The 68,095-nt window shown below is 35.8% G+C and overlaps 2 protein-coding genes across 4 annotated transcripts; one reads left to right on the plus strand and one right to left on the minus strand.

The window, feature by feature from the left end:
* Positions 1-36,459: 36,459 nt before the first annotated feature.
* On the minus strand, positions 36,460-39,576 carry LOC145161419 (Outer membrane OMP85 family protein). 2 transcript variants are annotated; one of them, XR_013738493.1, is made up of 5 exons: positions 38,974-39,575; positions 38,179-38,664; positions 37,552-38,070; positions 37,340-37,475; positions 36,460-36,636 (listed from the first exon to the last, which is right to left on the minus strand). XR_013738493.1 is itself a non-coding variant. In XM_079080925.1 (4 exons), exons 1-4 carry the CDS (start codon positions 39,427-39,429, stop codon positions 37,392-37,394), a joined length of 1,545 nt encoding a protein of 514 aa, XP_078937051.1. In that variant the 5' UTR covers positions 39,430-39,576; the 3' UTR covers positions 37,163-37,391. The 2 variants fall into 2 exon arrangements, 1 of the variants encoding a protein (XP_078937051.1); XM_079080925.1 differs by lacking the exon at positions 36,460-36,636 and having other exon boundaries at positions 37,163-37,475; positions 38,974-39,576.
* A 4,356-nt stretch (positions 39,577-43,932) lies between these two features.
* On the plus strand, positions 43,933-53,762 carry LOC145161420 (serine carboxypeptidase-like 17). Of its 2 annotated transcripts, XM_079080926.1 has the most exons (14): positions 43,935-44,905; positions 45,040-45,185; positions 45,683-45,759; positions 46,105-46,227; positions 48,611-48,713; positions 48,880-48,917; positions 49,026-49,127; positions 49,190-49,276; positions 49,612-49,770; positions 51,934-52,002; positions 52,076-52,224; positions 52,326-52,439; positions 53,294-53,348; positions 53,467-53,762. In XM_079080926.1, the coding sequence occupies exons 1-14, from the start codon at positions 44,727-44,729 to the stop codon at positions 53,548-53,550; spliced, it is 1,485 nt and encodes a 494-aa protein (XP_078937052.1). In that variant the 5' UTR covers positions 43,935-44,726; the 3' UTR covers positions 53,551-53,762. The 2 variants fall into 2 exon arrangements, with proteins under 2 accessions (XP_078937053.1, XP_078937052.1); XM_079080927.1 differs by lacking the exon at positions 46,105-46,227 and having other exon boundaries at positions 43,933-44,905.
* Positions 53,763-68,095: the final 14,333 nt, after the last annotated feature.

Genomic DNA, 68,095 nt, shown 5'->3' on the forward strand with positions numbered 1-68,095 from the left:
AATTGGACCGAAACTTGGAATCATGCAAGTTGTATAGTATGATGAATGAGAACTTTCAGCTTTCGAAAATTAAGACTAATTCCTTGTTCACATGTATATGTGAGTCAAGTAAATGACTAAAGGGATCGAGTACACATTCTTGTGCACTGGTCAAGTCCACAACAAAGATCGATAAGACTATTCGTCATGATTTACTAAAGTTTAGTAAATATGGTTATACTTACAGGCTTAAGTGTAATTCTGAAGCATTGGAAAAGTCTCGGTGTATGGCAGAACGAATGAGAAGAATCAAATTAGGCAGAAAGATAAAAGTTTCTCAAATCTGAAAAGATGCGAGAGTACTTTAGTATCATGTTTTGTGATCATCTTAATGATTTAAGAACCACATCACAATTGGTCTTCTAAGGACATCTTAGTGCATTCTTATGACTAAGAAGAGGAGTCATGAATTGTTGAAATGGTTAAATCAAGAAGATGAGTCATACTTCGTTTCAAAACAAGTCTTAGAGTCATACTCCAAGACTATAAGTTGAGTGACATATCTTAAAGAAAGGTTTATAACACTTGTCAAATGTAAGAGTAAAAGTGTCCTACTCTTGTACATTTGAAGTTGGTAAGTTGTGATGTTTTGGATTAAACAAAGACCAACTAAGGCCAATTGTGTGAAGTGTTTGTCTTGATAAAGAATCCGCACTATCTCTTGAATATTTGGCAAGATAGTCTTATATGTCAAGAGGACAGTGGGAGTCTTAAAGATCCTAAAAAGAATTTCAAGAACTAATCAAGAATAAAACCTGAGGTTCTTCACTAGCACACGACTTGAGGTTTATAACCTATCATGTTGACATATTCTGTGCCCATTCCAGTTAAAGTTGGCTTTGCATAGGAGTTCTGAAAGTTCTCAATTGGTTGCATAACAACTTGGAAGCAATGGCAGGCCCTGTACTGCCAGGTGGCAAGAAGTTAAGATTACATAAGTTCAGTCCATATGAGTTTGGATTTGTCATTATCCTTGTCTTGTGACTATGGTTTTGACGATTCACATGGATAAGAACACATACACCATAAAATCTAAGGGTCATAAGGTTTCTCTCCGATTCATGAAAATGATGGCGAGGAAACACTTCCACCAAGTAGATTTGAAGCAGATGGCAAAAGGTCTAAACAATTGAGACTATGATTACGACATCCCTTTTCATAGTTCTGAAATTGTTTAGACACACATGCATGCTATCTAAGGAAAGGTGTATGATTTTGATAAAGTTTTATCAAAGCATCTCGTATCAGACATCTGAACTTTGGTAAGAAAGTCAATAAAGTATTGATTTCTAGAAGTCCAGCTGATTTCTAAGTACATGTCAAAGCTGATGGGTTTTGAGCATTCTAACACTCCTATGGTGTACATGCAACCCTAGTAACCTTGGATCTATGTTTGACTAAGATACATGCAAATAACTATTTTTCCAAGGTTCTTATCCTAACTAGCATTGCATGGGGTACTTGAATCAAATAAAACTAGTAGAATTACTTACCTTGTAGTAGTAGTTGATTGCTTGGAGTTTGAGAGCCTAGCACCAATAATGTGGATGCCTAAATGGAAGTCACAAATCACCACAAACTTGGAAACTTGAGAGAATAGTCACAAACTTCTTGAAATCGGCCCTCTTAGTTTACACACATCAACTAGTGTTATTTCAAGAACCAAAGCCTCCTTTATATAGTGTGGTGGATTAGGGTTACATCCATGTAAACCCTAATACCCATGTCTTTTCCTTTCCATGAGATCCATGGGTTAAAGCTCCATGGAGTATCCATGGACTTTCCATGCAAGCCTAGCCCATTCCAAATAAGCATTACCCCACACTATATAAATACAAGAGCCCATATTTAATTAGTCATACTTTTGATCTCTAAATTAATTCTAAATTAATTATAGATCAACACTAATTAAATAATATGATTTTATATTAATATATTAGAACTTATAATATATTAATAAATCGTAACTTATACTATTCTCAAAAGATTATCCGTAAATTGTTCTGGTGAAGTGCAACCCAAATGGACCATGTCGGGTCGGGTCAAGTACATACCAAATATAGTTATGGACTTAGACACTATATCCAACAGTCTCCCACTTGGATAAGTCTAATAACTATAGTTGCAAGTATGACTTCAGGAACCGATTAGCAATCGTAGCTCTTTAAACTCTGTTGAACTATGAAGCGCCATTTTAGATAAGTGATCATATAATCCTCTGTTCTAGATATCAGCCGGACAAATACATGGAACATGGTCTTGCTTATTGTCCAGCATTTGTTTCCCGATTTTCGATTTGTTTGACATAGAACTTAACTGAACACATCAATTTAGTTCTGACCGGGCCCGATACTTAGGTCAAAACAAAATCATCGAGGGGCCCAGATATCGCTTCTAATCCTAGAAGGAACAGATAAACTTCGACTCATATGTTTGCTCTACTACTTGTTGAACTACACACAAAGGCACAGTTTATAACATCGAGTTACCAATGCGTTTTCGTGCAATCAATGCATAACCAACTCATAGGCAACAAATCATATCTCTAGGTTTGAAGACTTATATGATATTACCGTCTCACGATCACTCGAGATAAATTCCATGAAGTGATACAAGTGAGCGTGGGTTGAATCCAATACTCAGAACTTATGAGCACTCATGAGTGCTGTAGCCCCGCTTTGTCTAACATCTTAGACCTCTACAAGCCAACCCATGACAGTCTTGATTCATATCTACTTCCAACATATGACCGACTGTGGAGAGTTTGAATAATATGATATAAACCATAACATAATTATTCTGGAAGTCAAAACATGCAAAAAGAAATAATAGTAAACGATTGACAAGAGATAGCAACATTTTACTCATAAATAACAACTTTTATTTATCATCAAATGTCAATTACATTTTACAAATTTCAAGATTATCTAACTACTAAAACTAATATCATCCTTCAGCCCTATGCTCCGAGCATGCTGGAGATGCTTAGCCCGAGTCAGTCCCTTCGTGAGGGGATCTGCTGGGTTCTCATCCGATGATACCCTCTTTGCCACGAGGATTCCTTCTTCTATTCGATGTCTGATGAAGTGATATTTTCTGTCAATGTGTCTGGATCTCCCATGATCTCTTGGTTCCTTGGCTAAGGCAACCGCACTATTGCTGTCATAGAAAATCTCCATTGCCTCCTTTATAGCTGGTACAACTCCAAGGTCTCCGATGAAGTTCTTTAGCCATATAGCCTCCATTGCTGCCTCGCTTGCTGCTATATACTCTGATTCACAAGTGGAATCAGCCACTGTATCTTGCTTGGAACTTTTCCAAGTAATTGCCCCTCCGTTTAGAGTAAAGACCCAGCCCGACTGAGAGCGGAAATTATCCCTGTCAGTCTGAAAGCTAGCATCACTGTACCCTACAACTCTCAAGTCCTCACTGCCACCGAGGGTAAGGACCCAGTCCTTAGTCCTCCGTAGGTACTTGAGGATATTCTTTACCGCAGTCCAGTGTGCCTTGCCAGGGTTCCCCTGATACCTGCTAACCATGCTCAAAGCAAAGGCTACATCAGGTCGAGTACACGTCATAGCATACATGATCGATCCTACAGCTGAAGCATAAGGGTATTCAACTCATTTATGCTATCTCAGCCTCAGTACTAGGGCTTTGTGTCTTACTCAATCTGGCGTTACTCTGGATGGGTAACTCTCCTTTCTTGGAGTTATGCATGTTGAACCTTTTCAACACTTTGTCCACATAGGTGCTTTGACTAAGTCCAATTAGTCTTTTACTCCTGTTTCTCAAAATCCTTATCCCTAGGATATAGGCAGCTTCTCCAAGGTCCTTCATAGCGAAACACTTCCCAAGCCAGGACTTTACTTCCTGCAGGGTTGGGATGTCATTTCCTATGAGTAGTATGTCATCCATATACAGTACCAAAAAGCTGACTATACTCCCTCTAGCCTTGATATAGACACAAGATTCATCTTCACTCCTTGAAAAGCCAAATTCTTTGACTTTCTCATCAAAGCAAAGATTCCATCTGCGAGGTGCCTGTTTTAATCCATAAATGGATTTCTCGAGCTTACACACTCTACTGGGGTACTCTGTACTGGCAAAACCCTCTGGCTGAACCATGTAAACATCTTCAGCCAACTTTCCATTAAGGAAAGCGGTTTTGACATCTATTTGCCATATTTCATAATCATGAAATGCAGCAATGGCTAACAGAACCCTAATAGACTTAATCTTGGCCACTTGTGAAAAGGTCTCATCATAATCAACTCTCGGAGTTTGAGAATAACCCTTTGCAACCAGTCGTGCCTTATAAGTGTGTACATTACCATCCATGTCGGTCTTCTTCTTGAAGATCCATTTGCACCCAACTCTCTTACGATCAGGTACATTGTCAACCAAGTTCCAAACTTGATTGTCATACATGGAATGTATCTCGCTATCCATAGCCTCTTTCCATTTAGCAGCCTCAGGGCCTGCCATGGCTTCCGTGTAGCTGTTCGGCTCATCCAGATTTACCAGTGTGTTATCACTGATAAGTGTCTCACCTTCTGCAGTAATATGAAAACCATAATAATGCTCAAGTGCATTCCTAACTCTGGTGGAACGCCTCAGAGGTATAGATTCTTCAGTCGACTCAACAGGAGTTTCCTCCTCAGGTTGAGGGCTAGGGTTTGAGGTTCCTTCACCACTTGACTCTTGAATTTCCTCAAGGTCAATTTGCCTCCCACTGTCTCCTTGGCTCATGAATTCTCTCTCTCGAAAGAATCCTCTTCTTGCTACAAAGACCACATTATCACTGGGTCTGCAGAAGATGTAACCAAAGGATTTCTTGTTGGATATAGTGTCTAAGTCCATAACTTTATTTGGTATGTACTTGACCCGACCTGGCATGGTCCATTTGGGTTGCATGACATTGCAATACTTATAGACTAAATGAGAGAATAAGGCACTTATGATTATTAATATATTATAAGTTCTAATATATTAATAATAGTATTATTTAATTAGTATTGATCAAGTATTAATCTAGGATTAATTTGGTGATCAAAGTGAGACTAATTAAATATATAGGGTTGATTATGACAATCATCAATTCTTTTATGGTGGATTAATGATCCATGGTTTATGGGTTATGGATGTAACCAAATGGAGCTCCATAGGATAGTCCATGGGAGTTACAAATCCATGGGTCATGGGTAATCAAGAGTCATGACAATTAAGGGCATTCATGTGTAAACCCTAATTGTGACAACACTATAAAAGGAACCCTATGGCTAGCAAAAAGTGGACCTAGTGGACATAGTGTTACTAGAGAGGGCATAACCAATTTTGAGTGCTAGAAGTATTCTCTCAAGTTATTCCAAGTCTTGTGGTGTTGTGTGAAGCATTTGAGGCACAACATTTGGGGTGCTAGGCTCACAAAGTCTTGAAGGAATCCAAGCAACAACAAGGTATGTATTTCTACTAGTTTTATGTTTTATGTAATCCCCATGCCATGCTAGTTAGGAAATAACCTTGAAAAAGAAATTTGCATGTATATAGAGAAAACATAGATTCAAGGTTATTAGGGTTGCATGTACACTTAGGAAGTGTTAGAATGCTCAAAAACCCATCAGTGGTATCAGAGCCTAGGATTGTTTTCTGTATACTTGATGCAAAACTGCTTAAAAATCGAAAATTCTGCATTCTGACGACTGGACTCGCCGAGTCCATGGGGAGGACTCGCCGAGTCCATGAACAAATTCATTCTACTCGCCGAGTAGAATAGTGCACTCGGCGAGTAGGAGCGTGCTGGGCAGTTTTTTCGAGTTTTGTTGCTGGAAATGGATTAAGATCATTATCCCAATCTGTTTTGGACTTGTAAAATCTGTTTTTCAAAATGATAATGATTATGTTAACCCATTTTACATGACTTTTATCAATTTTCAAGTATTGTATATGTTTATATGATTTTCTTGAAATTGTTTGATATGAATATTTGTTCTTATGAGTTTTTTAGAAGATCATAGGAATTTTGTGTAACTTACATGCTTGTTTAATTCATGATCTTAATGCTAATGATGGTGTCCATAACTTGTCCTCAAGTTATGGATAACCAAAAGTCACTTCTTTTAATTATGATTAAAGAATTAAAGAGGTTTCATAAAATGAAGAGTCTTCATTTTATGAACCATTAAGACTCATAAGTTACAAATTGAAGAGACTTGGAATAGTTTCAATTCTTGCCCTCAAGTTTTGGAATTTGAAAAGCCTTACACTTTAATTCCAAATTGAACTCTTAGAATTTTTTAAAGGTAAAATTCAAGCTTTATGGACTTCATTAAATTAATTAAAGTGTTTAATTAAAAGAGTTAATAATCCCATAAAGACATGGTTTAAGTTTAATTAAATTAAGTATAGTTTAATTAATAGATTAAACCACCAAGTATTTTAAATGTTTAAAATACACCCTTATACTATTATTATAATTTTAATTATATAGATATGTATAAGAATATGTCATTCTTACCGTTAGTAGGCCTCATTCACGAAGCCGGTCTATAAGGGGGGTATAAGGTTGTTGCCTATAAAATGGTGACTTAATGGGTGTCCACTCTCACCCACCGCTTCCTTGATCGGTGGAGGGTCGTTAGCCGAACGGGTAGGATACGACTTTAAATACTCGTTAAAAGTATAATGAATTATAAAGTAACTATACATTATAAATTCCCAATCTTAATTACTTTAGGAAAATGTGAAATTGGTGCTAGCCCATAAAATTACACTTTGTACCTTACCAAGTCGTTAGTGGAGCGTGTGTGGTTAACCGGCACACTAACATGGACTAGTAAGAGTGGCAAAGGGTAACTTGACTTTATTATAGATCGGTGGAGCGTGTGTGGTTAACCGGCACATCGATTAGGTAATATTGTTGAGGGTACCATGTCAATTTGTATGGTTATTCACACCTTGTTTGTGATCCTCGGCATCCCAGTCACAAACTTGAGAGGGCACAATCGAGATTCAAACATGCCATTGAAAGTTCAATGTATCTCAAAAGATCTAGGAGTTTCAAATCCAATTAAAAACTTAATTATATTTCGTTTTATGGTGGAAATTGGTAAATCGTCATTTACCTACCTTCAACTACTTTATAATTTGGATTACGGCATCCCTCTTCCAGTTATAAATAGGTTGTTGGGTCCTAGCCTTAATATTTCATATTGGGTGTTATATTAAGGACTTTAAATCAACTAACTTGAATTTCTCCCATTATAGATGTCTAGTTTAGACAGCTATGGTCTTCCCAAATCTTTAGGAACAAGCTTCCTAATGAAGATGATATCCCAAATGGCAACCAAGGTGAAAGATCAATCCCTTTGTTGTGCATTAGTGGGACTGGAAATCATACTTCACTTCCTCCACCTCCTCCAATAAATCTCCTTATCCCACAAGTTTCAAGACATGATAAGTTCTAAGTCACTCAATCCCTATTGGCAAACAAAGTCTATATGTGCTTAGGTCTTGGAGATTAAGTCACATATTGACAAGTCGGGAGAGTAGGGTGTCGAAGTCTCAAGGTAGCTGGCTGTTAACTTGGTCACTCCCTGATAACAGATCACGACATGACCCTTAATGATCTTACCTATTTGCTTGATGATGCTGAATCAGCAATGATTTGGAGCATTGGTAAAGCAAAATTTGATTGGAAGATCAACTTCCCAAACTTCCATGGACATTGACAATGGTAACATTGGAAGTCCAGAAAAACTTTCTCTTCCCAATTGAAAGGGATTGGCCATAGTCAACTCGGTTGACCAAATGGTAAAGAGAAAGGCTAAGTCTGCGATAGTCCCGTGTACCGTTTCCAAAGAGTCCATATGTTTCTGTTGCCAAAGGAAGGGCATTGGTTGCGAAGCTGCCAAATTTACCTAAAAGTCCATAAGGATAGTAAAGTCAAATGTTTGACTCTACTTCAGGTAAAGTCCATTGTCTAACTCTATTAAGTTTCTATTATGAGATTCTTATTGCATGATGTGACTGGGTCACATGTTGATGTTTTAAGAATCAAAGAAAAGTGAAGAAACTTAAAGGAAGTATATGTAGATTCTGATCGCGAAGAGGGATTTTGATCGCATGGTTCGGTGATCAGAATTTTGAGCTATTACTTAAGAGTTGAGACATATTGCTTAGGAATAGATAACAACAAGGTTTTCATATGGGTTGTAAGGATAAGTTTTCCGCAAAGTTTTAAAATAAAGAAAAGTTTTAATTTTATTTATTTTAAGTATCCTTACAATGGCATTTGTGAAAAATTGTTGATTATATGTTTCCATGGATTTGATTCTTTCATTTGTGGTAGTATCATAATTTACCAAATAAGGAAAGATTCTCATCGCCCAAGTTTCAGTTAGATAGAAACTTGGAATCATGCAACTTGTATTGTATGATGAATGAGAAGTTTTCGTCTTTGGGAAATTAAGACTAATTATTTGTTCACATGTACATGTGAGTCAAGTGAAGGACTAAAAGATTGGGTACACTTGGTTGTGTGCTGGTCAGGTCCACCACAAAGATAGATAAGATTATTCGTTATGATTTACTAAAGTTTAGTAAATATGGTTATGCTTACGAGTTTAAGTGTAATTCTGAAACATTGGAAAAGTTTCAATGTGTGGCAGAATGAATAAGAAGAATCAAATAAGGCAGAAAGATAAAAGTTTCTCCAATCTGAAGAGATGGGAGAGTACTTGTGTATTTTATTTTATGATTATCTTAGTGATTATGGAACCATATCACAATTGATCCTCTAAGGACACCTTAGTGTGTTTGTTGCCTGAGGAGAGGAATCGTGAATTGTTGAAATGGTTAAATCAAAAGATAATTCATACTTCGTGCCAAAAACAAATCCTGGAGTTATACTCCAAGATTGTAACTTGAGTGACATAGTCTTTAGAAAGTTTATAACACTTGTCAAATGTAGAGTAAGATGTTTCCTATTCTTGTACATTTGAGATTGGTAAGTTGTGATGTTTTGGATAAAACAAAGACCAGCTAAGACCAATAGTGAGAAGTGTTTAACTTGATAAGAATACGCACTAGATCTTGAATATTTGTTTTGTCAAGGAATGGTTCTTGACAAAGAGAAGTCTTATATGTCAAGAGGATAGTGGGAGTCTAAATGATTCTGAAATAGTTTCAAGAACTAAATCAAGAGTTTTGTTAATCACTAGCCCACGACTTGAGGTTTGTAACCTATCGTGTTGACATATTCTTGTTTCTGTGTCTGTTCCAGTTGAAAGTTGATTATGCTTATGAGTTCTATGAGTTCTCAATTGTTTGCATAACAACCCGGAAGCAATGGTGGGCATTGTGCTACCAGGTGGCAAGAAATTAAGATTGCACAAGTTCAGTCCCTATGAATTTGGAAGTGTCACTAACCTAGTCTTGTGATTATGGTTATGACAACTTCACATGGATAGGAACACATACACCATAAAATCTAAGTGTCATAAGGTTTCTCTTCGATTCATGAAAATGATGGTGAGGAAACGCTTCCACTAAGAAGATTTTAAGTAGATAGCGGTTGTGATATTTGCATTCTCATATAGTTAGTGGAGCGTGTGTGGTTAACCGGCACACTAACTAATGAGAATTGCAAAAGGTCTAGACAAACATGTGAGCTATCTAAGGAAAGGTGTATGTTTTTGATAAAGTCTTATCAAAGCAATCTAGTATCAGAAATATGAACTTTGGTAAGAAAGTCAATAAAGTATTGATTTCTAGAAGTCCAGTAGATTTCTGAGTACATGTCAAAGCTAGTGGGAGCATAAAGTGTTATGTTGGTAATCATTATGCTAGTGGGAGCATGACGATTATGTTGAATATTGCAGGTTAGCAATGTTAATTATAGAAAACAAAAGTTTCAATTCGCCTTGAAAAAGTTGTTTTGCTATAATTAAGGGAGAGGATTTTATACTTCACTCCAATTCTACAAGCTTAGATTGAGAATTTAATCTACTTTAGTCAAGAATATATATGAATGTTATGTTGGAATGGTTTAACATAAGGAAATTCTATATATGTTGCGTTCTCAAAATTCGATTATGATTACGGCATCCCTCTTCATAGTTCGAATTATGAAAACATGGCAAATAAAAATTTTTATAGCATAAATCATGTCCCATATGCTTTGGGTATAGGTTTGATTACATGTGCTATAATATTCATCCATTCTAAATTTTCCAAATGCCTAGGGCATTAAGATGGAAAAAGGAATAGAACTGGAAATGACTAAAATGATTAAGCAAAGTTGTTGAGGACAATCTGAGGTTTACCAAAGATTGGTTGCTCATGGACAATTAGAAGTATAGAGTAAGGACCATATTGACATATTTTGAAAAGAGGCAACTCTTGTTCAGAAGTGATGGTCAAAATGGTAATATGGAATTGTCTCCATAGGTGGAAGTTATTCTTTGAATCTGTGTAAGATTAAAGAACTTAATGCTAAGAAGGATGTTCAAAGGAATGTACTTTGAATTTGAGACTTCATTTCCATGGAATTGTTTTCCATTGGAATACTTTGTAATTTCTGTTGCCAAGTCTTTGTGACTTGTGTGCATAGTCATTACAAGGGGATCATTGCATATAAGTTTAGAATCTAACAGATTACAGTAGATGGCAAGAGTTTGGTATTCTTTCATTTACAACGAGGATTGGAATTGTGAAATTAGCATCATTGGAATATTGTCAATTGATCTATTTCACAAAGAGAGGACCATATGTAAACATAGTATATATACTTGGAGTATGGCATAATTGTTGTTTGGAAAAACATAGTGTACATGCTTGGAGCATGGGAAAACTAATGTTTTAATTCAAGCATAAAGTTGATTAATCGAAACATAAATAATGAGTAATCAATATGGTGCTTAAATAAAAGGTGTTTTTATTTACACTCAAAGTGTTGGGGCCATATAAGATTAGTATTATTCTTATGTTTCACTTTGCATGTTTTGACTTCCAGAATAATTATGTTATGGTATATATCATATTATTCAAACCATCCACAATCAGTCATATGTTGGAAGTAAATATGAATCAAGAATGTCATGAATTTGGCTTGTATGATTTGTCTAAAGTGCTTTAGACAATGCAATGGTTGCTACAACATTCATGAGTACTCATAAGGGCTGAGTATTGGATTCAACCCACGCTCACTTGCATCACTTCATGGAATTTATCTCGAGTGATCGTGAGACGGTAATATCATATAAATCTTCAAACCTAGAGATATGAGTTGTTGACTATGAGTTGGTTATTCATTGATTGTACGAAAACGCATTGGTAACTCGATGTCATAAAACGTGCCTTTGTGAATAATTCAACAAGTAGTTAGTACAAGCATATTAGTCGAAGTTTATCTGTTCCTTCTAGAAATAGAAGCGATATCTGGGCCCCTCGATGATTTGGTTTTGACCTATGTACCGGGCCAGGTCAGAACCTAATTGATGTGTTCAATTTAGTTCTATGTCGAAACAAATCAGAGATCGAGAAACAAATGTTGGACAATAAGTAAGACCATGTTCCATGTGTTTGTCCGGCTGATATCATGAGAACAGAGGATTATATGATCACTTATCTTAAATGGCGTATCATCATCATCTCAGTTCCGAGAGACTTTGAAAGAGCTGCGATTGCTAGTCGGATTTTGAAGTCATATTTGCAAATATAGTTATTAGACTTATCCAAGTGGGAGACTGTTGGATATAGTGTCTAAGTCCATAACTTTATTTGGTATGTACTTGACCCGACCCGGCATGGTCCATTTGGGTTGCATGGCATTGCAATACTTATAGACTAAATGAGAGAATAAGGCACTTATGATTATTAATATATTATAAGTTCTAATATATTAATAATATTATTATTTAATTAGTATTGATCAAGTATTAATCTAGGATTAATTTGGTGATCAAAGTGAGACTAATTAAATATATAGGGTTGATTATGACAATCATCAATTCTTTTATGGTGGATTAATGATCCATGGTTTATGGGTTATGGATGTAACCAAATGGAGCTCCATAGGATAGTCCATGGGAGTTACAAATCCATGGGTCATGGGAAATCAAGAGTCATGACAATTAAGGGCATTCATGTGTAAACCTTAATTGTGACAACACTATAAAAGGAACCCTATGGCTAGCAAAAAGTGGACCTAGTGGACATAGTGTTACTAGAGAGGGCATAACCAATTTTGAGTGCTAGAAGTATTCTCTCAAGTTATTCCAAGTCTTGTGGTGTTGTGTGAAGCATTTGAGGCACAACATTTGGGGTGCTAGGCTCACAAAGTCTTGAAGGAATCCAAGCAACAACAAGGTATGTATTTCTACTAGTTTTATGTTTTATGTAATCCCCATGCCATGCTAGTTAGGAAATAACCTTGAAAAAGAAATTTGCATGTATATAGAGAAAACATAGATTCAAGGTTATTAGGGTTGCATGTACACTTAGGAAGTGTTAGAATGCTCAAAAACCCATCATTTCTGTGGGTAGCCGATGAAAATACACCTTTCGCTTCGGGGTTCGAGCTTATCGTGAGTCTCGCATCTCACGAAAGCCTCGCAACCCCAAATCTTGATGTGGTCTAGATTGGGAACTTTTCCAGTCCACAACTCGTGAGGTGTTTTGGCAACCATCTTTGTAGGGACTAGATTAAGGATATGGGTGGCAGTCTCTAAGGCATACCCCCAAAATGAGATTGGTAGCGAAGCTCGACTCATCATGGAACGAACCATGTCCAACAAGGTCCGATTGCGCCTCTCAGCTACACCATTCAACTGTGGTGTCCTAGGAGGTGTCAATTGTGAGACAATCCCACATTCCTTCAGATAGTCAAGGAACTCAGTACTAAGATACTCACCACCACGATCGGATCGAAGCATCTTAATGTTCCTGCCCAACTGATTCTCCACTTCTTGCTTAAACTCTTTGAATTTCTCAAAGGTTTCTGACTTATGCTTGATTAGGTAGACATATCCATATCTACTAAAATCATCAGTAAAAGTCACATAGAACCGATTAGCATCTCTTGTGGCGGTTCTGAAGGGTCCACACACATCCATGTGTATGAGGTCCAACAAACCTTCACCCCTAGCACAAGTGCCAGTAAAAGGTGACTTTGTCATTTTACCAAGCAAACAAGATTCACAACTATCATCTGACTTTAGGTCAAATGACTCCAAGACTCCATCCTTTTGGAGTTGGCCTATGCGTTTCTTGCTTACATGTCCAAGACGACAATGCCATAAGGATGCTTTATCTAAGCTAGTGGAAGAGTTAATACACAATACATTATTTCCTAGATTATCTACAACAGATACAGTTTCATACACGCCATCACAAGGTAATGCTTTAAAATAAAGAACATTATTAAAGAAAGCATCAATACTACCATTATTATTATCAAAATAAAAGGTAAAACCTTGTTTATACAATGCATGAAAGGAAATAACATTTCTTGCCATTTCTGGTGAATAATAACATTTATTCAAATATAATGTAAACCCACTATTTAGCACTAAGGAATAAACTCCTATCTTGGTGACAGGTGAAGCTTTCCTGTTTCCCATGATCAAGTTTATCTTTCCCTGCTCCACATTCTCACTTCTTTTTAGTCCCTGCAAATCACAACATATGCGAATACCACAACCTGTATCAAGGACCCAAGACTTAGAATGAGGTGAATTATTAGACAATATAGTGTATATACGTGCATGGTTGGGTTTTACTTTCCCATCCTTCAAATCATGCTGGTACTTTGGGCAGTTTTGCTTCCAGTGCGACTTTTCATGGCAATAGAAGCATTCAGCCTCATTAGGGTTAGCAGAAGGAGTGACAAAACCTTTCTTGGTTTTGCTTGAAGAGGAGCCTTCAAGGGTCTTACCCTTGGTACCCTTAGAAGGGTTCTTTCTCTTCTTCCCTTTGCCATGCCCGATTGCCAAGACATTGGCCGCAGTTGGAGTAGGAGTAGGATTAGTAACAACCGACTTACCCTTTAGACCACTTTCGGTGGTCTTCAAGAGTCCTTGAAGTTTGCTGAGGGTGACTTCTTCCTTGTTCATGTGATATGTCATGCGGAATTGATCATAACACGATGGCAAGGAGTGCAAAATGATGTCTATTGCTAACTCCCCAGGGAAGTTCACATTCAGGTTCAGTAAACGGTCCACATACCTTTGCATTTTCTGCATGTGGCCCGTGATGGGTTCACCATCCTTCATTCGGGTTGTTATCATGGAGGAGATTATTTCATATCGCTCTTGACGAGCACTTTGATGGTAGCGGTCCATCAAGTCCTGGTGCATCTCAAAAGGATAATAGTCCTCATAAGACTTTTGGAGCTCGGCTGTCATGGTGGCCATCATGATGCATGCCACTTTTGTAGCATCTCTTTCATGTACCTCATATTCAGAAAGCTCTTCAGGAGTAGCAGTTGGCTCGGGTACCTTCAGCTCCTTGTCGAGAACATATTCTTTGTTCTCATACCGAGTGACCATCCTGATGTTTCTGATCCAATCTGTAAAGTTGGACCCATCAAATATGACTCTCCCACAAAGATTCATGAGAGAAGGAGCTAGTAGGGTTTGAGCCAGAAGCATTGTTATTGGAAGACATCTGAAAAGAAGAGGGAATAGATTAGATTAGATATAGAGATAGTCCTTAACAAAACACCCAAATGTAATATTAAGGCTAGGACCCAACACAATATTTTATAACTTAGAAGAGGGATGCTGTAATCTAAGCTATAAGATATTTGAAGGTAGGTGAATGACGATTCACCAATTTCCACCATGAAAAACGAAATATTTAATTAAGTTTTAATTGGTTTAGAAACTCCTAGATTCTTTGAGATTCATTGAACTTTCTTCAATGGCATGTTTCAATCTCGAGTGTGCCCTTCAAGTTTTGTGACTGGGATGCCGAGGATCACAAAACAAGGTGTGAAGTAACCATGCAAATTACTTGGTACCCTTAATGTATTACCCCTCAATTGATGTGTCGGTTAACCACACACGCTCCATCGATACTATGATAAACATTAAGTCACCCTTTACATACCTTGTTAAGTTCAAGTTAGTGTGCCGGTTAACCACACACACTCCACTAACGACTTAAACAAAGTGTAAAGTGTAATTTCATGGATTAGCACCTTATTCACATTTTCCTAAAATAACTAAGATTGGGAATTCAATAAAGTTTAGTTACTTTAGTATTATCATTATACTTTTAATGAGAATTTATAAGTCCTTGTCCTACCCGTTCGGCTAACGACCCTCCACCGATCAAGGAAGCGGTGGGTGAGAGTGGACACCCATTAAGTTGCCATTTTATAGGCAACAACCTTATACCCACCTTATAGACCGGCTTCGTGAATGAGGCGTACTAGCGGTAAGACGACTTGATCTTATACATATATAAATATTATTAAACTTATAATATTATAAAGTATAAGGGTTGAATTTTAACTTTTAAAATTCTAGGGGTTGGAACTAAAGTTTTTAATATGACTTTACATGTTCCAAAACTTGAGGGCAAGTTTTGTAAACTTTCAAAACTTTTCATTTCTCATAACTTATGAGTTAATGGTTATTAAAAATGAAGACTCTTCATTTTTTGTAACCTATGTGTTCTTTTAATGGTTATTTATAAATGTGACTTTTGGTTATCCATAACTTAAGAACTAGTTATGGACTCCATTAAAACACATAAAGATCAAGAATTAATCTAATCAATTATTAGCACATAATTTCTATGATCTTCTAAACTCATATGTTTATGAGTGTTCATATCAAAAATTTCAAGAATCGTAAGTACATATACAAAACTTGAAATTTTGATACGAGCTTTTGAACAAAACTTCGATTTTTCAACTTTTTTTTTTTTTTTTTTTTTTGCATCAAGTATCAAATAAACAAACCAGGCTCTGACACCACTGATGGGTTTTGAGCATTCTAACACTCCTATGGTATACATGCAACCCTAGAAACCTTGGATCTATGTTTGACTAAGATACATGCAAATAATTATTTTTCCAAGGTTCTTATCCTAACTAGCATGGCATGGGGTACTTGAATCAAATAAAACTAGTAGAATTACTTACCTTGTAGTAGTCGTTGATTGCTTGGAGTTTTAGAGCCTAGCACCAATAATGTGGATGCCTCAAACGGAAGTCACAAATCACCACAAACTTGGAAACTTGAGAGAATAGTCACAAACTTCTTGAAATCGGCCCTCTTAGTTTACACACATCAACTAATGTTATTTCAAGAACCAAAGCCTCCTTTATATAGTGTGGTGGATTAGGGTTACATCCATGTAAACCCTAATACCCATGTCTTTTCCTTTCCATGAGATCCATGGGTTAAAGCTCCATGGAGTATCCATGGACTTTCCATGCAAGCCTAGCCCATTCCAAATAAGCATTAGCCCACACTATATAAATACAAGAGCCCATATTTAATTAGTCATACTTTTGATCTCTCAATTAATTCTAAATTAATTATAGATCAACACTAATTAAATAATATGATTTTATATTAATATATTAGAACTTATAATATATTAATAAATCATAACTTATACTATTCTCAAAAGATTATCCGTAAATTGTTCTGGTGAAGTGCAACCCAAATGGACCATGCCGGGTCGGGTCAAGTACATACCAAATATAGTTATGGACTTAGACACTATATCCAACAAAAGCTAGTGGGAGCATAAGTGTTATGCTAATAATCATCATGTTAGTGGGAGCATGATAATTATTGTTAGTGTTGCAAGTTAGCAATGTTAATTATAGAAAACAAAAGTTTCAATTCGTGAGGCTGCAGGGATTGAAAAAGTTGTTTTGCTATAATTAAGGGAGAGGATATACTTCATTTCAGTTCTAAAGGCTTAGATTGAGACCTTAATCATCTTTAGTCAAGAATATATATATGAATTTCATGTTGGATTGGTTCAACTTAAGGAAATTCTATATATTGCGTTCTCAAAATTCGATTATGATTACGGCATCCCTCTTCATAGTCAAATTTTGAAAACATGGCAAATAAAAATATTGTAGCAAAAGACTGGTCTAGAATCATGTCTTTATGTGAGACATCATGAATCGTGTACCATTTGCTTTGGGTACAAGATCGATTGCATGTGCTATAATATTTGTCATTTCTAAATTTTTCCAAATGCCCAGAGGCATTAAGAAGGGAAAAGGTCTAGAATTGGATATGACTAAAATGATTAAGCAATTGTCGAGGACAATCTGAGGTTTACCAAAGATTGGTTGCTCAGGGACAGTTGGAAGTATAGTGCTAATTTTAGAAGGACCATATTGACATATTCTGAAAAGAGGCATCTCTTATTCAGAAGTGATAGTCAAAATGAGAATATGGAGTTGTCTCCATAGGTGGAAGTTATCTGTGTAAGATTAGAAAACTTAATGCAAGAAGCATGTCCAAAGCAATGTACTTTGAATATGAGACTTAGTTTCCATGGAGTTGATCTCCATTGGAATACCTTATAATGACTGTTGACAAGTCTTTGTGACTTTGTACATATTCATTACAGGAGGGTCAGTGCATATAAGTTTAAAATCTAAACAGATTTCGATAAATGATAGGAATTTGAAATTCTCACATTTTTCGATAAGGATTTGGGAGTGTGAAATTAGAATCATTGAAATTATGTTCAGTTGGTTTATTTCACAAAGTAAGGATCATAGACAAACATAGAGTGCATACTTGGTGTATGGCAAAGCTATTGTTTAAGAAAAACATAGTGTACATGCTTGGAGCATGGGACAACTAGTGTTTTTAATTCAAGTATAAAGTTGATAAAACCGAAACAATGAATAATGAGTAATCAGTATGGTGATAAATAAAAGTGTTTATTTATATTCATAGGGTTTGATACCATATTTGATTCATTTATTCTTGTGTTTCACTTTGCATGTTTTGACTTCCAGAATAACTAAGTCGCTCTTCCTGAATGATTAAGTTATTCAAACCACCCACGGTCGGTCATATGTTGGAAGTAGATATGAATCAAGACTGTCATGGGTTGGTTTGTAGAGGTCCAAGTTGGTGGACAAAGTGGTGCTACAACACTCATGAGTGCTCATAAGTTCTGAGTATTGGATTCAACCCGCGCTCATTTGAATCACTTCATGGATTTTATCACGAGTGATCATGAGACGATAATATCTTATATTCTTCAAACCTAGAGATATTAGTTGTTACTATGAGTTGGTTATACATTGATTGCACAAAAACACATTTGGTAACTCGATGTTATAAAACGTGCCTTTGTGTATGATTCAACAAGTAGTAGAACAAGCCATATGAGTCGAAGTTTATCCATTCCTTTTACCTTCGGGACAAAAGCGATATCTGTGGGCCCCTCGATGATTTAGCGATGACACATGTGAGTGCTTGGCCAAGCCAGGACTGATTTGATTTGTTCAATCAGTCAGTCATCATAAATGAAAAATTGGGAAACAACAAATGGACAGAGAGAATGATTATAATTCATGTCTCAGTCCATATGATATCTAGAATGGAGGAATATATGATCCCTTATCTAATGGACAAGTCATTGACAAGGTCAGAGTTCGACAGCGGCTTTAAGAGCTACGATTGCCAGTTAGGTTTTGAAGTCATACTCAATAATAGTTTTAGACTTATCCAAGTGGGAGACTGTTGGATTAATGTCTAAGTCCATAACTATATTTGGTATGTACTTGACCCGACCCAGCATGGTCCATTTGGGTTGCACTTCACCGGCACAATTTATATGGATAGTCTTTTGAGAATAGTATATTTATGATTTATATTAATATATTATAAGTTCTAATATATTAATATGGAATCATATTATTTAATTAGTATTGATCAAGAATTAATTTAGAATTAATTAAGTGATCAAAAAGAACTAATTAAATATGGACTCTTATATATATGGAATGGGCCAAGTTCATTTAGGTTGGGCTAAGCTTTCATGGATGGTCCATGGAGCTTTTAACCTATGGATCCTATGTAAATGAAAGGTCATGGGTATTAGGGTTTACATGGATGTAACCCTAATCCTCCATAATATATAAAGGGGTCCTTGGCTCACAAAATTGGCACAAGTGTGTGAAAATAAGAGTGGGCCGATTTTAGTGTGCATACATATTCTCTCAAGTTCTTCCAAGGTGTTTTGGTGATTTGTGATTCCATTTGAGGCTTCCACACTATTGGGGCTAAGCTCTTAAAGCTTGAAGACATCAAGCTACATCAAAAGGTATGTCATCTAACTAGAACTTTGTAGTATAGGTGCTTCATAATATGCTAGTTAGGATGAAACCTTGGAATAGTTAATATTTGCATGTATAATAGAGAAAACATAGATCCAAGGTTTATAGGGTTGTATGTACACCATAGGAGTGTTAGAATGCTCAAAACCCAACAATTACTTCCTTAGATCTCTTAAGTTGAGTTTTTGGACCATTTTGGTCCAAAGGTTGAAGCTTTGTGGTTCAATCCGATTTCTAGGACTTGGAGTTCCTACTCTCAGTTCTAAATGAGTCCCTAAGGCAGAAAGTTGCCATCTTGGATGTCCTAATGGGTTCATGCATGAGTTAAGACCATTTTCATGGAAGTTAGTTGTCGCATTTCAAGTTTGGGCTCTATTGGTGGGTTGCAAGCCACCAAGTGAGGGACTTTATGGTTTAAGACGTTGAAAAGGACTTCGATCTGTGTTTGTAGCTTCTGGAGTAGAGCATTAAGTGCTTAATAGCAAAAGAGCTTAACTGGAGAGTACGCTGGGCGTACAAGCCCGTACGCACGGGATACAAGCCAAATAGCAGGTACGCGCTACGTACATTTGAGTACGCCTCGCGTACTCATCAAATATGGGCTTGGCGTGTTTTGGGCCTTGGATTGGGCCATGCTTTGGACTTTGGATCTTTGGGCCGTAGTGGGCCATCAGAAGTGAGATAATTTGGGCCAAGAATATGTTTGGGCTTAAGGTAAGGCCCATTAGAGGGATTGGGCCCAATATAGCAATATGGTCCATTAGTGGGCTTAGGAAGCCTACCTAGTGTTCGGCCTTTTATATTATGGTTGTGGGGCTTTAGATATGGACCAAGTTGGACTAGGGGTAAAATGGTCATTTTACCCAAAGGAGGAATATTGTTTTTTTTTTGGGGCTAAGTGTTATTTTGGTACTGATAGTTCGAGGAGCCGAAGGAGCGGCAGTTCAGGGAATTGTCAGCTAGCAGCCAGAGGTTTATCTGCGGGATTTCAGTAGTGCGAGGTGAGTCTCCTCACTGTGTGCATGGGTCTACGGCCACAATGCCGGCCCATTATGTTTGTGTATAGTAGGAAGACCCAGGGGTAAGCCCTAGGAATTTTTATGATATATGTTCCGGATTACGATCTGATGTCGGGCGAGTCCCGAGGTATGTTAGTATGCTAGAGGTTTTTGTGATTCTTGCATGTGTCGGTAGTGTGTTTCCGGACTAGGGTCCGATGTCGGGGTAAGCCCGAGGAAGGTTATATGTTGCATAGTAGATTATACTTGTTGTCTTTGTGATACAGTTATGTGCCTGGTAGGGAGGTGAGTATGGGCGAGGTCCCGTATCTCATCACTAGCTGAGTATGCATGGGGTTCCATATCTCATCATTTAGCAGAGTAGGAGCGAGGCCCGTGATAGGAGGGAAGTGAGTGTGGGCGGGGGCGCGTATCTCACTATCAGCATTAGTGTGGACGGGGTTCCACGACTCATCAGTAGCAGAACAGGGGTGAGGCCCAAGTGAGGCGATGCCTTGGAACCGAAATACAGTAGAGAATGTTTGCTTTATGTGCTAGTATTTTTATGTGATTGTATATGTATAGCGACGGGGCCCAGAGACTGGCGGGGCCTGGTAGAACAGATATGTATACCGAGCGGGGCTCGATGCCAGGCAGGGCCTGATGTCGGGCGGGGCCCAATACCGTAGCGAGTCTGATGTCGGGTAAGTCCCGATGCAGCGGGCGGGGACCAGTATGTGATTATGTGTATGGTATGTGGTAGATTAGGGAACTCACTAAGCTTCGTGCTTACGGTTTTCAGTTTTGGTTTCAGGTACTTCCGGTAGCGGAGGGAAGAGCTCGGGATGACTGCATCGCACACACCATGATGTTTAGCATGGGATGTTTTACTCTGATGTATTGAACATATGTTTTGAAAGGATACTCTGATTTGATAACTATGGTTTATTAACGAATTAAAATGAAATTTTTGGTCTTGAATTTTGGGATGTTTCAGAGTTCCCCCAAAATAGCACATACCAAACAAACAATAAACATATAGTGGGCCTCGCCCGTCATCGGGCCCCGCCCGGCTTCGGACCACGTCTGGCATCGGGCCCCACCCGACATCGAGCTGAGCTTGGTAACATGGGCCCCACCCAATATACAATAACATATATCAAAATAACACATACACACGTAACAATCACAGAGATACATAGCATACAAATATCCATCAGGCCCTGCCCGTCATCGGGCCTTAGCCCGAAAAACATAATAACACAAGCACATGCAAGAGTCACAAAGACAACTAGCATACTAACAACATAATATAAACATGGTCCAGACTTGGTGCCTTCGACCCGCTAAACCGAATAAGGAAACTCACCTCGAATACAGAAAGGTAGATGAACGGATCCCGACTCCGAATATCGACTCAACTCAACCCCTAAACATAAAATATTTCCTTAAGTTCAGCACAAAATGCCCAGAAGCCCCTTATAGGTCAAACTTGGTCAAAGACTAAAGTCAAAGTCAAAGTCAACAATCCGAGTTGATTCAACTTGCCGAGTTCATCCATGAACTCGCCGATTTTATCTATCAGTCTGCAAAGTCGGGAGAAATCGATCCAACTCGCCGAGTTCCTGCATCAACTCGTCGAGTTCACTAGAAATTCAACATCTTAATCCATTAAGCCATCCTTAACAAAACTAAGAGTTTCATAACTTAAATCTTAACTGAAATAGCCTCAAGAAGGGTAAAGTTTCCAACTTTACCCCTAAGAACCACCAAAATGGGTTCAAAACCCAAACCCTAGGCTTAAAAGGGTAAGGACTTAATCATTAAGCACTAAATCACCAAAGGCATAACCCCAAACAATAGATCTAGCCCTGAGAGCTTAAATACCACGTAAAGTTTCCAACTTTACCTTCAAGTATACTGAGAAGAAGCTCAAATGCTCAAAATAAGCTATAAGATGGACTTAATGAATGCATGAAGCCCTTAAGACCATAAAGTTGGCACCTTTTTGCCAAAAGAGCTCATGAGGACCATAGATCTGGAAGAATAGCACTTGGGACGTCCTTCAACCCCACCAACCACCCAAACATGGCTAAAAGCATCTAAACTAACCCAAAAAGAGATCTAATCAAATATTAAGCAACGATAGAACTTTATACCTGAAATATGCTGGAAATGGTGCAAAGAATCAAGATTTGAAGGCTCCTACTTGAATCACCACCTTGCACCAAGCTTCTCTTTCTTCCAAGGGCTTCAAACACACCAAAACACACTCACAAAGAGCTCACAGCACTCAAAAAGGCTTTAGGGTTTAGAGATTAGGGTTAGGGGCTATGGAGGCTGGAAATGAGGCCAACACCTGGGACTTAAGGTGTTTAAATAGGGTGCAAAACCCTAAAGGGTTTCCTCATGAGCGGCCAACTCGCCGAGTTGAGGCACCTCAACTCGTCGAGTTGCCTCATGAAACCCCGCGGTCAATACAACTTCTACTCGACGAGTTGAGGCTTCCAACTCGTCGAGTTCTCCAAGTAAATATAACAATGGCAAAGATAAATTCATACCGGGAACTAGGCGTTACACCCGGGTATGTCTGAACTAAATCGAGGATTTGGTAAGTTTTTCATCACATAAATATTTTAACAAAAAATTTACAATAAAAGAAGGGGGTGTGATGCTTGCAATCAGCAGAGCTCAAGTAAGTTTTCCCAAAATACCCATACATGTTTTATGTTATGTTGCGAATCTATAAATCGCATGCTATACTAGGGCTAAGGATCTGATCATGATTGCATGATAGTATGCTAGGAGAGATGACTTTATGTGCCTATTGTATGAGCTTATAGATCTGCATGCTAGTATGAGATCGGTTATTTGATAGGATGATCTGTTTAGGTTATGTTCTGACTTGAATTGCTCTATGCTCGAATGTTGCGTGTTTTGTGCTTTTAGGAGACTTTATTAGTACCAGGTAACTAATGGATGAATGCGTTTGATTGCATATTATTGGGATTAGATAATTTTAGAAGGAGAGGTTTAACTCTATTGCGCAGCTCTTGTTTGAGTCCAACCGGTGTAGTGTGGGACCTTGTGTTCAAATAATTATCTAGTACCGATATTATGTAGTTGTATTTGTGTGGTAGTTGGATGGTATTAGTGAGAGATCCTTTTGCAGCTAATTGAAGAGAGTGGTGAGGAAAGGAACCCTAGGGAGTTCCTGGATTAGGTCTTAGCGCTTAGGACGCTTGGTAATATGGAAGGAGTATTAGATGAGAAGAGAGTGACTTAGAGGAGTCGGGTTGTCCTTGAGGAGGGTATAAATAGGTGTGGAAGGTGGTATTGGGCCCATACTAATGGAAGCACAAGATTTATACCCGAGATCAGGAAGACCACGATGAATCTACGAAGCTCGACAGTATGGACCTCTTCGTATGTTTACTGATTGTTTATGTGGTTATGTTTCAGTATGGTGGTAACACTTCATGGAGCAGGAGGTTTAGGATCTGGATCCGGTTCGGGCACGGGCACCGAACCAATTGATGAGGGTTTACGGGAGTTCGTTGCTTCCGAGATTACTATAGCTATACTTGATGCGACCCCGGTGATGTTTGGGTCATCAAGGAGGGTATCATTGAGCTGATGGAGGACCGCCTTCGGGTTTTCAGGGTCGACCTGGCTGCTAGCCAGTCTGGGGCCCGCACTCTATCCTTCAAGGATTTTAGGGGATGTGGGGCGCCAGATTTCTTTGGGGTGAAGGACCCTATTGCCACCAAGCGTTGGCTAGCAGATATTGATTGTGCCCAGATGACGAGCTTCTGCCCTGAGGGGTCAAAGGTTCGATTCGCTGCAGGATGTCTGAGGGAGCGAGCTCGGGATTAGTGGGAGGAGGTTGGCTATACTCTGGGAGCCCCAGCCATTGAGGCCATGTCTTGGACAAATTTTGTGACCCGATTCAGAACAGAGTTTCCACCATCTATTGAGGTGCAACAGTTAGCGAGGGAGTTCATGGATATGCGACAGACACCTGAGACCGTGGCGGAGATCACCACCAAGTTTCGGGACAGAGCTCTATTGGTACCCCTTTATGCTGCATATCAGGAGATGCGGAAGACTCGATACCACGATATGTTGAGATCAGATATTCGGGAGTTTGTTACTTTTTACGATTGTCCGACATTGGATGACATGATAGCTAGGGTCCGAGAGCAGGAGATTGATTTGGAGCACCTGGGCAATAGGAAGGCAGAGTAGGGGCAGATGATTGGGGTTTCGGCAAAGAAACCCAAGGGATTTGATTCTAGATCGAGGGGCCAGCAGGGTAGGGGCCGTTGTGGCAAGTACGGCATGACTCATGACGGAGCCTATAGGGTGGGTGGTTCGGGCTGCTATAAGTACGGCAGGATAGAGCACTTTAGCAGGGGTTGTACTGCCATCACCACCACCGTCCATATAACATATCTGATTTGCTTCCATTGCAACCAGAAGGGCCATAAGAAGGACAATTGCTCGAGTTTAGCAGCAGCGAGACCAGTGGTAGCACCCGCTCCAGCGACTTTACGGATTATTGATGGCTGCCAAGGAAAGGCGGATGCACCTGTTGTGAGGAGCAGTGCTTTTTAGCTGACAATCGAGGAGGCTCGTGCAACAACAGATGTGGTGACGGGTATGTCTCCTCTCCTTAAATCTTTATTTATGTTGTTTTCTCTGCTTATTTGTGTGTTTTGTTTTAGGATAGTTCCTTGTGAACAATATCTCTTCCTTAGTATTGTTTGATTCGGGGGCTACGCGATCTTTTGTATCTATTGCGCTCAGCAAGAGGTTTTTCGATGCTCTGGGAGAGTTGAATCATCCACTAGAGGTTGAGATTGCTGATGACCGCCCGGTGCGAGTATCGAGGGTTCACCGGGGATGTACCTTGGAGTTATCTAGTGAGAAATATCTGATTGACTTGGTTCCGATTCCCCTGAGCGAGAGTAAAGTCATTGTGGGATGATGATTGATTGTGGACTTCATTTGGTACGTGTTCGGACCCCAAGTGGGGGAGAGTTGGTGATCCATGGTGAGGGTGCTAAACGTGGGTCAGCTATGTGTGCGGCAGCCATGGCCAAGCTTTATCTTCAGCATGGATGTTATGGGTTTGTGGCCTATGTGAGGGATACCTGAGAGAAGGGTGAGGTGACCATTGATGTTGTGCCTATTTTTCGGGAATACCCAGATGTGTTCCCGGAGGATTTGTCGGGAGTGCCTCCGGAGGGGCAGGTGGATTTTCGGATTGACTTTGTTCCAGGTGCGGCTCTGATAGCCAAGGCACCTTATCGGCTAGCACCTCCAGAGATACAGGAGTTGTTTACTGTCTATGCAGCTGCAGGAGCTGCCAGACAAGGGATTTATTTAGCCGAGTAGTTCACAATGGGGAGCGTCGATATTATTTGTGAAGAAAAAGGATGGGACGCATCGGATGTGTATTGACTACCGTGAATAAGGTAATGGTGAAGAATCTTTACTTACTCCCGACGATCGACGATTTGTTCGATTGGCTTCAGGGCGCATCTTGGTTCTCCAAGATTGATCTACACTCGGGTTATCATCAGATGAGGGTCAGGGAGGAGGACATGCAGAAGATGGCCTTCTGAATTCGTTATGGTCATTACGAGTTTGTGGTGATGCCTTTTGGGCTCACCAATGCTCCAGCCGCATTCATGGATCTCATGAATCGTGTGTGCAAACCCATGTTGGATCGGTCTGTGATTGTGTTTATTGATGACATTTTGGTCTATTCCAAGACCCGGGAGCAGCATGAGGAGCACCTGAGGGAGGCATTGGAGACTCTGAGGAGGGAGATATTGTACGCGAAGTTCTCCAAGTGTGAGTTCTGGTTGCGCGAGGTGTAGTTTTTGGGGCACCTTGTCAACCAGAACGGTATTCTGGTCGACCCGGCCAAGATTGAGGCGGTAATGAGGTGGGAGGTTCCGAGGTATCCATCTGAGATTTAGAGTTTCCTTGGATTAGCAGGTTACTATCAGAGATTCATTCAGGATTTCTCCAAGATAGCGGTTCTGTATCGCCCGCAGATTCGGGCTAGTTAATTTAGAGACAATAAACGTCAAAAATGACTTTTTGATAGAATATTATTTAGAATAAATAATCTTAACCAAGTTATAGTATATTTCACAAGGGTTCCGTACATATAAAGAACGCCGAAATCCGAGTTATAGCGAAGAAGTTATGACCTGTCGAAGTTTTACGGCTAAACCGGCACGACACCGCGTAATGTAAAATTTGATTTTTTGATAAATTACTTTTTAGGCTTAGCGATCTAAAATAAAGTCGTGGTATACATTAAACCGAGAGCGTGCATAAAAAGAACGTCCAAATCTGACTTCGTATGAGGAAGTTATGATTTTTCTAAGATTTCGCATAGCAGTGCACAACCTGGAAATCGAATTTTAGATTGGTCGAGTTTTAGCCGACACAACTTAAGTGAGAGCTAAAGATCTCATTAGTAGGAGTTCAATGATAAAAAAACAGTCGAAAACGGAGTCTGTATGTAGAAGTTATGAATTTTACACGGTCGTTAACAATATAATCTTCTCGTACTGCTAAATTTAAAACCGGTTGAGAATTAGCGTACGGAGTCAAAAGGAAAGTTGTAGATCTTGTGAATACCTATGCGTGGATATAAATAACGTCAAAAGCGGAGCTCGTATGCAAAAGTTACGGATTTTAGAAGATAATTAGTTTTTGGAGTAACCAGCGAGCGACACGTGGCGCGATCTGAGTCACTGCTTCCTCACCACGGCTTGGCACCAGATGGTGACACCTGGCCACGAACGCCCTGCGTTCAGCAAGGGAACGCCCTGAGTTATGCTTACCTTACTTTAAGCATAGCTTATGTTTAAGTTCAATATCGTTATTATGAACTTATAAACTATATGTGTGTATATATATATATATATATATATATATATATATATATATATATATATATATATATATATATATATATATATACTAGTTTATAACCCGTGGGAACCACGGTTATAAAATTAATTAAATTTTTATAATAAAACCTCAAAATTATTAATTGCTTATTTTAAATAAATTATTAATTAAAAGATTTTTTTACTTTTATAAAATTATAATCATTGATTTAAATAAATATATAAAATTACATCACTTTATAATTTGTATTAATTTTATTTTAATTTTTATTCTAATGTTATTAATTTAATGTAATTAGAGTGATAAATTTAAATTTTGAAATTTGAAATGGAAAATCAATAGGTTGACAAGTGGCATACATTAATTAAGTGACATAATAGGATGACATATTACAAAAAAAAATATGCATTAATTAGGAGGCCTAATATGATGACACGTGTCAAAAGGAGAATAAAACTATTCTTTTATTAGGATAGGGATATATATAATAAAATATAATATATAAAGTGTAATTATAATATCTTTTAACTACTCACGGTACGATGAATCTGGTTTGAAGGGCCACATAGGGTTGTTGGATTTCAGAAGTGGTTAATGCCAAAATGGTCTTGCCCTCCGGTGTTTCATGTCTGGCTTCTGTCTGTACATAGTGGTTGAAAAGTATTGTTTAATACTTATAAAACAATATCGCTCGTAAATAGTCGCTATAAATATTAGACTAAAATCTGGCGGTAATGATACTAGGTTTCGTCGAAGGAAAATAGAATTGTTAGAAGCGAAGCGCTGCCCGAGTTTGGAATCATCACTTTAACAAGTGAGTGCATAGTTACTTTCATCTTACACATAGATATGAAGTATTTAATATAAAATACGTGTTATGTGTGCATATTATCTGTGTTATTGATATCTATGATGGATGAACAAAATATACATGTTTTATTCAATTTAAATTGTATACGTATTTTATACCTATAATTATGATGGGTAAAGATGGGTAGATTAAAGATGAGATGAGATGAGAGATGAAAGATGAGATGAATGATGAGAGATGAAAGATGATATAGACGATGAGAGGTGAAAGATGATGAGAAGCGATGACCCAAGCGATGGCCCAGTCATCTAGCAGAGTATAGATGACAACCACAGACTATTCTAGACAGTCCAGTGGAACACTAGCAGGCTCGCAACCTGTAGGTGTTGTGAACGATGTGTTCACCAGATGTACTCTAAAAACCCATTGACATGTATTGTGGGTGGACTCCCTAAAATAATATTGTTAATAAAAGAGATAAACTCTGACTGCTATGGACTTAGTGCCTAACAGATAACATCAACAGCTATGGACTTAGTGCCTAACATATAACATCGACAACTATGGACTTAGTGTCTGTTAAATAAACCCTGGAAGCGATGAAATTCGTGTCTATTCCTCAGGACAATCCTTAGGAATAAATATTGAGGAATAGATGATTCTTAGGGAAGATACTTAAGAATAAAGAAGACAATGAGGATGGGTAATTGGGTTAATTGTTTAATGATGAAACATAATAACTTTATTATTGTGGGTTGAAAACCCTATGTACTCACCAGGTTTCCTAACCTGACCCACTCAGTTTATTTGTATCACATGTATCGATACGAAGCTACATTACACTAAGAGATTAAAGGAGATGTAAATCATTAGTGTAAATGAATGTAAGGTCTGTTTATACTTATGTTTTTGTATTGACGACAACATCCCAAAGTTTTAATATAAACAAAAATACATTTCTTCGGAAATGATTTGATAATTTATTTATCATGTTTTCTGGGAACAAATTCCGCAATATTATTCTTTAAAATGAATACTCTTATTTTCAAATAATTATAAATAATTTTTTTAAATGACCGTGAATTTGGGGATGTCACAGGTTCCCTTGACCAGACTGACGACGAAGACTATCACATTTCATTGGGGGCCTGAGCAGCAGGCAGCTTTTGAGACATTGAGACAGAAGTTGTGTGAGGCACCAATTTTGACCCTGCCAGAGGGCGTGTAGGATTTGTGATATATTGTGATGCTTCGATCATAGGTTTAGGGGCGGTGTTGATGCAGCGGGATAATGTGATTGTGTACGGGTTGAGGCAGGTGAAGCCTCATGAGGCGAATTACCCTACACACGATTTGGAGTTTGGAGCAGTGCTGTTTACCCTCAAGATTTGGCGATATTACCTCTATCGGGTCCGTTGTACTATCTACACAGATCACAAGAGCCTGAAGTATTTGATGGATCAGCCAAAGCTGAACATGAGACAACGTAGGTGGTTGGATGTGATGAATGATTATGATTGTGAGATACCTTATCACCCAGGGAAGGCTAATGTGATGGCCGATGCTCTCAGCCATAAGGCGGTCACGGCTTCGATCAGGGATGTGTGCTTGAGGATGACAGTGATCACCCCACTGTTGGAGCATATCAGAGAGACTCAGATTGAGGTGATGAAAGAAGAGCACCGAAAGAGTGAGCGCATTGTGGGGCAGGTGGCTTCCTACGATTATGTTTGTTGGGGATTATTGAACCTTCATCGGAGGGTGTGGGTTCCGTACTGGGTGGTGTGCGGCAGGTTTTGATGGAGGAGGCGCACAAGTCAAGATTCTCTATTCACGCCGGAGCGATAAAGATGTATAGAGATCTCCGTTCCGTTTTTTGGTGGCCATATATGAAGCGGGATTTAGCTTGGTATGTAGAGAGGTGCTTGACTTGCATGAAAGTCAAGGCCGAGCATCAGCGACCTCACGGTAAGATGCAGCCGTTAGAAATTCGCGTTTGGAAATGGGAAAAGATTACTATGGATTTCATCATGAAGCTGCCACGGACGGCGCGCGGAGTGGATTCGATATGGGTTATCGTGGATCAATTGACAAAGAACGCGCATTTTATCCCGATCCTGGAGAGTATCTATGCAGAGAAGTTGGCAGATATCTACATTCGGGAGGTTGTGGCATGCCATGGGGTGTCGGTTTCTGTGGTCTCGGATTGGGATGTTCGGTTTACCTCTCGGTTTTGGAAGAGGTTCCACGAGGAGTTGGGTACTCGTTTGCATTTCAGCACAACTTTTCACCCGTAGACGGATGGTTAGAGTGAGCGGGCCATCAAGACATTGGAGGATATGTTGCGGGCATGTGTTCTGGATTTCGGCGGTAGTTGGGATACGTATCTTCCGTTATCGGAATTTTCGTATAACAACAGTTATCATGCCAGCATCGATCGACCTCTTTTTGAGATGCTCCATGGGAGGAAGTGTAGGACCCCGATATGTAGGGGTGAGGTCGGTCAGCGGGTCATGGGGAGTACCGAGGTGGTACTCAAGACGACCGAGATGATTCAACGGGTTCGGGGTAGACTCCAGACAACACAGAGTCGGCATAAGAGCAATGCCAACAAACGCCGATCAGATCTAGAGTTCCAGGTCAGAGATATGGTTCTCCTGAAGGTGTCACCTTGGAAATGTGTCATTCGATTCAGGAAGAGCGGCAAGTTGGGCCCCAGGTACATTGGTCCTTTCATGGTTTTGGCCCAGGTGGGCCGAGTGGCTTATCGCTTGGATCTTCCTGAGGAGCTTAGTCAGATCCATATCACGTCCCACGTCTCTCGGCTGCAGAAATGTTTGGTTGATGATTCCGCAGTGGTTCTATTGGAGGATATTCAGGTAGATGATCGCCTGAATTATATCGAGAGACCGGTAACGATCCTTGACCGGAAGACGAAAACCTTGAGGAACAAGGTTGTTGAGTTGGTAAAAGTGCGGTGGCAGCACCACAAGGGTTCCGAGTGGACGTGGGAGTCAGAGGAAGAAATTATGGAACACTAACCTGAGTTATTTGCGACAGTAGACTTCGAGGACGAAGTTTGATTCAAGTGGGGGAGAGTTGTAACGTCCGGATTCGCCAAGTAAAATTATTGCACTAAATTTCTTATTACACGTGGACTAGGCCCGAGTACGTTGGGCGTACACAAACCTTTCACCTTATCAGCCCCCATTGCCTTTTGTGCTAATCTCGAAACCCTAGCCACCTTGAAGAGCATTCTTGAGCGTACTAAGAGTATTGGGTGTTTCTTTTGTGATCTTGAAAAAGAAGGAGGCTTGAGGAGAAGCAAAGGACAAGAAGAAGCTTGTAAATCCAGAGGTTGTGCATCATTTCTAGCCCATTCAAGGTATAAAATCTGAAACTTGCTCATTCTAATTCTAGATCTAGGTTTAGGGAAGAACTTAGCATCTTTTGGTCCCATAACTTGGTATTTTGGAGTATGGGCTACTCCTGACCATTTGAGTTGTCCTTTTGGACTCTTAGGGGTGCATGAAGTCATAAAAATCATATCTTGGAGGTTAGAACTTAACCATGCATGAGTTGGTGACCACTTAAGGGAGATAGAAGGCTTAATCCATGGTTTGAGTCCCATTAAGTCATGCAAAAGCATAAAGTTTGAAGGTTTATGGCTTAATACACTATAATGACCTTGGATCTGATTTTGGACGTCAAAGCTTATTGGGTTAAGACAAAATCTTGATGGTTGATTGTCTGACCAGTACGTCGGGCGTACTCATGAGTACGTTGCGCATATTGGGCCAATGCCTCGATTTTCGGATTAGTATGTCGAACGAACGTGCCAGGTACGCCGCGCGTACGACTATCTGTGGGCCTTTGTCGTTTTGGTCTCGGGATTTGTTGGGGATCTGCCTTGATGGAGTTTGGGTTGTAGGCCCATTTGTAGTATTAGGTCAATTGTGAGCCTTAGGCCATCATGGAGTTCTTGGGCCCGTGTTTGGGCCTTAGGGTCTCTTTTTAGTTGGACTTGGAATGCATTATTGGGCTAGTTGGGATTTGGTCCTTGATAGGGTAAACCCAATAAAACAGGGTTTAAGCAGCCTTTTTACCCTTAAGTCTGAATTTAGGGTTTAGACTCTCGGGTTAGATTATTGACCTAATTTCTAATTAGGGTTTTATACTTGTGATCTAGTAAGAGGATTTTGCGATTCAGAAGCCCGAGTGTGATTTGATATTTTCAGTCTGAGGTGAGTTTCCTTCACTGCATTCGTGGGTCGAATGCACCAATGTTGGCCCACTCGATTATGCTTGTAGTATGATGATTGTCTTCATGACAATTGTCTCGTATGCCTATATTTGCTTGATGTCTTGTGACTCTTTTGTTATGATATTATGTGGTAGTGGTAGGGGTGAAATAGACCCGATACCGGTTGAAAGAGACCGAAAGGGTTGAAATATACCCAATATCGGTTGAAAGAGACCGAATGGGTTGAAATATACCAAGTACCGGTTGAAAGAGACCGAAGGGGTTGCGAGCACCCAAATATGCTTGATTTTTATGTATGTATGGTATGGGTTATTATGGGGGAACTCACTAAGCTTTGTGCTTACGGTTTTCAGTTTATGTTTCAGGTACTTCCAGCTCGAAAGGGAAGGGCTCGATCGTATTGCACCGCATCCACCTATGATTTTCTGCATCACGTGATTTTGGGATTTTGTACTCTGATAATATGTTATTATGATATACTCTCGGCTATATTTATATGATTACCGTATAATTGAAATGAATTTAAAAGTAAATTTTATTTGAATTTTTGGGATGTTACATATTCCATAAAAAAATTCCAACAATCTATATTGAAATTCATGTAACTCACACATATAGTCAAAGTGTAAATGCCATAAAATCCTTTAAATTTGTAAGTTTTTGTCAATTTTATCCAAAGTTGTATTTTAGGTCCATTAATATCTCAAATTTGTATATTTTTTTCAATTTTACTCTTTTTATAAATTTACGTAGTAAAAGTGAAAATTTATTTCAAACTTAAGCGTTTTAATGAACCAGAAAACCAAACTTAAGGACTTTTATAAACCAGAAAAAATAGCAACCTAATATTTATGTCAAGCATAAGGGTTTTAATTAACTAGAGGGTAAAATTTAAAGAAAAAACAAAAATAGTTGAAAACATCTAGTTATAATGAACTTAATATCCAAAAAAATGTAAAATGGACAAAAAATTACACACTTCAGGATTTTTATGTAATTATCCCTATATCAAATTATCATACATAAAATCATACAAAAATCTTCAAGATATTTTTGACCATATTTTTGTCCCCATTTCTACATTTGGGGTTTCCGTAAGTTAGACGTACAAATATAAAGCCACTTCGCAATAAAATGTGATGGATTTAACATGACTTTGTAACAATGTTCATGTTTTCACGAACTTTGTTCCACTTTGTACTTTCCCTATAATTCGTATGTTTTTAGATATTTTTTTTCATTAAATTTTTTGTTTGCATGTATAATGTTATTTTTCCTAATATTTTTGTAACATAATTCATTAGAAAATATGTTGTTCAAACAACATTTATTATTAGAAAAATAGGATTTTACTTTGCTTACAAACAAGACGAGTATTTGTATATAAATCTATTTTATTTACACTTAACTATCTTAATCAGTGAAGAGTTGGTAAGCGATTAGGGTCTCAAGTCGTCACTTTATAATAAATATTCCATATTGAAATTAATGTGGAAAGGACAATGATTTGGACAAATAATTTCTAGACTTAGAAGAATTCATTGAGGCCCTACACCTTCCATGTTAGGTATATCTTTTCAAAGTTAGCAAGAAATCTGTAATTTTAAAAAAGAGATATCCTTGATTTTTGTCGTCAAAATACATTATATGTGGGTCCTCTTCTCAATGGACGAATGAGACTTCGACAAATACTTGATCGTCTTAGAAATTCCAATCCACTAGTTGTAAAATTAAGGATACAAAAAGTTCAACTAAAATCTGTCCTTCCAATCCAAACAATTTCTAACTTTAGAATAAATGCAAAACTAATTAAAAACAAATAAATTTAATTTATAATATATATATAAAACTAATTAAAAACATACAAAATTATATATAATAGAATACATATGCATAAGTTACAAGTAACCAGTACACAGTTTTTAAGATGGTAAAACCATAGAACTGATTAGGGAACTCGTTGAAGCATGGATTTATATGTGCGGTATGTCAATGATGTTCCTGTGTTATACCGCCAGTACCTCCTCCCCAAAAAACTCAAACCCCAGCCACTCCGTCCACCCTATATATATATATATATATATATATATATATATATATATATATATATATATATATATATATATATATATATATATATATATATATATATATATATATATATATAGTTCAATGCCTTCATCAAACGCTTCATAATGTAATTGTTTAATTAAAACAACGTAAATAGATGGATTTTTATCCAAAATTAGATGCATTAAAATTGTTTCCACAAGTTTGGATCACAGCCGCCCTTTGAAAATTCTTCTACATTGAATGAATCCATCCTTTTCATATCTTTGATTTTAAATACGTTTTGTGATTAAAAGGATTTTAGTCATAGGTAAATAAATCACGGTCATTTTTATTTCTATTCTCAACAATGTGGCCCCCCTTGAAACCTATCACTCTGAAGTGCAAGTAATCAAATCATACTTAACCAAATTCTAGCAAATTGTCCACAACGTTGTCAACCACAAATTCTAGTACCAATTATCACCAAGGATGTTTCATGGTTTGGTTTGACCGGTTTAGGTCTTAAAATCTTAACTAAACTGATTATATCTAGGTTGAATATTATTTTCAAATCCTGACACTACTCAGTCTTTGTGGCCATGGAGATTCCAAGGCATAAGGTTATGCTTCATGTTTGCAGCGGGAGATTAGTCAATGCGTGAAAATTGACCCGAAACCCCCGTCAGGAAAGATACCTTCCAAAAAAAATATATTATTTTCAAATCATACCAGTTTTTGAGACGGTGATCTCGGCTGAACCAAAGAAATTTGCTAATTTGGACCAACTTTTTCTATGATTTCTTCACATTAAGATTAATATAACCAATTATGTTCAAAAATAAAAATCTAATTGCTGATGTTAGAAAACGAAAGAAACAGACATTATATACAAGAACTCGTTTATAACATAAAATTAATACACTAATTAATAGCAATATGATATTGCATAAAGAAGAAAAATACATGTCACAATGGTCATTACTCGTCACAACTGTAAAGTCATTGACATAGTTTAATCCGGATTTGATCAAAAAATCAAATAAGTATCATCAGGACTGTTTGATAAAAAAAATAATAATAATAACAACTTAGATTAAAGGCGGTTGTAGATGGTTATAAAAGTTAGGGTGCGTGCCACACACACACCATTTTCCAGCATGTAACTGCTTAACAAAAGATGAGATTGATTCTTAATAATTTTTAACATGCGTTTCAGCAAAACAATATTTAACTTTTGGATTCACCGGTTCTAATTTTGGTTTTGTTTGTTTAGTGACCAAGAGAATGTCAAAAAACAGATTAAAAAGATCTTTACCGAAAAAGAAAGGGATAACCGAGGAATTGGAAGAGCTTGTATATCCTTAATGTCACAAAAGAAGACCAACGACCAACTTATAAAGAATAACCAATCCTTAGAAGTCAAAACACGATTGAACATCAACAAATCGCTGGATGCTCGTGCTGACTGACTATAGATGGATGATCTTTTATGACCATGATTTTTGTTTTATGAAATCATCTATATAATTAGCATTATAACATTAGAGCCTCAATGTTTTTGGGATCTTAAAAATCTTAGTGCACATGCTAGGAGGTGCATTATGATTATTAAAACTGATTTACTTATTGGATGTTGCATTCGTTCACTATCAAATGAATAGCTTAAAATGGCTTGTGTTTTCAAATCTCAATGCACCGGCTAGCAATTGATTTGTCGATATAACAGTTTATTCTCTAGCATGTTTATAATGATTTAATAATTTATGATATTCCAATTTCTTTGGAGACACTAAATTATTATTGAACCTGTTTCAAAATAAAAGTTAAACCGATAAAAAAAATAATAAATATAAATTGAAACAGTATCAAAACAATATTTAAAATATCAGGCATATAAAAATAATTTAGATATTTGATGAATTTATCATAAATAACAATATTAACTAAATTCTAAAAACTAGTCCGGCATACTCGAATTATCATAACTATATATTGAAACCAATATACCAAAACAAAATCAAAACAAAAATTCAAATATTTTATAGATTTATTAGAAATAACAATAGTAATTGAATTAAAAAAAATCAGTTATTTATTAGAAATAACATCAACTTGAATACAAAAACCAAAAAGCCTTATCTTCTTCTCACATGTTATCTAAACATCAGCGTGTTGTTTGATGAAAACAAGTTCACTGCAATTGCAAACATTTCAAATTTCCATCATATCAACATGAACTCGATTCTTTATAACATATCAAGTCTAACGTCACAAATCATTGGTCATTTTTAATAAATAGCCATAATTATGGGTTAATGATTTTTAAAATCCCAACACTGATTCGAAGAATACAAAAGATGGTTTCTACTTTCTACAATGTTAGATCACATCCTTTGTATAATCGACTTTAATTAACAGATTTTAATCATGGGAAAATAAATCATAGTCAAGTTGTGAGTGGTAACAAGAAAAGGTCCCACCAAGCAGCGAGTCAGCTTTGTCCAAAGTGGTAGTTAATTAACTTGTACGTTACAAGTTACTATGCGACAATGGGGGTCCCTTCAAGTAAACCAAATTGTTGGACATTGTCCACAACGTTGTCAACCCACAAATTCCCTAATACCAATCACAAGCAGTGATGTGCAATAGTGCAGGGTTAGGTTTGACAAATTTAGGCCTTCAAATTTTGACCATATAAGTTAAAATAAGACATCAGGAAAGAAACAAAAACAAAAACAAATGATTTAACTACGTTACTGTTTGACATGAACATGATAAAGCAACAGCCAAAACCTCTAGAATGTTTATAAAGGCTGAATGATCTTATGAGAGGATTGAAGTTGAATATTATTAATCAAACTTGTCTTTTTTTTTTTTTTGAAACTGAAAAAATATACCTGTCAAGTGTCAACTCAGGATTGGTGGCAATGAAATAAATCAAGGTTGATTCTACAACGGTGAAGAAAAGCTAAACTGCACGCCGGTCTTCGCTCTGTCATGTTCATGTTGTCTTAATATGTAGCAATAGTTCACCTGAACGATAAAAAAATATATATCAATTTAATACAGAAAGAACGGCTTAATATAAAAAATAAATAAATAAATGTACCTCCATACGAAACAATTTGGTGGGTACAATAAGCCCGAATCCAGCAGAGCTTCTGAAGGAGTCTTTGTATTTCTGAAAGGAGAGATCTCGAAATGAATTCTCGGTTAATTTTACGAGACTTCCCGCGCAAGCAAACGCGTGTCCATGAATATTGGAATCTCTGAGGACTTTCAATGGGAGATCAAAAGAAAGGTCTGCAAAGGTAGTAACAGCAAGGTCTCCACCAAGAAAGTCTCTTTCGGGACAGGTGTCAGAACCTGATTCGTTGTTGGATTTGTCTTGGATTTCACGTCTTGGCTCATTTGGGCCCAATCCTCTAGTTTTGAAGCCCAGTAATGATGTTGGGCCTCCTAATGTGCAAACAGGAGAAGAGTTTCCACCCAAGAAGAATCGATCGGGTAGAGATACAGATGTGGTTAGAAATCCACTTCCCCATGGAAATACAGCACCACCAGCAACCCCAAAGTTTAATGCAGCTCGAGCAAAACCCAAAGGTAAAGCATACCGAAGATCAAACTCCTGTCGAAATTTTAAAAAATAAAATGTGTGTTTATTAAGACTAAATTTGTTTTTTAGCCCTACTACGGAAAAAAATAAATAAATATAAGGCATGAAGGAGCAGAAAACCTGGCGGATAAAACGAACACTGCGATAATCAGGAAAAAGGCCACCAATTTGAGAAGTGGAAACAAAAGCAAAGCCCCGAGTTGGTCTAAGAGGTGAGTTCCTTTTGTCTATTTTAAAAGTGTACTTCAAATGTGAGAGCAAATTATGTCCAAGCTGTCTCCTTACAGACACAGAAGCCCTTTGTGATGGATCAGTTAAGGTGCGCCATGACAGATTATATGCTAAGTCATGCTTCCTGGTTGATATTAAGCCAAGAGATAACCCCATTGCTTGTTCTTTATAAGAGGAAAACTTTAGCCAATCTTGAGAAAGAAGGGATACACGAGCCATAACAGGATTCACCAGTTTCATGAATCTTGGTAAAGCCACACCAGTGCTAACTTCTGATGTTTGGTCCCACCCATAAGATAAAGAACCATCCCATATATCTCCATACCCTAACATGTTTTTAAGCTTCAGTGAACCCTCAACTGACCATGATCTAGCCTACAAATCAAGTTAAACAAATGCATATCAATATAAAGACTTCTGAATCACAACATCAACATCTTATAGAGTTAATGGTATCCCATCTCATCTACAGGTGGATAAATGCATATTATACTTAAACTTAATCATGTATATGAATATATGACAAATTGCAGCATCAAACGTGACTATTTCTGATTTAAACATGATCAAAATCAGTGGCATACGTTTCACAATTTGTGATGAATTGTTGGAGATGAAATAGGAATTAAGAAGACATTGATGATCTATCAGAGACATAACTAAGTGGAAACAAACGGAAAGTACCTCAGGCTTGGTGAAAATGCCAATATCACCAGTGATAGGGTTTTTGGACTCGACAACTTCAACTATGACGTTAGAAGTCCCAGGCAAGTCAGGCGGACCTGAATCAAGCGTAACATTTACGGAATCAAAAATATCGAGCTTCTGAAGCCGCGCATTAGCTATAGTGGCTGCCTGAAGCAGTTCCTGGACTGAGGTGGCGGTCTTTAGGGCTTGGACCTCGGCTTCGATTAACGACTCCTTAGTCTTGTTGTTTCCTTTGATTATCACGTCGTGGACTCTCAACGGAACTCTTTCGGATGACATTCGCCGGAGAAATCCTTCCATTTTCGCCCTTTCATCCCGCATTCTTGATTGCGAGTCTACTGGTTCTTCCTCTTCTTCTTCTTCTTCTTCATCTTCATCAAAATCTTCTTCGTCTTCATCTACTTCTGCAATTGGATTTTCCTTTTTCACCATTTTCGTTTTCTACGACTCCGCTCTTCGTGTGTGCAGTAAAAAGCTAAGAGAGATGCGTAGTCGACGCCGGAAGTGAAGTCACTGGAATCCGTCCCTCAGTTGGTCTCCTTTTTCTTTGGTCCGGTCTAATGCCCTGGCCTCGACGGCAAACTCCTATTCCTGATGTTGGGCTGGGCTCCCGTTCGGAATCGCAAATACCCAATAAAATGGTTTACTTTATTAAAACAGAAATTCCTAATATTTTGGTTAATTTATAAATAAGTTTTAAATTTTATTTTATAATAAAACGTCCCAATTATTAGATAAAAAATTCAAATTAGTCTTTTTTTACATGTAAATTATTTTTTATCCTATTATCTCCAAAAAAGTTTAATTATTTGACACAATTTATGAAAAAGTCTCATTTTTTTTACTTCAACTCTTTTACCATTTTACTAAAAATTTGAAAATTTCTTTGTTAAAATTATGAATAGGAATAAACGTAATTAAGCTCCATAAAACTAAGGATCGAAATCCTCTATAACCAATTATTTGCCACAAAACAATTACGTTAGCATTATTTTGAACTCATCATAGTTATATAACCCATTTCTCACACAAATTTATGTAAGAGTATTATAAGATATTCAAATTATGTGTTTTACATCTTATTACAATTTACCTGAAAGTAGGTTAAAAGAAAACCAATTATTATGTTCATATAAGAAACCATTGATTGGTGATAAACCAATCAATATTGTATGCCAGGTGAAGTTGTACGGATTATGGAGAAGAATATGAGTTTTATCCTTAAAATCTTAAGCATATATGAACAATTCATTCATAGATCGATTACTTCACATGTCAATAAATTTAAATTTTGGAGCTCCAAAACACCAATACCGTAAGAAATGTGGTGTTTGTTCTTCTATAGATTCACTTATATGATCACTTTTGGTTTGACACATAAATATTTAAGATGAAACTTTGTTTCTTATGGTCTTGCTGTTTTAGAGATCTAAAATCTAAATTTATTGACATGTGAAGTAATTGATCCAGAATTGCGCATATATGCTTAAAATTTTAAGGATAAAACTCATATTCTTTTCTAAAATACTTACAACCTCACATAACCTACTATTGTATTGATTGGTTTTGTCATCGTTACGTGGTTTCTTATATAAACATAACAGTGGATTTTTTAACTTACTTTTAGATATATTATAATAAGGTGTTCAACACGTAAATTGAATATATTATCATACATGTAACATAATTTGTGTTGGAAATGAATTATATTGACGATGATGAGTTCAAAATGATGCAAACGTTGTTGTTTTAGGGAAAACAATTGGTTATAAAGAACTTTGATCATTAGTTTTATGGAACTTAATGACGTTTATTTATATTCATAATTTCAACCACGAAATTTCTAAATTTTTTAGTGAAATGCTAAAATGGTAGAAGTAAAAAAAATGGGACGTTTTCATAAACTTAGTCAAATAATAAAACTTTTTTGAAGACAATTAGGTAAAAAAATAGTTTACCGGTAAAAAATGGATGACTTGAATTTTTTATCTGGTAATCGGGACTTTTTGCTAACAAAATAAAATTTGGGACTTTTTAATAAATTAAACCAAAATATTAAGGTTGCGTTTAGTTACGGAAAAACAGTTTTCATTTTCCGCTTTTCGCTTTCCCTTTTCAGTTTTCGTTTTCCATCTTCAGTTTTCATTGGAAAATTTAGAAAACGTGTTTATTTAAAACTTATTCGTTTTTCATTTTCAGTTTTAGAAAATTAGAAAACGTGTTTAGATGTGTATTTTTCTAGTGGTTTTTATTTTTAGAAAACAGTAGCGGTGGTAGGGTGGGAGTGGGGGGCGGCGGCGGGGGTATTGGTGGTGTCGCTGATGGCGACGGTGGTGGTGGTGGTGGCGGCGACAATTTTGGCAGTAATGGTCATGGCGGCGATGGTGGTGATGACAGTAGCGATGGTGTTGGTGATGGGGTAGTGGTGGTGGTGATGGTGATAGTGATGGTAGATCGGTGATTGTGGTAGTGGTGTTGGGTGGGTGGGTGTGTGTGTTCTTGGGTGTGTGTGTGTGTGGATGTGTGTGTGTGTTTGTGGGGGTGTGGGTGTGGGTAGGGTTGGGTGTGTGTTTGTGGTGGTGGGTGGGTGTGTATGTGTGTGTTTATGGGGGTGGGTGTGTGTGTTTGTGTGTTTGTGGGGGTGAGGGTGGGTGTAACACCCGATTCAAATTACTTTTCAGTTTAGACCCTTGGTGTATTAATGTTTTGCAGAATTGTTCCTTAGGGGACAGATTTGCCAACTTCAGAAAAGTTGGAGTACGATGGGCGTACTGGCTCATTTCTTGATCGCGACTCTTAACCACGTACGCGGGGGCATACGTAAGGCTGAGGAAAACCCAAATTTGTAGGGTTTTCACCCTATTTAAACCTCATGCTTCCACCACTCCTTGTCCCGAAAAGTGAAACCCTTTAGTGTTTTGGTGAGTTTTGAGCTTGAAGAGTGTTTGTTGGTGGTTTGTGAATAAGAAGAAGAAGAGGAACGCTTGAAGGGAATTACTTGAGCTTATGGATCCAGGATCATCTCCACATTTGCAAGCTTTTTGAGGTAAAAAGCTTACATCTTTATGCTCTTATATGTTAGATCTAGTTCATGTAGCATTTTGTGCACATTTTGAGCCCTTTGTGATAAAGGTAAGCTTTTGATCTACTCCAGAGGCAATGAATGCTAGATCTTAACTCTAATTAGTCCACATGTTCATAAAAATGTCAACTTTATGGAGTATTTGGAATCATGCGTGTATTAAGACATTTGTTAAGCACTTTTTGAGCTATTGAGCCCCATTAAGCCATGCATGTATGTAAAGTTGCCAACTTTACGTGATAAGTCACCTTTAGGGATCAGATATGTGAGTTTGGAGGAAAGGCTTAACCAATTAAGTGCTTAATGGAGTGGGATGGCACACTGGGGAGTATGATGGGCGTACCCAACTGGTACGTTGCGCGTACTAGCCCCTGAAGGAGTTCACTAAGTGTACGAGCTGAGTATGGCCTATGTACTCCGCAGATGGGCCTTGGACTTGACGTTTTCGATATTAGGCAAATGTTAGGGTTTGGCCGTTAGACTTTTGCTTTGGCTTTGGACTAGTATGTTGGGCTTCCTTGGATTTTAGGCCATGATGGGTTTTGGGCCCAATTTGGAATATTGGGCCATATTTGGGCCATGGGTTGACATTTAGGTTTTAGGCCTTTTGAATAGTTGAGTTGGGCTTTGGATTTGGGTCAAGTTAGATAATGGGTAAAATGGTCTTTTACCCTGGTTATGGGCTAAGTAGCTTAGACTCTGGTTATGAGTTCAGACCCATTTTATTATTGGATGATATTGATATTAATAGCGCGAGGATGTTCCGGCCCAACAACCAGAGATTCATTTGATTGATTCAGCAGCTTAAGGTGAGTTTCCTCACTATGTTAGTGGGTCGAAGGTACCAATGTCGGCCCATGGCTTATTATGTTAGGATGCTAGATGTCTGTGTGACACTTGCATGTGTTATGTGTTGGTATGCTTACAGGGCAAGGCCCGATGCCGGGCGGGGGTTCGATGACTGTACTGTATACTATTATCTTTGTGATTATTGCATGTGTTGGTATGATTATATGTTTATATGTATACCGGGCAGGGCCCGATGCCAGGCGGGGCCTGATGACTGACGGATCTGTATACCGAGGGAGGCTCGATGTCGGGCAGGGCCCACCATATGTTTGATATGTATGGTAGTGGTAGGGAGTGAAATAGACTCGATATCCAGTTGAAATAGACCGAAGGGGATTGCAAACACCCATATATACTTGGCTTTATGTTTGTATGGTATATGGTTTTTTTTTTTGAAACTCACTAAGCTTTGTGCTTACGGTTTTATGGTTACGTTTTCAGGTACTTTTGGTTCTAAAGGGAAGGGTCTGGCTTGATCGCAGCACATCCACCCATGTTTCCTCATTATGATGATTTTGGGATTGTACTTTGATAAATGTCTTCTCATGAAATACTTTTGGATAATTAGAAAAGGATAATGAATGTTTAGCTAAAAGATAATTAGTGTTTTGATCGAATTAAAAATGAAATTTTAACCTCGTAATTTTTGGGACGTTATAGTGGGGGTGGGCTTGGGAGTGGGTGTAACATTCCGTTTAAAATTAAATAAAATAAAATAAGTAAATAAATAAATAATAATACTTAAATACTTCGAGACGTATTTTTATATTTTATTTTTAGTCTTAAAGTCGTATTAATTAGCGGGGTGTATTCTTTGGGGTGTTAAAAGTTATAATTGTGAATATTGAGGGTTAAATTGTAACTTTTGGACTTGAATTGTAATAAATTCTGAAGGATGGGGCTGTTTGGTAAATATTGGATTTAAATTGAAAAGGAATTGTAGTGGCAGGGACCAATCTCATAAAAAAAAAAGCATTCAAGTTTGGCAAAACACGGAACCCAGTTCCTTACCCCCTCCCGTTTTAAGAGTGCAGCACTTGATACCCTCTCAAAAGTCAAACCCTAACCCTAACATCACCAGCCGCCACCCTTTACCCCCCCTCACTTCCAGCCACCGCCACCACTGTCGAAACCGGTAACCACCAGTTCGAGTACTGATGTCGCCGTTTCCGTTGTTGCTGAGGACAAAGACCGACGATTAGACGTCGTTTCAGTCGGGAGATCGTAAAACCAAGTCGTAGCCGTCGCCGCTGCTGTCAACGAAGGCGAAGGACGTGTTTTGTGGCCGCCGTTGTCCCTTCCGGTAACTGCGCAAACTGATTTCCTTCCACCCTCTTCGTTCTGCCGTCGCTTCTTTGTACGCATCGCCGTCGCCGCTCCAACGGCTGTCGCATCCTGCTGTCGTCCTCCGACTGCCGCACGTCACCTCTAGTGACTACGATAAAAATATGTTATTTATACACACAAATTAAAAGCACCCCCCTTCTACCGACCAAATCTAAAAGTAGTCTATTTTTCTCAAAAATAAAAAAATAAAAAATAAAAATCATTTCCAAACCACACAAAAAATGACCCAATTTTATAAATGAAAAAATATGAACACTTATAGCCGATTTCATCCTATAATTTAATACACAAAAACGTGAACATTTGTGAAAAAAATGTTTTTCTTGTTTACAACTGTTTAGTTTTGCTACAAAAAAGCATTTCATTCGGGACAATTCTTAATCTACACAAGTGATATAAGTCTTTGAGTTCTTAACCTCTATATACATAGGGTTATTTTCTTAGAAACACCATGAAACCACAATCACAGTATTCTCATCTACAACCTAAGAACCTTGTTAAGAAGATCAACAACCTGGTCTTTTTTGGTGTCTTTCTTCTAGTAATTTCGTCGGGCGTTATAGAGTCTCAGTCAATTGTTAAGACACTGCCAGGTTTTGTTGGTGATCTACCTTTCACACTCGAAACTGGGTAAGCCATGCTATTTGTAATACAACTACATTTATTTAATCTCAGGTTGCTTGTTTATTTTTATCATCATTATCAACTATATCATTTGTTTAATAAAGTATATATTAAGTTTTAAGGCAGCAAATTGGTTTCAGATACATCGGGGTAGGAGAATCCGATGATGTGCAGTGGTTTTACTACTTTGTTGAGTCTGAAGGGAACCCAGAAAAAGACCCTCTCATGCTTTGGCTGACGGCAGGCCCTGGTTGTTCTGCTCTTACGACTCTTGTGTCTGAAACAGGTATTTCTAAGATCTTGCATATGAAGGGGGCGATGCCCTTTAATTTTTAACTTCGGGTGGAATAGTCAAAACATTTTTTTCTCTTATTTTCTATGTGTGATGATAAAAGAAGAAAAGAATACTTAACCCAGGAATATATGAATATGCATGATTGCATGCATGTCCATAACCATAAGGATAAAATTGTACTCTATCAAAGAAATTTTCATTATATAAAGTTGAGGAGTAATATGTAATTTATCGTAATTTTGAGGTTATAAACATAACATTCACATACACTTTTGTCAACTTAATAATCCAATATTGTGCAGGTTTATGACACAATACGTGTATTTCCAATTGTATTGCAAAAAATAAAAAAATAAAAAATTGACGTGACTTGTTAGAAGTCACAAGTTGCTCTTCGTTGCATTAAATATTTGAATTTATTATAAAGAACATATGATATTCTTTTTATTATCTACATCAACATTGTGTACTTGTATTTATGTGTACAGGTCCGATTATATTCAACAAAGCAAATTCCACTTTGGAGAAGCCAATACTCGAGATAAATCCTGACAGATGGATACAGGTGTCTTATAATATTTTTGCATGCTATATATATATATATATATATATATATATATATATATATATATATATATATATATATATATATATATATATATATATATATATAATCTGTAATCCAAACTACGCCACCACTTGACTGAAAAAACGTTCACTTTGCAATTCTTGATGATGATTGGCTTGAATATTAGATGATAAGAAAAATTTATGAAATGGAGATCTCTTGTTTTTTTGGAAGTTGGAGTACTGTTCATCTTGAGTTTTACGATTTGTTTAATGTTAAACAAGCCAAATATCATGAGTACAATCTTCTAATAATTGATACGATGAGTTTTTCACATTTTAGGCGGCTAACATATTATATCTTGATCAACCTGCTGGGGCTGGATTCTCGTATGCAAAAACTCCTGAAGCTTACACAACAAACGATACGTTATCAACAATGCAGCTTTACGATTTTCTAAAGAAGGCAAGCTTGTTTTCCTATGAAAATATATAGTTCATTTTTTCGGTACCCATGTATACAAACATGCTCATTTCTATAAATTGATCAATCGTTAATTTTAGGGATAATGACTTAAAAGGGTAACATATTATTCGATTTGTACACATTTGGTCACTGAGTTTTTTTTTCGTCCACATTTACCCCTTAAACTTGTTAAACTATACACATTTAGTCCTTATGACCTGTTACTCCAGGTTAGCCGGGAAAAATGACTTGATAGGGTAATATATTTTTCATTTTGTACACATTTAGTCCTTAATATTTTTGTACATATTTAGTACTTAACATTTTTTTTGTTTCAAAATAAGTCCTTTTTTTGTACTCATTCAGTACTTATGAATGATTTCTTTAGGTTTTTTCACGACATCTTACGTGAGACAATCATTGATGAGGTGCTTGGGGTTGTTGATGCCTATGTCCAATGCGATCTCGACTGCTTGGTTGCGTAAGTCTTGTGGTTTGGCTTAGGTCTTGTATTTTGAACATCGTAACTTCTTCATACGATATCAGATTTTAATGATCTTTATCTACGTGTTCATTTTTTGAGTCTACTACAACTTTCATTAAGATTACTCCCGTTAAAATGTAATATATTTTTACTAACGATTTTATAAAAAAAACATACATACATGCATTCATAAAAAACGTATAGACAGGGTGTTACCGAGATGAAATAGGTGTTGCCGATACATGGAAAATAGGTATAAACGTAAAAAAAAAAAAAAGCGAAAAATTTTCCACTGCGAACAGAAAAAACAGGTGTTGTCGGTGCAACACCGGGACCATACTAAATTCGCCACCGCGTATGGATATAAAAATCGTAAGTAAAAATATATTATTTTTTTATGGGAGTAATCTAAATGAAAGTTGTAGTAGACTAAAATACGAACGCATGGATATAAAGATCGTTAAAATCCGAGATTATATGAAGAAGTTATGACGTTCATAACACATGACCTAAGCAACCAAGTAGTCGAGATCGCGATGGATATAAGCATCAAAAGCCCCATACACCTCATTAATGAATGTCCCACGTAAGATTTTGTGAGAAAAAACTAAAAAATCATTCATAAGTACCGAATGAGTACAAAAAAAAGACTTATTTTGCAAAAAAAAAAAAAAAGGACTAAATGTGTACAAAAATATTAAGGACTAAATGTGTACAAAGTGAGAAATATATTACCCTATTAAGTCATTTTTACCGGGTAACCTGGAGTAGCCGGTCATAAGGACTGAATGTATACAGTTTAACAAGTTGAAGGGGTAAATGTGGACGAAAAAAAACTCAGTGACCAAATGTGTACAAATCGAAAAATATATTACCCTTTTAAGTCATTATCCCTTAATTTTATCATGGGCGGAGACAATACTGGAGCTGCCGGATGTCTCGCCCCCCAAGCCTATGTCTTTTAATGTAAAATGAAGTTGGTTCGTAGCATCTCTAAATGACTAATTACTAGCAAATATCCTTTAAAAGCTAATATGAACCGTATAAGAGGATACGAGTATTGAGTATGGGCAACACACATACCCACCCACAACGCAGCAACGTCACCATCTTCTCTCCACAACAAGATTAGGGAATGGTGTTCTCCATGTTATACCCCCGTTAAGGTGAAGAAAAGTAGAGGAAGAAAGAAGAAGAAGACGTCGTTGCTCTAGGTTGTCGTTACCACGAGAAGCAACAAAACGAGCAAGCGCGGTGGTGTGCCTCGCGTTAAGACGGCGTTATGGGCCCTCCACGTAGGCAATAACGGTGTGGAGGGTACCCATACCGTATACTCTAAGAAATTAAAAGTCACTGCTCCAATTTCTTTTAATTGTGGTCATTGTGAACTTCTAAAAAATCAACAACTTCAAAATTTTTTATTCTTTTGGTTGTTGCAAGAGTGCTAAGATTATTATCAATAAATAGCAACAAAGTAATTTTAATTTTATTTAAATTATAATTAATATTATTTTTATTATTAGTAATTTGGTTTTGTATAATTAAATGATAAATCAAGAGCAATTAAAGAGTCATCCGTTTTTTCCAAACCAAAAGAAAATTTTTGTTACACATATCGCATCTCGTTAGTAATAGCAGACAAGATTTTATACGTCCACAACCGGAAAGAATAATAATGTTGAAAAAGCAATTAATGTGATTATATGAACTTGAAAAAATGACATGTCAAATTTAAAAGGTAAATTTTAATTTTTGATTCGTGATTGCGGAATGTTTTCAAGTGTATTACATTGTCCCCCTTTTTCTAAAGTTCAGGCTCCAACCCTGAATTTTATGTTGTTGCTTGTAAGTCTTGGATACTAAGATGAAAGTGTTTGCTTGTTATGACTCTATAAACAGTGGCTTGTGGGTCATCCTAAATTTCTCAACAATCCATTCTATCTTGGTGGTGATTCCTACAATGGTATATTGGTGCCAATGGTTCTTCAAGAAATATACAACGGTATTCTTAAATAACTCAAGTCTTGCTTTGAAGAAAACATTAAAAATATTGCAATCATCTTGTTTGCGTTATAGTTTTAAAATACTTACAAGTCCACTAAGGTTCGGTTGACTAAATAAAGTCTTTCTACTTGGGATTTCAGCTTCTTTGTTTCCATTTTTTGTAGGTAATGAAGTTGGAGAAGAGCCACAAATCAAAATCAAAGTACAATTGATCAATCAATTAATCTACTAGTTTGTTTTAATTCACTTATACAATTCTAAAATGAACAGTTGTTGGTATATTAAAATTGATATATGTTTTCCAACTTAGGGGTACATGCTTGGCAATCCACTAACAGACAGACGTGGAGACTATAATTCAAGAATTACATTTGCTCATCGTGTGGCACTATTATCAGATATGATCTACGAGGTAAATAAGTATAATTGAGTTTTCTGTACATCATTTGCGTACTTAAGTTGCATTTTTTGCAGTCAGCTGAAGAAAATTGCCATGGAGAGTTCTTGAATGTAGATCCTAAAAACAGTCTTTGCATGCATGATCTTCAGATCGTATATAAGGTATATAAGCGAGGGGTGCGTTTAAGATGGACCAACATATACACAAATGCCAAAAAAACCTCAATATTGTCCTTTGGATGAAATTCATTTGATGGTCGTGATTTATTAGGGGTCATCAGTTTTGAAATCACCTGAACGCTTTGTAATCATGGCTATTGATCATTGTTTTCACAAAGGCTCGATATTGAGTTATACATTTTTTTCAATATATTTTGGCATTGTTTTTGAACTTACATCCATGAGTTTGATTTCAACTTAGATTACTTGATGATATACAATGTGACACTTTTCATAACATGTATTTAGTTTAATGTTATCTTATCATGAATCTGCAGTGCATAGAAAGAATTAACAAGAAGTACATCTTAGATCCTGTTTGTGACACTTCAGCTACCTTTAAAAATTATCATCTCTTAAGGAGGGGCTTATCATCTCTTAACAAGACCGCTATGAATATGTTGTTGTTGCCTCAGCTTAAAAGACAATGGTGTCGTGTATGATTCTCTCTCTCTCTCTCTTTCTCTTTCTTTCTTTCTCTCTCTCTCTATCTCTCTCTCTCTCTCTCTCTCTCTCTCTCTATATATATATATATATATATATATATATATATATATCACATATGTTGTAAATTAAACTAATAAACAAGCAAGGAAACCAACAAATAATATTGAGAATTATATGTCGATTAGTTGCGAATAATAGATCCAATTATTATTAATATGATTACCAAGTTTCGTCCAGAAACCAGATTAATCATTCTCGATTAGATCTGGTTATAAGAAAGGTAGAAAGAGAGTGTCCTGTTATTGGACGAAATTAAGAGCAATACAATAATGTAAAACCGACATGTTGACGGCTGATCTTGATTGTGGAATAACTGCACATATCAGACTCCTTTCCTTAAAGGGTTTTACCTTGCTTCTATTGGTTGTAAGCAACAGAGTAAAACCCCAGGATTTAATGCAGATCTATCGATTTTCCAACAACACTGGAAATCGATAAACACAAAACGAATACTCGGAACCTAGAAGAAAATTACAGAGAGAGGGAGATAACTTCTAATTTTCGTGAGTGTTAAATACGACTCCTAGGGAGCAATATTTATAGGTGTCGAAACCCTAGAAGGCATGAAACGGGCCCTCATAGGCCGGCTCCTAGAAACCCTAGGGCGACGACTTGCTCTCCAAGCAAGCCATTTCCTGATCCTTCTAGAATATCCCGACTTGTCCTCCACAAAGTCAACGACGGTCAACCATTGATCGGATCGGTCAAATCGGCTTAACCTAAACTCGTCAAAAATAAAAGCTTCTCAGCTCCCAGGGAGAGAGCTTCGAATTTTTGTGAGTGTTAAATACGGCTCCTAGGGAGGTGTCGAAACCCTAGAAGGCATGAAACGAGCGCTCATAGGCCGGCTCCTAGAAACCCTAGGGCGACGACTTGCTCTCCAAACAAAGCTGTTTCCTGATCCTTACACAAATCACTTTCAATAGAAGAAGTCGGGTAGGGGGATTGGTCTGAGTGAAGAAAAAAGCAGAAAAAATGAAACTGATAATCTTTTTTGGAGATATCCATTTTCCTGGAAAAACAAATAAGGCATTCCGATTGATACCGCCAGGAGGGGGAAAACCAAATTCCAAAGAATACAAAAAATTGAAAAATTGGCTCTATATCCAACGAATGAAACTTTCCAGGTATGAAAAAAAGTATTTTGTTTTGGTTCAACCTGTAGTCCCATATAAAAAAACGGATGGTATAAATTTAGGAAGACTTTTTCCGCCGGATCTGTTGCAGGAAAGTGATAATCTACAACTTCGAGTTGTTAATTATATCCTTTATTACGACCCAATTCTCGAAATTTGGGACACAAGTATTCAATTAGTTCGGGCTTCTTTAGTTTTGAATTGGGACCAAGACAAAAAAAATCGAAAAGGCCTGTGCTTTCTTTGTTGAAATAAGGACAAATGGTTGGCTTGACCTGAACTCTCCAAGCAAGTCGTTTCCTAATCCTTCCAGAAGCCTTTGATCCACTGAAGGTTTTGATGGTCTATCAAGGAAATAAGCTTATAAACTCATAAATGTTTCTTCCTCCTACCAATATGGGATACAAAGGAAATTACCAACTTGCAGTTCATTTATATATATAAAGTTACAACAACATACCCTTAAGTTATAATTTTATCCCTCATAAATTAAAACCATCCGGTAATGTGAATGGGCCTGTCATAAGACACTTGGTTTCAAAATAACAAATAGTTTTGAGGACATCTCAAATTAAAATTATTACATTTTATATTTTTATCCTTTTAAATGTGAGATTTCACTTTTGGTTTTAGAAATATCTCGCTATATACTAACAAAGTCAAATATGTGCAAGTGGGCATCAAACGTATAGTATTTACTAAACGAATTGAATAACCGACCATTTACAATTTAAAATAACATTATTTTTATTTTTCTCAATCATTCACAGTTATGTTAATTTGTTTTATGTATTAAAGTTATTTTGAATCTGAGTTCAAACTACAATGATTTACAAAGGACATTATGGTATTCTTTTTGAAATGAAAAATATGAAATTAGACTCTTAAGAGTTTGATTAATCACTACTGAAACCTTATACATTTTATAATTTTTTCTTATATATGTACTTGTTGTAGGGAGACAACACTTTATCCACTGTATGGGCTAATCGAAAAGATGTACGCAAGGCTCTTCGTATTAGTGAGGTTTGAAGTTCACTGTGAGTTCTATAATGTTCATATTGATTACAATATATGACACTAATCTCATGATCACTAGGAATATGATGAAATCAAGTGGGTGCCATGTAATGAAAGCTTGACTTTTGATTATGGAAAGGAAGCTATATCTTACACGAACAATGTCCCCAGTAGTGTTGCATATCATAAACAACTTACCTATAAAAATTGTCGAGCTCTTATATATAGGTAGAAATTAACATTGCTTAGTTATGTTATGCATACATGTCGTATTTGAAGATCTTTAAAGCAAACAAGCATTAATTACTTTTTGGCTTTTGTTTGGGCAGTGGAGATCATGATATGGTTGTTCCATATGTGGGTACCTTGAACTGGATTGAATCAATAAATTTGATACTTACAAATGATTGGAGACCATGGTTTGTCGACAAACAAGTAGCCGGGTTAGTTGTTTTTTTCATTAGGAGCAACATTGGGACATCTACGAAGGAATACTAAACTTTATAGAGTTAACGGATTACCAAATAATCATTATAATTTCCAATCAATTCTATCTTCTTTTTTTTTTTCTATAATGCATTGAACTTTATAAAGTTCAAATAAACATATCTTATACTATATTACAAAACATATTAGTCATATCTTGAAATTTAAGATGTATAAGTTACAAAGCTTTTTTTGTACAAATCAATTATGTGTAAATAATTCATTAATACTTGACAAAAGTTTGAAGACTTGAATTAATGATAGTAATTAAGAAATTCAATTTAGATCAAAAATGAAAATTTTAAAATATTAAATTCATGTATATAATTAATTTACATTTCTTAAACTAAACATCAATATTAATTAATCTACATCAGTAGTATAAATAGGCAATATAAACATAAGGTATAAACATAAATATTTTATTTAAAAGTGGTAAGGTTTATTACATAATAGCTAATAATAAAATCTAATAATTATTTCTTCGTAAAAAACTATTCGCAATAAAACCTATTAATCGCCGCCACTTTGCACGGGCACACATTGAGTTTATAAAAATCATTTATTACAAAACTAAATTATGACATTTAATTAAGGATAACTTTTTTTCTTATTGAAGAGTTTAATGGTCATTAAACTTCATATTTATTGAACTCTGAGATGGTGACGTCAATGAGTATAAATCTATTGAATGTCAAATATGACATTCCACATCATTCAACTGTTCCATTAAATTATGCATTGTGGACGTTCTTAGTTAACATCATCAAAATAAATGTTGAAACTGTGTTGGTATTTTATTTTGTTTCAGATACACCATGAAATACTCAACTCGAAACTACAACTTAACATTTGCTACTATAAAGGTGAGAAGTTGTAAAGAAGTTGACTATTTATTAAACTTGTAAATTCTTTTGCAATTTTCATAAGGCAAAGAAGCATTTATTGATATGACCATGATGGTTGACTTTTCTATTGTTACAGGGAGGAGGTCACATAACTGCATTATACAAACCCAAAGAAAGTTTAAGCATGATGATCAGGTGGCTTTCTGATAACGCTCTTTAAGTAACAAGCGAAGAGTTTGATGTTTGTTTCCTATGTTATAAGCATCCATTCACATCTTTATATATAAGTCAATTTCTATTAATAATGTAATATGTTATTTTCATTTCTTTGTCATTCAACCATTCTTCTAAACCATGGAATGCATTTGTAAAAGCTAATGACATTACTTACATATATTCCTAATATGAAAACACAACCTTTATCGGTGATAACTTGATTTGTGATTCCTTTAAATAAATATTTGAAGTCTTCGTTGATAAACAATTAACGGATCTTATCTTGTTTTTAGTTGGTTTGGAGACTTTCATCTTAATTTGATGTTTTAAGCTTATAGCATCTCTATCGGAATGGTATAAAAGATGAGGTGGAGTGATATAAGATGTGAATTAGAATAGTATAAGGGTGGTATAGAGTAATAATAAAATGAAATGATGTAAGTTGTATGGTGATACATTCACTACAACAAAAAAAGCCATTTAATAAAGCTAATGACATTACTTACATATATTCCTAATATGAAAACACAACCTTTATCGGTGATAACTTGATTTGTGATTCCTTTAAATAAATATTTGAAGTCTTCGTTGATAAACAATTAACGGATCTTATCTTGTTTTTAGTTGATTTGGAGACTTTCATCTTAATTTGATGTTTTAAGCTTATAGCATCTCTATCGGAATGGTATAAAAGATGAGGTGGAGTGATATAAGATGTGAATTAGAATAGTATAAGGGTGGTATAGAGTAATAATAAAATGAAATGATGTAAGTTGTATGGTGATACATTCACTACAACAAAAAAAGCCATTTAGTGGGCACATGTTTTTAGTGGTACTTAATTTATATACCATTACATTTTCAATGGCACTTTACATTTGCCATAAAAGAATAAAAATTAGTATTAGTGGCATTTTACTTTTTATGTCATTACATCTAATATCTCAGTTGCTATCTTCCCTTTTCCCCTTTTTGTCATAAATTGAGTATTATTGTCTCCCGTTGAACGTGCTAAATTAAAATTTAATTTGTTTCAATATAACCTAGCTTTCTAGTTAAAGACTTCTCTCTCAATGAAACTTATCGATCACCCGCATTTCACATCCTTATATGTTAACTATCGCCTTCTCCACCACCTACGCCACCTACCGCCTTCTCCACCGCCATCATTAACCCTAATTGTCACAAATTTTCCCTAATTTAAACAAACGATGCTCAATTATATAAACTAAAAAGAATAAACACACACTTCGCAAATGAGTTGCTCCTCCGTTGTGGCTATCATTCTTCTTTCAACTTCCGATATTCTTCATCAGGTTCTTTCGTCCACATACATTGTACGCATATAATATATGTGCCTATGGCTCTACATGTGTTTACATCTATATACTTACGCATGAGGATCAATCTCCATTATTTTTTTATCATATGCAAGTTGATTTTTGAATATGTCTGCTGATTATATAACTAATGCTAAGAATCAACATTTTTAGACTCGATTCTCAAAAACGATATGGAATAAAATTAGGCGAGGATGCATCTAATAATGTAAATTATTCTTTGAAATCTGGATTTTCATTCAGAAATGCTATTATATCTAGGGAGAAAGGTTTCATTTATGCTTCATAATACTTTCAAAATTCATTGCAATATATAATCATTTATTCTTTTCCTTTGATTTTATGATGTTATAGGGAAAGGTTAGTTGAGCAAGACTTGAACATGAGGAGTCCTTGGTCTTCCTGGACTGTGTTCTCATACAAAAGGTATACTTCCTCAATTCTTCAATGGATCTTACTTGAATTCGGTTTTAGTGGGTTAAGCCAAAAATCTGGCTTTAATGTCTGAGTACATTAACTCTATACATATTTGTATTTCCATTGATGTTTTCAGATTGCTCATCAATTTTTATAATTCTTGGTTGTCATTGATTAAATTTTGTTGTCGATAGACTTAATATTTCCACTACAAAGAAAAGCAATATTAATTTGAATTGAAGCACTTCTTCTATTTGTTACTTTAATGAGTATTTTCTTTCTTAGTGCAGAAGAAATAATGATTGGAGTCTTTTGTAGGGTTCAGTAGAAAACATTTGGACGGCTCAACAATACACAAACAAACAAATCAGTATAAATATCCAAAAATCTTCAAACATGCAAGAAACAGGTCGTCAGATTCAGAAGTAGGCTCAAACATCAAAAACGAGAAACATGGAAGAAAGCAACAATAATCACCCCCGATCAGTTGTAAAGTAGAATATGTTACCCTTAAATACATTTATAATTTGGTTTTGATGTGCATACCATACCTGTTTGATCCTGTAGGTATATTAGAAATGGTGAAAGAGTCCATGGAACGTGATCTTGAAGATAACTGAGGGGGGTCACCATAACAGTTGAGCAAAAAAAGCACCATCAATCCAACAACAGAACATACCACAAATTAGTTTATCCAACAAAGTGAGTTCATGCAAGACCTGTAACACATAAAAATCAGTAGTATTAAGCGACAATCCTATGTTATTTGTAGATAGAATAGTTACTTCATAAGTGACCAAATACTGTATGTAGTTAGAACCAGTTTTACCAGGGAATCTCATATATGAAACCTGAATGGGAGCTGGTTGCGGAGCATGGTTGTAGAACTCGCTACTCGGCACCTGTTCGGCCGGCTACCGAGTAGCGAGTACTTAGGGAGTACTCGGATCCGGTAATTCATGTAGAAATATTTTTAGGGAAATTATATATGTCAAAATAATAATTTCAAACCGCAAGTTGATTGAAATATATAACAAAATTAGATTCATGTGAATACACAAAAATTGAAAAACACACAATGGTCTCACTTCGTGAATAATTACTGAAAATTTAAGATATATATATATATATATATATATATATATATATATATATATATATATATGTGTGTGTGTGTGTGTGTGTAATAATAATCACACGTGTGTGTTAAATAATACATCATTAAGTATATTATACATATTAATCACCAAGTTGGCCGAGTTTTATAACACTGTTCGATTCAGTAAGGGGCCGATCGGGGAGTACTCGGATTCTGTAACTCGTCTCGGTAAGGAGCCGAGTAGGGTACTCGGCCGAGTGATCGGCCAACTCAGCGAGTTTTACAACACTGTTGCGGAACAATTATTTCATTTCTTGACTCGTGGAATATAAATATAAAAGATGCGTTAGGATTAAGAAATCTTGTTTAAAATTAAAACTATTATCCCTTTTAAAACTGATATTAGCAATAGATGTGATTAATTTTGGCCCACCGGTAACATGTAATATCTCGTGAATAAGAAAATGTTTCCTTGTAAAAGATAAGTACAAACTAATGAGGTAATAAGGGTGTATATGGTTTATGGATTTCCAAGAAATAAGACAGAATTGGAATTCGGGATTCCATTCTATATAGTGTTTGGTTGGCAAATGGACAATAGTTCAATTTTGTCAAATTCGGTATTTGATGGATGTCACCATTCATAGGAAGGGTGGAAGGAATTCTATTCCATTCTTCATTTTTTTATTAGAAGATCAAAATACCATCATTAAATATATTGAAATAAGCAAAAATATTTACAAAAAAATTGATTATAGGTGAAATTAAAAAAAAACAAAAAAATTATTCAGATTTTATTATTCAAGTCCATTCCAATTCCACCCTAACCAAGGCATGACATATTATGATTCCTTCGTATTCCAATTCCTTCAACATATTTCATTCCTTCCAGAAAAATTCATTGTAATTATATATACTTGAACTTTTTATTATGTTTATTTTAATATATGTAGCAAGGGTATCTTGGTTGTTAATAAAAAAAGGAAGAGTTGAATTGAATTCCTTCCACCCTGTCCAAAGAATAGAGAAATCCATCAAACATGGAAATTGAAGGATTTGGACGGAATTGAATTCCATCCATTTGGCAACCAACCATGCCATAGTTGCTCTCTTTATTCTATAATAAGCAAGCTGCAAACTAATGAAGTAAAAAAAATGGTTCAATTTATTGGAATAATTACTGTTTGAGGATTGTTTTTTATTATTCCTAGATAGCATGAGGGTGTAAATTGTAAATAGTGGAGTTAGTTAGCTGATAGGATGTAGTAATTAGCAATTGTTATATTGTAATGTTCTAGCTTCATATTTCAATTAATGGAACATCTTCACAATTTTCTCTGATTCAAGATGGTATCAGAGCAGATCATTCATCATGCGATTCATTTTCTTTGACTTCCATTTGATGGATCGAATTACAGTTCATGGAGCAAAGCGATGTCTATTGCTTTATCTGCGAAGAACAAACTAGGGTTTGTGAATGGCAAAATTACTAAACCAGCAGAAGATCATCCTAATCTCGAAATCTGGCAAAGATGTAACGATATGGTTACTTCTTGGATTCTGAATGTTCTCAACACAATTTAATAATATTCATACATACCTTGGTATGACCATTGAGGTTGATAAGTATTTGAATATGATCCTCGTTTATAAGCCTTGCAATCGTATCTGGAGTCATTGCTGACACATCCTTAAAATGTTTTGCTCCTGAACGGATACGAACCCTTCATTCACTCCCATCATTTGGACTCAAAGCATAGCATAACACCTAATTTTCAACCAACAAATTTAAAAAATATATATATATATTCGTAATAATTACAAAAACTATACACCAATAAACCTCAACCTTTTCTTTATTATGCATGCCAAATACAGATCCCATCAAATGTGATAGTGGATGGTTTCTGAAATCACTATCACGTATCTACAAGTATTAATACATTTTTTTAGGATCCATACTAAGAAATTTTAAAAAGGACAATGTGTCGTTATATAGTAACCAGGTTCCACTTTTTTTAAGAGGTTAAACCACTCAACTTTCATTTTTTCTGAAAAATTGAATCGTGTTTTACCTTTTTACCATCTAATGAGGTAATCTTTGCTACGATATACTTATTTATTGTTTCCTTAAAAATGATATGATAATAGTCCTTAAGATTTGTTTCTTGTGACTTGTGAGAATATTTTGTTATTACGTGTAAACTTAATATTATTTAGCTAGTGGCATTATATATTTTAACAAAATATAACTACAAATTTAAAATTTTAATACACAATTCTGAAAATACAACTATATTATGGATCATTAAAAACAATGCATCGAAAGAATATAGGAGTATAAACGTGTACTAGCCATTAGTATATAAACACTTTCAGATGAATTAAATACAAAATTTGACAATCAAATTTGTTATTTCTCTACTTTACTTATTAGGGAGGAGGGAATCCTTCCCTCTCAACTCATTTAATGCATTGTCATATCATTTTTTTTTTCTTCTCTCTCTTTCATCTTTTCCAACCTACAACATATGGAAACCCTATCTTCCCCAACCCACTCAACCCACTTGCTACATCATTCTTTTTTTATTTAATTAAATTAGAAAATATAAATTAAAATAAAACATAATATTTTTCACTTAAATGAATTATAAAGTATTCATTTTAATATAGTTATACAAAATTATATTAAAAAGTAAAGTAAAAAAAAATGAAGGCACGTGCATGATGCAGAATTGCATATTGAATAGGGAATACCAGCGGGTTCCTAAAGCCGTTCAATCAAATAAGTGTTCAAACTCGTTGAAACCATTTCTACTCAGAACCAAATGTCGGTGGTACCGTCGGTACCTAAGCTTCAAAACCTCACGATACCTTCCTCCCTTACTCCAACATTTTTGGTATATAATTTTTTTTAAGAAAACATACAATGTACAACATTGATGAATTTATATAAGTAATAAAATATAGAATAACTGGGGAATTTATATAGATATTATTGATTACTCTAACCGATTTTACAAAAAAAAAGTTCTTCATCGGACACAACTACTAAAATATTTGTTAACTAATGTAAGGTTTTTAAAATATAGCAAAATTTATATACATTGTTCATAAAAAATGTATTTTTATCATCAATATTAACACATTACTTTCCAAATTCTCATAAAAAATCATTATATGAAGCAACAATTGTATGTATAAGCAATTTCAAGAGATCCACAGGTTACCAGTAGGGATGAGTTGATGAGAGTGGTGAACAGTGAAATGATATAGATGTTTAACCTTTCTGATAGTGAATATATGCAATTGAAAAGTGGAAAACAAAACTAAATCACCATTATCGGATCTCTCTTTGCGCTTTCGTACAAAGTTTGCACATTCTTAATGTAACGCCCATATATTCGGGCTAGACAATTTAGAGATAATAAACATTAAAAATGACTTTTCAATAGATGATTATTTAGGACAAATAATTTTAACAAAAGTTATAGTATATGTGACAAGGATTCCGTACATATAAAAAACGTTAAAATCCGACTTCGAATGAAAAACTTATGATTCTTCAAGTATCGCGATTAAACCGGCACGACTCTACGTATCGTAAAAAGTGAATTTTTGATAAATTACTTTTTAGCCTTATTAATCTAAATGAAAGTCATAGTATTAGTTAAACCGATAGCGTGCATATAGAGAACGTCCAAATTTGACTTCAGTAGAGGAAGTTATGATTTTTCGAAGTTTCAGCGCAACAGTGCGGGCACAGAAATCGAATTTTAGATCGGTTGATTTTTAGCCAAAATGATATAAATGAGAATTGGATATCTCATTAATATGAGTTCAACGATAAAAAGACAGTCGAAAACGGAGTCCGTATGTAGAAGTTATGAATTTTACACGGTCATTAATAGTGTAATCTTCTCAGACTGTTAAATTTCGGTCGAGAATTAGTCAATGGAGTCAAAAGTAAAGTTATATTACTCGTAAATACCTACGCGTGAATATAAAATGTCAAAAACAAAGCTTGTATGCGAAAGTTATGAATTTTTGAAGATTTGCAGTTTTACCTGCGTCCGATGCCATGTGTCAGCACCAGGCGAAGCCTTGGTACATACGCAAGCTCACGACATGAACGGCATGTCTCACGACATGAGAGGCCCATGGACACCCTATAAATAGAGCCGAAATTCACTCATTTCATCACACATTTCCATTCCATTCTCTCCGAAACACCTCAAGGCCTCAATTCCTTTCTCTTGCACTTCCTAGCTATTTGATGCAGCGAACAAATGACCAAAGATCAAAACTGTTGATTCTAGAAGAATACCCAGGATAATCTTGCCCAAACCACGTTGATTCTATGAATACCGTGGGATTGGCTTCAAAATTCGGTAAACACACACGAAATTTTGAGAGAAAAATGAAAGTTCTTTAAACTGATCAATGACCATCCGGATTACATCAGAAAGACTTAAATAAGAAGCAGAATTTTAAAAGAAACCCTAAAGAGACATGGGCCAAACACAAACCCAAAAACAAAGTCCAAAAATTATGAAAAAAAAAACACAAAAATGTCCATAAGTCCAATTTAGAAAGCGATTTCTGGACTCAAAACGGAGATCCGTAGCCAAAGTTATGGTCGTTTCTGTGAAGCCCCTTTAGTCACACGATCGTGGGCCTCTAGGAACGCAAGTGCCCGATCCTCCACATTAGGGCCCGCATCACTATTAGTAACGAAGCACCGGAGCATCAAAAAGCCTCGAGAAGTTGAGTTTTCGGATTAGAAGCTCTGCCCGCGCAAAGTTTGGTTTTCTCGCTAAACCACCTGTAAGTTGAGTTATGCTTACCGTACTTTAAGTATAACTTATGTTTAAGTTCACTATCGTTATTATAAATCTATAAACAAGATTTATCAGTGATTCCAAGTTGTTATACTGATTGATCTACTTACGAGGATGATGTCTAGGCTGGATTTAGTGAGGTGTTTAAAGTGAGATTTCCAAACAATATACTTTGTATACCAAACAGACCCTACCTCCGATATGATCCTACCTGGTTGTTCCTTACTTGATAGATCTTGAATTAGACTTTGAATTAATGATGAATCTAGACTAATAATTAGTCGCAATAAATATTAGATTACAACTTAGTGATAATGATACTAGGTTTCGTCAAAGGAAAAGACAGTTGCTAGAAGCGAAGCGTTGTCTGAATTTCGAATCGTCACTTTAACAAGTGAGTGCATAGTTACTTTCATCTTACACATAGATATGAAATATTTAATATAAATAAATGTTATATGTGTCTATTATCTGTTTTCCTGATATTTATGCTAGATGAACAATTTATACATGTTTTACTTGATTTAAACTTTATATGTATTTTTATACCTATAAATATATTTGGTAAAGATGGATAGATGAAAGATGATATAAATGATGAGAGATGAAAGATGATATAGATGATGAGAGATGACAGATGAAATAGATGATGAGAAGCCTTGACTTTAAAGATGACATCATCTAGTGTCACACCCCCAAACCAGGATGGCGGAAACGTCCGGGGGTGGATGACTTTCATGTATTGTATCATAACATAATGAATAATAGTGATCAAAGCAAACATAACCATCATAAATATAATTGAAAAAGTTACATTGTTGTAAGAGTTGCATGTTTCAAAATCAATTACAATATGATGATAAAAAGATTTGTTTGACGCCTTAGCGTCCCATCATCAAAAGCTTGTAGTTACCTGTTTTAGTGATTTCCTGAAAATACAAGTAATTTTGAAAAGTGTCAACAATTAAGTTGGTGAGTTCATAAGAGTTTGTATGAAGAATTGTAAGCCTTTCCTTGTAAAATGATAGTGTTCGTTTCCAGAAAATCCAATATTTTTCTTAAAAATGAGTTGTAGTCTTAGAAACCCTAAGACCGAAATGTACAAGTATTTCCATACTTAAAATAGTAATATGCAGTTTTAATTTATACAAAACCGTTTGAATGTATGTTTCCCCATAAACTAAATGTATCGTTGTTTCCCCATGTGAGTTATTATAACCGTGCTAAAGGCATAGATGGTTCCCCATGTGAGTTATTATAATCGTGCTAAAGACATAGATGGCTTATTACGACGTTCTTCAGGCGTCAGAATGTTAGACATTTGTCATCTCAGACCTGTCGGTCTAGCTGTTGCAATTAGCTTAGGTGCGGGATTGTCAGTCCCATATATATATATATATATATATATATATATATATATATATATATATATATATATATATATCTATACATACATACATACATATATATATATATATATATATATATATATATATATATATATATATATATATATATATATATATATATATAGACTTAGGTTATTCTATTCAAAGTAATTATTGTGTTATTGTATGCATAAATGTGGGCCAATCAATTTTACTTATTTTAAGAAAGTGAATAATACATATTATTAAATTAAAGATAATTAGAAAATACCATCTAATTTCATTTTAAGGGTATTTTAGTCAATTAACATAAATTTAAAAAAGGAAAATTGCATATTTTAAGAGATAATAGATTCTATTAATTTTAAAAATCTGATTGTAGTGATGATAATTCTCGGATATTCTGACAGAATATATTTATCAAAAATAAAAATATTCTTGAACCATAAAATAATAAAAATATTTTTGAACCTATTTCTTGATCATAACTTTAAAAACTTCTTGGAGAATAACAAATTCTTGAACCATCAATTGAAGAATAAAAACAAAAATTACATTAATTTTTATAGAATACGGGTAACAATTGCTAAAAATTACATTTATTGTTAAAGAATAAAACTAAAAAAACTTTCAAATCGGGAAATAAAAAATCAAAATCTAACAAAGACACTAATACATTCTAAAAGAATAATGTTGCTAAGAATCATTTTCAATTTCATGGTCCATTCTTCAAGCATCAGCCGCTTCTGTGGAAACAAATCCAATGCATAAATCAGTGAGAAAATATTCATATTCCATTCCAACAGAATTGGAATTCGTGATTCCATTATGATAGAATTGAAATTCAAGATTTAGTTACGGTATGCATTCTGTTGGAGCAGGTTGATTATTCCGGGGAGAACCTGTATAGATACACAATTCAGTTTTGATTTTAAGTTAAATAAAAAAAATACAATCAATTTTGTCTCAATTTTCTAATTTAGTTATGCAGAATTGACAACAATCAAGAATATACTTATAATTTGTAAGGTTCTTCTAAATTCCAAACCAAGACTTTTCACAAACACTTGGAATGGAAAATTCAAAGACTTCATTTGAAGCTAGACCCATTACATTAGAAAGAGACATACAAGATTACTGATTTCGTTCCTTTTATGATCAACTTGTAAGTAGTAAACACTCTCAAAGAAGTACAAAAGTTTAAAGGATAATTTTTCAACAAAATACAAAAAAAGAAACAATTAGAATCCAGACATATAATCTCTTGAAGAATTGTTTTTGAATCTTTGTCTCAAATCTCAATGCCTGATCCAATTTGTTACTAGAAAGAGACTTGATTTGTAAACTTCAACCAATTCTCATCTTCAAGTAACTGGAACTATCAGACCATAAACCCTAAATTTAAGATACTTGTCGTGCAAAAACATTCAGGAGCACACAAAGATTCAGAAGCATAGGCACAAAAGGAAAAGGTTCTTACCATTTAGATATGGAGGAGGGATTCGGTGCTGGCAGTGACCCGTTTGATTCCTCTTCATCCTCGTCGCAAAACTCATCGGGATTCGGTCTGGGATCGCCGTCGCAGAACTCATCGGGATTCCTCTTTATCCTTGTTCTACTGAACCCTTTTCTGGCCTCTTCCCATCGCAACCTATTATCCACACCGAATCCCCTGCCTTCGCACCTCACAGCCGAACAGAATCACCACCAATCAACAATCCCCAGAATCCTCTTCTGGACTCACCCCTCACGCCTCGCCTCCTCTTTTCCTCCCATCAAGAAATAGGTTCAAGTATGATTGAAATTATTGCAATTGAACAAAAAGAAAAAATTAAATCTAATTTTGAAAAAACGAACCTGTTCCATGGCATTCTGTGAAGCGGTCATGAGCTTTGTCGCAAGCCTGCATTGCAAACAGGTCATGAGTTAGGTTAGGTTAGGGTCAGGTGGGAGATTGAGGAAGACACGCTTATTTATTTAGGTTAAAAGTCAATACCATAATTATAGAGATTATTTTTGGAAGTTACTAAACAAATCACTAAATTACCCTTATTTATTTATTTAATTATTTAATTTTTTATTTAATATTGATTGGTCCACATTTATACATACAATAACACAATAATTAGTTTAAACAAATGAACCTAGCTCTCTCTCTCTCTCTCTATATATATATATATATATATATATATATATATATATATATATATATATATATATATATATATATATATATATACACACACACACAAGTATCACGCTCTCGTACGGGAGATTCTGGTTATAATACAGGACTTTTGTAGGTACACTGATAGGTACGATGAAGACTTTGACTCACAAAATTTGATTCAACAAGTTTACGTTTTGTTGTAATGAAAACCTTTGTATGTGTAATTATCACTTTTCCATGATAATAAAATAGTATAAAATAATATATATATATATATATATATATATATATATATATATATATATCTTTATATAATTATCCACTTTGCTCAACATGTTACAATAGTGTTAATGATCCATAAACTATACTTATATAGTTTATTATAATATTTGATTTTTGTACCTATATATATATATATATATATATATATATATATATATATATATATATATATATATATATATATATATATATATAGAGAGAGAGAGAGAGAGAGAGAGAGAGGCTAGTATGCTTAGATATTAACAAATAACAAGTATTTTACATCTAGCACAAATAAGTGGGTCCTTAGTATGAAAATGTCTATTTTCCAGTTTTTGACTTTTAACGTCACAAACGGCAAATAGTGAAATATAGTTATGTAAAACTTATTTTTACCTTTTTGTGATTTTTAGGTCAAGTTAACTTTATATGTTTTAAACAACATATTTTTTATCAAAACCCACAAAAATGGTATCATAACCCAGTTATGACCATTTTTGTTAGAAAACCCACTTTTGCATAAAATGATAGTTTTTGAAGTTTTCTTTTTATAAAACTAAATCTTTGGTATTTTTGACTAGTTCCAAGACATATGTCCCCAAATAACATATTTTGGTTTATATCCCACAAAAATGGTGTAATAACTTGGTTATAACCATTTTTGCTAGAAAAATCATATTAGTCTCATAAAAACTCTACTTTTTATAGTTTTGTATTTATAACCTTTTTTCAAGAACATAAAGAATGTATATACTTGTCTTTCATAGTTTTGTATTTTACACAAACTTGTACATATAAATGTTCATAAAGCTTGGTAATAACATTATTTCATGTATTTAGCACTTTTACACAACATGTAAGCAAGCATGCATAACAACTTGTATATTTATACAAATTTACTTGTATTCTCCCCCAAAAACTTAGAAATCTCGAAAATGAAGGGGTATGAACTCACCTTATGTGTGTTATCTTGATGAATGGAAGGTTGTAGATGGAAAGTTTCAAGTCAAGAACACTTGAAGAACAATTTGAAGATTCGAAGATCTTATGAATAGTAACACATGATAATGTGTGTAAATGGATTGAAACTAGTATAGATGTGTGTAGAATCACTAGATTAAGGAGGAAGTACTTACCAAAAGCTCAAGAATCACTTGGAGGAACTTAGCTATGGAAGATGAGAGCTCAAACTTGGAGAAGAAGTTGAAAAATGAAGAGAAGAGTGAAGAAGAATGGCCTTTCGGCCGAGAATAAAAAAAGAGGGGGAAAGGAGGGTGGGGTGGGGGGAGGTGGGTAGGATGGGTTATGGGGGGTGGTATGGGGGGGACATGGATTTAATTAAATGTGTACTAGTCTAGGGTTAGTGTAATGATATAAAGGTTGTTTGTTTAGGATGGGGGAACATTATATTAACTAGTAATTTTTTTTTTAAAAAAGTCAAACCTTTATAAAAGGGTGATATTTTTATAAAATGATGGTGTTTTATAAATATAAATATGGTATAAAGGATGTATAAAATATTCAATTTAAATTATAAAAATTCAAATTATTATAACAAACATTATTATCAAAATAATAATACGTTATATGAACGTTATGTTGAATTTCCAAGTTCGTTTCGTTAAAAATTTGGTGTTTAGCCGGGTATAGACTTTGTCGCATTTAGTGACGAATTCACCAAAAATTTGTGTTTGTAGCCTTTGTTATGATTTTTCCTCGTAGTGTTAGGTTTATGAACTCCACTACATTGTGTTACGGGTATTATTTATTGCCAAATAATATATAGTTGAATTATCGAATTTCACGTTGTTAACCCTAAATAGGATTTTTATTCAATAATTGGTGAAGAGAGAGGTACTTTGTATTAATACTTGTAAGTTGTAAATTAGGAACATTAGGAAACATAGTGCTTATCCTAAAATCCTAATACTAGTCGAGTTGACTTGGTTGACTTGTTGACTTTGTTTGACCCAAAATTGACAGTTGTCACATCTAGCAGAGTATAGATGACAACCACAGACTATTCTAGACAGTCCAGTGGAACGCTAGCAGGCTCGCAACCTGTAGGTGTTTTTGAACTAAGTGTTCACCAGATGTACTCTAAAAACCCGTTGACATGTATTGTGGGTGGACTCCCTAAAATAATATTGTCAATAAAAGAGATGAACCCTGGCAACTATGGACTTAGTGCCTATTAGATATATATTGACAGCTATGGACTTAGTGCCTTATAGATGAAAGTTGGCAGCTATGGACTTAGTGCCTATTAGATAAACACTGACAACTATGTACTTAGTGCCTAATGGATAACACTGGTAGCTATGGACTTAGTGCCTATCAAATAAACCCTAACAGCGATGGACTTCGTGCCTATTCCTTAGGACAAATCCTTAGGATTAAATATAGAAGAATACCTACTGACAAATATCATGGAGGAATCCCTTAAATACTATTGTCAACATAGATGATCCTTAGGATAGATCCTTAAGAATAAAGAAGATAACGAGGATGACAAATTAGGTTAATTGTTTGATTATTAACCCTAATAATTATATTATTGTGAGTTGAAAACCTATGTACTCACTAGGTTTCCCAACTTGACCCACTCAGTTTATTGTATCACAGGTAGCGATATGAAATATACACATGGCTGAGAGATTTGAGGAGTATTAGGCCACTAGTTTAATTACTGTAAGGATTATAGTATTTTGTTATGCTTATGTTTTTGTATTGACGATGACATCCCAATGTTTTAATATAAATAAAATACATTTCTTCGGAAATGCTTTGATAAAATCATTATCATGTTTTATGGGAATAAATTCGGCAATGTTATTCCTCAAAAAGGATACTCTGATTTTAAATAAGCATAAACGAATCGGTCATTTGTGGTCGTGAAATTGGGGATATCACACTTAAACTCATAATAAAAAAGAAAATGGATAAGCTATATTTTATCAGAATTACTTGCCATTTTCCTAAAAAGATTCAAACTTTAAGTTCAACTTTGATATGAATTCTAAATTTTCCAAA

The sequence above is a fragment of the Lactuca virosa genome, chromosome 2 (genome assembly GCF_052849685.1).
Source record: "Lactuca virosa cultivar CGN04683 chromosome 2, Lactuca_virosa_CGN04683_v6, whole genome shotgun sequence".
Classification (NCBI taxonomy): domain Eukaryota; kingdom Viridiplantae; phylum Streptophyta; class Magnoliopsida; order Asterales; family Asteraceae; genus Lactuca; species Lactuca virosa.

Coding starts and splice junctions, on each gene's coding strand:
- LOC145161419 (XM_079080925.1), bottom strand. CDS start 39,429: ATGGTGAAAAAGGAAAATCCAATTGCAGAAGTAGATGAAGACGAAGAA. Junction 38,665..38,973: donor GCATTTTCACCAAGCCTGAG/GTACTTTCCGTT, acceptor CTTGATTTGTAG/GCTAGATCATGGTCAGTTGA. Junction 37,476..37,551: donor CCAAATTGTTTCGTATGGAG/GTACATTTATTT, acceptor TTTATCGTTCAG/GTGAACTATTGCTACATATT.
- LOC145161420 (XM_079080926.1), top strand. CDS start 44,727: ATGAAACCACAATCACAGTATTCTCATCTACAACCTAAGAACCTTGTT. Junction 46,228..48,610: donor TTTACGATTTTCTAAAGAAG/GCAAGCTTGTTT, acceptor CTCTATAAACAG/TGGCTTGTGGGTCATCCTAA. Junction 49,277..49,611: donor ATCTTCAGATCGTATATAAG/GTATATAAGCGA, acceptor ATGAATCTGCAG/TGCATAGAAAGAATTAACAA.